Consider the following 72,089-nt stretch of genomic DNA (forward strand, 5'->3'; position numbering starts at 1 on the left):
CAGGAGAACAGGAGAACAGGAGGGAAACGAAGCATACAGAAACTGCAACTGATCTAGCTTCCCGATATCTGGCGAAATGGATCCACTCAGTCTGTGATAAGGGAGGCTTCTGGATGATCAAAAACAACAATTCTAGTAGTTCAATAGTGGACTTAAATATGAAGTTAGGTCAGTGTTAAGTGTTAGAATTAAATTAGTTTTTTCTTAGTTCAATACAAGAATGTGGAAAGCCACTCAAATCTCAACTACAAAAATTGCTTAAAGATTTTGTAGGAATATTCCGCCATTTGACAAGTAGCACTGTCAAACGGTGCTAGAGGATCAGCCCTACAGAGATGCAGCATAATGCAATCGAAAACCACTTCCACATTTAGTCAATATCAGCTGTAATTCAGTTCTACGAGATCAAAGATCGAATTTGATCCAGAAATAACTTTATCCCAACTACTGGGGATTCTCAGCATTCATATAGTGTTATTTTTAATCAAAATGCTTCAGATATTTCAGAATCATGGAGCCCAAAATTAATATGTTAAAAACAACTAGAACCACAACAATGCCATCACCAGCAGAGAAGCTTTAACAATAATACAGAACTCACAAAGATGTAACTCTCTTTGATTTTGGGTCACATTGTACTCCTTTCCAGCCACAAGGATCAGAATCTTCTGGTCTCCACTTCTCGAGAACATCATCTGAACCAGGTATTGAGGTCCTAAAGTTGACGAGTGCTTGACCTGCAAAGATGTAGAGAAGTCTAGAGCATGGACTAAAGTGTAACTCTTACAAGAAGGAACAAGCTTCAGATATGTGACACACATCATTTATCAAGTGAGCACTAGCATTAGATTCACGTAATGTATGAAGTAACAACTGAAAAGAAACTCAACAGCATTAGAACACCAGAACAACAGAAGATTGCAAATATCCAATTATTAGAGGCAAACAAGCTTCAATTAATAATCATCTCAGACTAAATAACATAATTATACTGGTACTTGATTTAGGAAACTGACCAAGGAACTAGACCTATTGTATCATCTTGTTAAATATCTATCATATTCTCATCACATAAAATTTCACATGACGCCTAGCCTGTAAACTATATGGAAAAATCAAGCAAGAAATGCTGAAGCAAAGAGTAGCATCACACCATCAGGACTGAGAGCTAGCGTAACTCTTGAGGAACTGCAAAGCAACAGCACGACTAAAATCAACAGCTCCTGAATTTTCAAAAAGAAGCCGCCCATCTTGGCATTGGTCAAGCATAATAAGGCTACTGAAGCACATCTGACAGACTAGCCTGCGCTGCGATTCCCTTTGACATACAGTAAACAAGATGTAACACCAAAAAACCAGCAGTGGAAAATGAGAAATACTCCCTGGACGGACACAAACGCAGCAAAATATATTAGAAAAAATCCTGTAACGATCAAGGAAACTATTATGAATGAAATAATGAAGAAAAACATAAACAGCAAATGTATAGATAATTCTCACAGATCAGTGCACATTATTTCCTACTGTTTGACACTACATTGATATGCAGTTGGCACTTCTGTCTCACAAAGAGTGCACTGAAAACATTGAATTATCCTCTGGAATCATATATGCCACGTGAAGGCTGCATCTGGCAATCTAGAAATAACTTCCCAAACATAGAGTATAATGGTCATACCAAGAAAATTACTATTCTTCTATTATCTTGATAACCAAATCTTCAGTAAAGTTTGCAAAAGGTACAAAGCACATCTATTGTAGAATACAGCGAACAAGTTTAGTTGATAGAATCCAGCTGAATGATAGAAATATATATATGAACAGTGTGAATCAAGGAAGATGACTACTGATTTTTCAAGTCTTTTATTAAGAAGTATAGTCCCTGCAACCCGTCACAAGTTTCAGAAGAATGCTACTTAGCTGCCTGGACCTTGCTGCATTCACTTTACCAACCTCAAGGAGATTGTCAAACCTTAGTTGATCAAGGATAATCATCTCATTCATATCTTTTTATTAGCCTTAACATCAATGTGTAAGAATACTACTCAAGAGAGTTCCAACTAAAAGTCTAAGACTAAGCTCTTTATCTTCAGAGAGTAACTACAAAATCATGCCCTTCCTATTGAACTAAAGGTCTAACTCTCAGGTCTTTGTCTTCAGAAACATTATGCTAAAGAGAGCGGAGATTGTTCCCAAGAATAGGCTTAGTTTATTGTTTGGCGAATATTTGACCAACAGTACTTAAATCGTTTGGCCAAATATTGGCCAACAATACTAAGAATATGCCATGATACAACTAGTTTTGGATGATATAGTAAATATAATCCACCTTTTCCACAAAAGCCCCAATGGGCCAAATAGTTTTTCATAAATACTAATCAATTTCAAGCAAGGCTTGATCTTGGCAATTGAAGACTCCGTAAACATGTTAGCAAGATTGTATCTAGTATTTATCTTCTAAACATGGACATTTCCTTCAGCACTGGTTTCCCTAATAAAGTGACACATCACATTAATGTATTTTATCATGGTATATCTGATCTATATGATCAAGTGAATGGCACTTTATCTATCATAGGAAATGAAGACTAAGCTCAACAAACAGACTGAGTCTACAAAAGCAACCAAAGTGTTAGTATATTTTCCAAACTTTAAACATGTGTAGTACTTCAAGTATCTGAAAATTCATTTCGAAGCTCGTCAATGGCCCTATGTGTTTTTCCCCGAACAAGCCACATATCGGGTTACTGCACTCATTGTTGCGGAATGTTTGGACAATCAATGGGCATACACACACCATTACATACATAATACTTCCAACTAGACTAGAATAACGTACATGTAACATATACCTACCTTCTTCCTCTTACCAGGACGACTAGGTAGCTGATAACCTAAAGATAGCAGCAAGATAGGTACTCACTGGCTGGAACGGAGGGCAAGCCTTTGAAGAAGGGTGAACATTACACCTTAGGTGAATCCCACATCAGAATGGGAGAAAAAAGTCAGGGACCTTATAAGAAAGAGTTCAGCACCATCTATCGAGGCGCCTTTTGGGTCAAAACCAAGGGACAATGCGGACCTAGGTCTAAAGCGGACAATACATTAACAATTGGACCCGGACCTACACAAGCATTGTTTTCATTTCCTTTTAACTTCAAATCCTCCATGTTGTTACATATATACTTGTTCCACAAGTTTTCCATATAAGAAAATTGTGATGTTAACAAGTTTTCCATATAAGAAAATTGTCCTAACATCACGTTGTTCCAATTTCAAATTGTACATGACTTCCAAAACAGGCAAAACATGAAAAGAGATATGTTTAACATGTAAGAAAACACCATCAAAATTAACCCATTCACAACAAACAGAGCTTTTATACCTTGCAGCTTCAACCCCTAGAAGGCCTTCTTTTTTCTTGAAGAAACCATTTGCATCCAACAATTCTCTTTCCTATTGGCGATTTCATAAAAGATTAATTACCATTCTTGTGGACAGACTCAAGTTCCGAATGTCGGTTTCAGTAATCTCATTGAATAAGTAAACATTTGAATTGGATCAATTGCATGGTGCCAATGAAATCGAGTGTCAATTCCCATCTTATTAAATTAACTGATCAGCGTGCTTCTCACTTCAGTCAATTAGCAATAATATTTCCATGGACTACTAGGAATCTGTTTCATGTAGCTTGACAAGGAAATTTCTAATATAACGACCTTCTAACATGTAATTACCAGTTCCTATAATCCTAATGGTGGCATATATTTAACCTTTAACTGCTCAAGCCCTAATCATAAATCAAACCAATTACAATCCTGAACCAAAAACATTAAAAGTATATTTCCATTTCACCGGAATACATTCACCCCCTAAGTCAAAAATTCATCTACTGAAACTACAAAGTTTCAACAATCCCAAAAAAAGCGGACACATACATAAGACCCCAAATCCAATGTACACCAATCACAGCCTTGAGTATAACCCAACAAAAGATTCATCTAAACAAACATAAAAATAAAAAATCAAACCTTTATACACACACTAACACAGACAAAACCAAAATCAAGAACATGAAAATGCAAACCAATGTACACCCATTTAAGGACTAAGTATAACCACCAAAATATCCAAAGAAAAGAATCATCTAAACAAACAAATAAAGATCAAAACTTTATACACATACTAAAACAAGCACATCCAAAATCAAGAACCTGAAAATGCAAAAAATGAAACCCACCATCACCAAATCCCAAAACCAGTGTACACCCATTAATGCAGTCAGTATTAATGCATTCGACGCCTCAGATCCACCAAGCACCACTTCAGCTTATTTTCTCCTTTGGCTGTTTTCTTTTCATGCTTCATTCAGAAGGATGAACAACGTTTCGTGAAGCACTTTTTTAACAAAAAAAGAAAATTGGAAGTTTTAAAAAATCAGCAATTATCCATTATGAGTTTTTAGTTTGTTAATAAATCAATACAGTGCCTATAGGTGAAAGGTATTGTGGGAGATACCCTAATAACAGTTCCACAATTGTAACTATAAAGAAATTAGCAGCACAATATCTCACCTAATCCATAATAGTTACAAACTGGTAAACAGTATTCCAATTTCCAGAGACAAAATTGAAAAACCTGGCGAACGTTTATATTCCAAAACTTCTTAATAGACGACATTCTTCATTGAACAAGAACTCAAAATAAAAAGTGTTCAAGAGACTGCAAGACCACAGACACAAAAGAAAATGGATGTTTTTTTTGGTTCCCACAGCAAGGTTAAATAACGCAGTGTTGGTTCAAGGACCGAAACACTTAAGTAGCTCTTGGAGCAGCCCATTCAACTCTAAGAATGAGATTGTCATAACCATAACCATTGAGCTTGTTTATAGCCTTATCGGCATCTTCTCTGTTGACAAAGTTGACAAAACCAAATCCTCTGCTCATTCCCGTCTTTTGATCAATGGCAACATACACTCTGCTGACATGACCAAAGGGACGGAACAGCTCCAACAAATCAGCCTCCCGAGTGTCCTCAGAAAGGTTGGTGACCCTAACAGAGTTTTCTTCATTCCTTCTTCTCATCTCAGTCCCGCCACCACCAGCTCTCTCTGCAGCACCACCTCTCATGCTCGGAGGAACATAAGCACTCTTTTGAGGACCGGCCCCACCAGCAGCAGGCGCTTCAGCTGAAGGTGGCTTATCCATGAAGGTTTCACTTGGCTGAGCAAGATCCTTGAAAGGGCATTTTGATGTCCAGTGATCACCCTTCTTACCACAGGTTCTACAAACCATAAGAACAGCCCCTGCTTTCCCAATTTGAGCCAATGAGTCTCCACTAGCTTTAGCTTCATCTTTGTTGGAACCTATACAACATTCCATGATCACAATAACAGAGTTAGGTAAACTTTAAATAAAGCTCAAGTCAACTAATGCATATCCTTGGACACTTAAAACACATATACCGCATCTAAAACACAAAAAGATTGGAAATAATGTGCTCAACTCTCATACTCCCACTACAGGAGATATAGTTGCAACAATACCATCTCTTTACTAGAGAAGATTTGCAGTATTACTAAAATAGCTACACAGGCAGCATTCCACAAGCATATAAATTTTTTTCCATTTCTCATCACTTAAATAGGAGATCACAAACACAGCTGCAAAATCCATTCTTTTTCCATAACAGAAGTGAGATGAATCACGGTGAATGCATACAATTTATAGCAACTCCCACATTCTCACTACTGAGGTCGAGTAGCCAATAATATGTACATGAGACATATAAAAGCTCTGCATCATAAAAGATTGCATTCCACATGTGTCTCGCCTTTGTCCTTCTAACCAACTAAAGAGAAGAGGAAATTCATCCCAACGACAGTCTCCATCTTAAACCAATTAACAACTTTTTCAAACAAAGTTCCCCCCTTTTCCCCTAATTCACCATAACACAGTTTAACCCTCCTTACAACTTTGAGATGGAACAACTACCCATTTTATTACAACAACCAGATAATTACCATGCTACAGCAGTCAAACGGTAACAAGCAACCCACAACAACCAGATAATAACACAAATATAGTATTAGACAAATCGATTAAAAAAATACACGAATTCACAGCCAAAAGAGCAAAGCAATAACGACCCAATTGACAATTAAGCACAGAATTACAAATCACAACCAAAACACCGAATTGAGATTAGATGTATACCAGGAGCTGTAGGTCGTTCAAGAATAATTTCCTCAGTAGAAACCATAGTAAGTCTAGCACCAACATCTTCATGTACAGCATCACCAAACTTAGGCCAATTCCTCCTCTCAATAGCACCTTTACTGAGCCTAGCATTAGCTAGCTTACGTATACGTGTTGTGGTTGTTATTTTCACCTTGTTACCTTCATCATTAAACTTGTATTCCACTACTTTCTTTACCCCATTTGAATCTGGTCCAAATACTTGTTTCGGTGGTAACAGGAAATCTAAGTCCTCTGCATCGTCTTCTAATTCTCCCCATTTGATTTTTCGTTGGTTTGCTGTTTCCACAGCCATTGATTGATGATTTGCGATAAACAAAACGGTTTTGGTAGTAGGGTTTTCTTTTGTGTTTTTCTGTTGAGACCAAACAAAAGGGTATGGTTTTGGGATATATGTGAATTGTGAAGAGTTGATCCGAAAGGCTAAAGAGATTTGTAATGGCGGTGGAGGATTTTGGATTGGGCTTTTTTGTATTTGCTAAAGGCCCAATTTTAGATGTAATAGGATTTGGGTCATTTGCACTTCTGTCCCTGTTTTGTGCTGATCTTTTTGTCTCTCAAGACTATTATTTTTTTTTTTTTGTGGAACATAAATTTATAAAGTAACTAGATTATTTGAAAGTTGTGTCATGTGTGTGTTTAATGAGATAGTATAAGGCCTAAAATCACTATTTATCACAACGGAATCAAATGTTAACATCCCCTAGTTGGCAACGAAACTCGAAGTTTGACATCTGCTGTCAAATGTCCAAAGTTGTGTAATTTTATAACAAAGATAAAACTTTCTTATAATTCTTTATTCTTTTCTTATAAAAGAAGTACCTCATTTTTTATATATAAATATCCACAAATTATGCGCCGATTTTAAAAGAACTCATGCCCCCATTAGACATGAGTTTGATTTTGAAGGACAAAAATTAAAGACTGCCCATTTAAAGGCCAAACCGTGCTATTTTCATTTCTGTCCCACCCTTTTTTGGGGGGATAGAATAGACTTTATATATAATATTAGCTAAACGTTACATCGGAGTTCATTATACATAAGTTACCTAACTTAGCTAAAGTAGACTGAGGCCCCTCTTTTTCCTTCATTGGCCAAAACTTCTATTTAGAGTTTGATATTAAAAGATTCAATGGGATTAAAAGTGCTTAATAGACTATCGAGCTCAACTTTGTTAGAGGATGTTTCGAGATATAAACTATAAAGTGTTTGAAGAGTGCAGTAAAAAATTCAGAAAAATTTAGTCATGTAAATGCTGGCGATTTGTTAATCGAAATGTACATAGTTAATTTTAGGATGTTAAAGTATATTAGCGGTACATTAGTCCAAACTAAGCAATAAAAATTACAGTTTCTTTTCTTTTAAAGGTTGAGATATTTTTGTTTAAGTATATTGGTTGAGTAATTTTCGTTCAAGTACTATAAGGAACTTAAAGACTTCTGATTAACAAAAGTGCACGCACCTTCGGCTAAGCTATTTATTCAATTTTATTTCGTAAAAGATTATAAATATTAAATTAAATATAAGTATCAATAATTTAAAATGACAAAGCTCGACTTCATGCAGTGGTGAAGCACATCCTCTACTTGTTAGAGATCGGGAGTTCGTAACTCTAATTTATTTCATAGGTGTGCAATTCCTTTAGACTAATTCCTTTACAAAAATAAATCCTACTTAACCCTTCGTAACCTTTTGATTTCGAAAAATAATATATTCTTCACCTTTTAAATGGGCTAATAAACCTTCATTGAATTGATCGTAAATCAACGACCAAAATTGAGTTGGATCATTAGATGTAATTATAAGAAAAAGCTATGCAACAAATACTGTGAATCTGGCCATTTGAAATGAAAAAGTATAACTCTTTTGAAAAATGATAATACTGGTATCAAATTAAAATATTCGAAGGACAAAAGATAAACATCAAACACAAGATATCATCCAATAAACTCTTAATTAATTGGTTCACCACTACTTTCCTAAGATTACAAAAGTAAAAGAGTATAAAAATCAAAAATCTTAAAACAATAAATAAAAAAGATGTGACCGAATAAATAAATAAATGAAGTGGTGAACATGTCAAATCTTAAACGGTACAAATAAAAGTGTCACACTCACATTGTTCCCGAAGGGAAATCCATAAAATTGAAATGTTACATAGACATTGCCGCATGAAGCGCGCATAAACCGAAAAATGGTCCAAATTAAAAAATAAAATAAGAAAGTCACACATTCACACTCTAATAAAGTCAACCGGCTACTAAAAAAAATACTTGTGTTCTAAATTAACTTGATCATAAATCAACGGTCTAAATTAAATTGGATTACTACATGTAATTATAAAAAAAATAAAAAAGCTAGGCAACTAATGTTGTGAATCCCGCCGTTTGGATTGAGAAAATATACATATCTCTTTTGAAAAAAGGTAGTATTGAATTAAGACATTTGGAAAGGAAATAGCGATTAGGGACAACCAACTTGAGGTTAAGTACTGTTAATTCCTCTATTGGGGATACTTTGTAATTTGTACTCATCGTTTCGATAACAAAGGACAAAAGACAAACACCAAACAAAATATATCATCCAATAAACCCTTAGGCCCGTTTGTTAGCCGGTTAGAGTTATACATGGATTAGTTATGAGGAAATATATCTATTAATTTATGTAGGTATTAGTTATGTCTGTACCGTTATTTATATATTAGTTATTTCACCTTTTGCACTGCATTAAATAATATATAAATTTACTCATAACTTATACATATATTAATTATTTAATTTATAAATTACAAATCAAATATCGTATTACATATACAACATTTTAATACATGAATAACTTACTCCGAATCAGCTATCAAACGACCCCAATTAATTGGTTCACCCAGCTTTCCTTATATATTAAAAAAAAGTAGTAAAACAGCAAAAAGAAGAAGAAAAAAACACAAAAACCTTAAACAATCCACCAAGAACAATAAATAAGAAAATATAAACCGAAAGAAAAAATGAAGTGGTGAACATGTCAAATCCTTGAAAAGGACAAAGTCACACACTCTCGAAAGGAAATTCATAAAATTGGAACGTGACACACTGCAAGAATGACACGGATAAATCGAGAAATGTCCATATCAAAAAAATATTTTCTCCGCCTCAAATTATTTATCATAATTACTAAAAAATATTTATTTTAAATTATTTATCATTTGAAAAATTTAAGACATAATTAATTATTATTTTCTTCTATTTTATCCTTAATAAATTTTATTATTAATAAAAATGATACATAAATAAAATAAAAATTTAATGAAGAAATTATAACTTAAATATAATTAAGCGCAAAGGTTAGATTATTCCTCGAGGAGACGCGTAAATAAACGAAAAAAGTAAGAAAAGTCGCGCACACACTCTAATGAAGTCAGCCGGCTACTTAAAAAATAGCACTGGTGACTTCTCTCTGTTTTCCACTATCCTTTCTTCTTTTTTAACACATCAACTATTCTTCTTCCTTTTAGCGTTATATTTTGTACAGAAACAGTAACCGACACTTTTTCTCTTATGTCCCATACCCTTTTTATATTATTTTCCAACCCCACTTTCTCTTTTCTTATTGGTTATTGCTCTTCTGGTATGTTTGTAACTTTACCTGTAACAAAAAAGCACCTTTCTTGGGTACCCTTTTGCTTGTTATTAAGTGGGGTTGTGTCAAGATTTTGAATTACTATATACTTTGGGAGAACAACTGGGAAGGACTTAATATGGAAGCTATAAAGAAACAAGCAACTAAATTGAGGGAGCAAGTTGCTAAGCAACAACAGGTTTTGGTTTTTATTTACTTTCCTTTAATACAGTTATATGTTTGTTTTTTTGAGTATTGTTTTTTGGTTGGGGAAGTGACAATTATATCTTTCTTTTTTTCTCCTTTGTTTGGTCTTAGAGAAAAGTTGAGATAAGTTTTAATCAACTTGCTAAAGTTGTTACTCATTTAAATGGACAAAGATTCCATTTTTGTTTAATATTATTGCATCTTATTATGAGTTACTGTATTGTTTCATTATTTTTATTAATATTATTCTATATATACTTATCTGTTTTGAGGATTTTTGGTAGTAGAAGTGACAAGTTACTGAAGTTTTTTTTTTTTCTTTTGTTTATCTCAGAGAAAGTTGAGATAAGTTTTAGTCAACTTGCTATAGTTGTTACTTATTTAAATGGACAAAGATTCCAATTTTATTAGTATTATTGCATCTTATTGCGAGTTACTGTATTGTTTGATTATTTTTGTTAATATTATTGCATATATTTATTTATTTATTGAGGATTTTTGGTAGGAGAAGTGACAAGTTACCAAAGGTTTTTTTTTATTTCTAGAGATAAGTTGAGATAAGTTTTAATCAGCTAGCATAGTTATTCCTGGCAAAGATTCCATTTTTATTACTAATATTATTGCATCTTATCGTGAGTTACTCTATTGTTTGATTATTTTGTTTGGAAGTTTATTTGGAGCCTGTTAGAATTTGTTTGTGTATTTCAATTTTGGACTTTGGGCGGTTTTTAGTTTTGCTATTGGGCAGCAGCGTAGTATATATGTTTAAGTAAGAAAAGGATTGAACCTGAAGTAGCTCTGGTAGGATTTCTTAAGTTTTGTGTTGCTTTGTCCATGTAACAAGGCAATAACGTTCGTGTGCTTCCGATAACATAACAAGCTACTAGAACTAGAGAAAAATAAATTTAACTGGTGATTTTAAGAGGTATAGCCTAGAAGTGAGGAACCCCGATCACCAATCATAAGGTTGGGGTTTCGAGCCAACAAGGGGCTAAAGTAGGAAAGGGCATCACTGCTTCAGGGAAGCCAACCAGCTTGCTGACAGATTGATTAACCTGAGCCACAGTCTTGATGAAATTCAGGTTTTCAACTCTTTTGCTGACCTTCCTAACAACATCAAAGGCTTAATAAACATGGACAAATGGAACCTACCATCATTCAGGATCACACAAAAAAAGCCTTCTCAAATAGTTTATGATCCTCCTTGAGTTGTATTTCCTTTTGCTGTTTTTGGTTAGGAGCCGAGGGTCTTTCGGAAACGGCCTCTCTATCTTCCGAGATGGGGATAAGGTCTGCGTACACTTTAACTTCTCCGGACCCCACACTGTGGGATTTCACTGGGTATGTTGTTGTTGTTGCTGCTGTTTTTGGTTAGGACTTAGAAGGATAGTCTCATCTCAATGATCATGTACAAAGTTTGGGATGCCAAACTCAGTATTGTAACTTCTTGCACATAAATGATCAATGGAGAAAAAGTTTTTTTTTTTTTTTTTTTTTTTTTTTTTTAAAAGAAGTAGGAAAGGGCCACTGTTACTATCCTCGCTTTGGTGGTGGTTTTTTTTTTTGTTGTGTGTGTGTGTGGGGGGGGGGGTTGTGGTAGTGGTTCAGATTGGAGGTACCTATGTAAAATAGGGTGATTCTCTTTGGAGCAAGAAGAGGTGGGGAGAATGAGGAAGGAAACTTGTCAATTTACTTCATTTGGCAAAGTATTATTCTTCTCCTCCTGTTGCTTAGTACGACTGGAAAGAAGTAATAGACACCTACCTGTTAGCTTCCTTTCCTATTACTTCCTACCAAAAAGCCTAATTTAGGTCCTTAACAGAGAGGTGTAAGCCCCGAAAGCCTTTGGAATGCTGATAGGGCAAGAGGCCCTTAGACCCAAGCAAAGGATTGAAGCATCTCGATTTCATGCAAATTGGACATTGAGCTTTTCGTATAGGTGTCTAGAGGCTAATATTCTATTAAGAAAGGAGGAGAAAAGGCAGATCAAGCAAAAATCCCTTTCCTCTTAGAAAGGGGAATACATCATTTTTCTGTATGTCCATTTGATGTATATGTAATTTCGTCAATAGTTTGTTGTTTACCGTTTTAAGTTGGAATATGGGACCTTGATTATATACAACAACAACATACCCAGTGTAATAAGTGGGTTCTTGGGGGTGGGGGGGGGTGGGGGGGGGTAGAGTGTACATAGACCCTACCCCTAACTCGAGGAGGTAGAGAGGCTGCTTCGGAAAGACCCTCAGGTCAAGTGCAGCAATCAAGTAGTTATGAAAAAGGCAATACGGCAGTGACCTTGATTATATACTAAAAGAAAATTCGTAGTAATACAACAAGCAGTTTTTATTTAACTATGGTATGAGAATCCTACAAGAAGCTGTTCCCGGCTACTTACCAGCATCATGTCTTCAACTTAATCTGTAATGCAACATTTCATTGGATCAATCTGAAATTATTCCGCTACATTTATAAGTTTCTGTATCTCATACTTCTCTTTTCTGTAACGTTTCGGTTGGGAAAGTAATTAGTTGTGAGTTCTAATTCCTGATTGCAGATCTAGCCTATGACTGTGATTTCCATAAAAATAGTTCCCGAATTTTTCAAATCACAATAGAAACAATAGTGAAATGTGAAAGTCAATGTACTGTAATTGTTAGATGCAAGTGGAAGAATGCCTTTCTTCAGAGAATCTTCCGAGAGAACAAGGAAACCATACTCCTGGATCATCTCTCTGCTCTTGTAATTTTTAGAGTTACGAGGAAACTGTGTTGGAACAAAATACTTGACCAACATTAAACAAGTAAATCCGAAATTTGTGAGATCATAAGCTGGGTCAGACTAGTATGGTAATCATTAAAATACGAGTTCAATCAAGATATTTTATGTAGATGCTTGACTTCTTTCATGAAAGAGCTCATATTCTGCTTTTTATTAGGCTATTTTGAGACAACTAGGGCACTTGGGCCATGAATCTGTGATGGTCGATGAAGCAGAACTGGAGATTCATCAGCGACTTCAGGAATTATATATATCTACAAGGGCTGCGAAGGTAACACCATTACAACTTTGTTACTATTTTCTGTCTATTAAGATAGTCGTCAAACTCAAAGAAGTGAATAGGGTCCCAATAGAGATAGGTGAAAAGCAGCCGGATATGCGTATTCCATATCCTAAATTGAGTGTAGGTAGAGATCCATATGTAAACATAGTTTTTATTTAGATAGGCCCAAATCTTTTTTGATTCCAGTTAGTAAGAGGGATCTTGAACACTTGTAAAAAATTCTATTAAGAATATCCTCTTGTTAACAACATATGGATATTTCTTGCAAGCAAAAATCTAACTTTGTGCATTGTGGTTAACAGCATTTCCAGAGGGATATTGTTCGTGGTGTAGAAGGATATATATCAACAAGTAAAAAACAAATGGAAATAGGTTTGTGGACCTCCATCCATATCTTTTGTTGCTTCAGATAGCATGTATATGGAAGTCTCAATTTTCAGCTTGATCTTGCAGCTAGAAAGTTGGCAGATAATTGTTATAAATACGGGGGTGAGAATCAAAATAATCCTTCTACTTTGCCAAAGGTTGCCGTGGAATTTGGAACTTCACATGCTGCAATGGAAGATCAAAGGGAAATTATGCTAGGAGTTCTTGGACAACAGGTTAGATCTATGCTTGTTTAGCTTTACAGTCATGCACACTCCCAATGGTTTCCCAACAACAACAACAACAACCCAGTGAAATCCCACATCGTGGGGTTTGGGGAGGGTAGAGTGTACGCAGACCTTACTCCTACCAAGGTAGGACGGCTGTTTCCGAAAGACCCTCGGCTCAATAAAAGCATAAAAAGAAGTCAAATAAGGTTAAGAAATTCGAATAAGAGATTAGAGATTCAAAGCGATATGGAAATGAAATAATGCAAGCGGCACAGGAAATAACAGATAATAGCAGAAATCGGAGCAGATAACACAGGATAATCAAAGCACAGGAAATAACAGATAATAGCAGAAATCGGAGCACAAGAAATTATATTGCAATAGTGCGACTACTATTAAGAACGGATACCGAGACTATCTACTAGCCTTCTACCCTAATTTGGGTCCTCCAAACCCTCCTATCTAAGGTCATGTCCTCGGTAAGCTGTAATTGCGCCATGTCGTGCCTAATTACCTCTCCCCAATACTTTTTCGGCCTACCCCTACCTCGTCTGAAACAATCCATGGCCAACCTCTCACACCTCCGCACTGGGGCATCTGTGTCTCTCCTCTTCACATGCCCAAACCATCTCAATCTCGCTTCTCGCATCGTGTCTTCCACCGAGGCCACCCCCACCTTATCCCGAATATCCTCATTCCTAATCCTGTTACTCCTGGTGTGGCCACACATCCATCTCAACATTCTCATCTCGGCAACTTTCATCTTTTGAACGTGAGAGATCTTAACTGGCCAACACTCCGCCCCATACAGCATAGTCGGTCTAACCACCACTTTGTAGAACTTTCCCTTAAGTTTTGGTGGCACCTTCTTGTCACATAGCACTCCGGAAGCAAGCCTCCATATCATCCATCCTGCCCCAATACGATGTGTGACATCATCGTCAAGCCAATGGTTTCCCACAAAAAGGATATTTATATTATGGAGATTGAAGGTCACCTGATGAAGGTTATTTTTGTCTGTCTTTTCCTTACCATTTTGCCTCATTTCTTGCAACGGGAGTTGTGAAGTCATGCTTTCTGATTTTAATCTATGTACAATAAATGATTGACAGTTTAGAAGAAAAAATGTGTAGAGACCAACTAGGCAGCATAAAACAAATAGACATGCATAAGATCCAAAAATATGCACTTCTCACGCTTCATACAATGCAAAAAGAATAATGCATCAGTAAGATCTAAGTTCAAATCATTTTTGAAAAACTTAAATGTGTTATGTGCCTTGGCAGAATTTGATAAGTCAAGCGCAAAGCTATCTGTTTCTGATGTCTAAATAAAACAACAAGAACAAATAGTCAGGTGTCCCTCTGACATATCATATAATGCATTATAGTATGTCAAGCACATATATTTCACTTATGATGAGAGCATTCTATCTGGGGTTCTTAGGATGGTTAAATTTGGAGACAGATATTTCTCTCTTGAGAGGCTAAACCTTGCAGATGCTTTTAGCATCTTCAGTTCACATAGTGAACTAGTTTATTGATGAGTTATACCTCTATTTACAAGATACCTGAAGTATGAATCTCTACTGCTTTTAGCCCAAGATGTGATGTAGGTGAAACTATAAAATGGTATAACTTGATGAACCTTTTTCTAGCCCCTGAAGTATGAATCTCTGCTGCTTTTAACCCAAGATGTAATGTAGATGGCACTATAAAATTGTATAAATTGATGAACTTTTTTCTAGCATTATGCCTTGAGGATTCTAGTATTCCTTTCTTGATTCTTGATGAGTATTAGATTTGGCAGAGTGACTGTGGCCATCTCTTGGTTCGTAGAGCGCATAGTGTTTGATCATTTTTCCTTTTAGCTGTAGGTTTGTGAGCCGTTGAGAGCATCAATACATGGTGCTCCTTTAGAAGATGCTCGCCATTTGACTCACCGCTATGACAGAATGCGCCAGGAGTTTGAATCCCAGGTATCTTTCAACCTCTCATTTTTTCCTTTTTTTTCCGGGTGTGTTGCGGGTATTAAAAGAACATAAAGCAACATGTCATGCAAGAAATCTGGTAGTTTTAAGTGGATTCCGGCTCTTTTCAGGCTACTGAAGTAATAAGACGCCAATCAAAGTTTAGAGAAGCTTCTACTGAAAGTTTGGCAAAGCTTAAAAATGCAGAAACAAGATTGTCGGAGCTCAAATCTTCGGTGTTGGTTCTTGGCAAAGAAGCAACTGATGCCATGTTATCTGTAGAGGAGGAGCAGCAGCAGATTACTTTCCAAAAGCTTCGTACCATGGTATTGCTTGTTCATTTTTCTTCATTCAATTCATATGCGTGTTATGCTCACAGAAGTATCGCAATTGGTCTTGGTGTTGTACTGATAGGGTTAGTTATTTGCAAATTTTGTTTCCGTTAGTAACGGTGATGTGCTGAATGTACAAATGGAGATTGTTACATTTTAAAAGTATGATCTGTGCATCAAGTTGTTGAACATCTTGATTTGGCCTTAAAGAAAGACAAAACTGGTTTCATTTGAAACAGAACGGTGAATATTTTCTCTTTTAAGGATATACCTTGTTCTGACATCCGATTGTGTTGGCTAACTTTAACTGCTTAGTCAAATGACCTTAAATTGATACAATTTAGTTTTAGGAATTGTCGTTGCTAACTTCAGTCATTTGAAATGAAGGAACACAATGGACATAGACACTTCGTAGTTACAACATTTATGTAGTTAAAATGCTTCTCATAATGGAGGAAAACATAGACCTGCTAGTATCTTTGAATATATTTTGAAGGTAAAGTCACGGAAGTAGCTGATCAACCAAAACTTAATGATGCACCCCTCTATTATTGTGATGGCAATGCAGGTATTGAAAGTCATGTTAGTGATTAATTTAGGACTAATCAAAGTTTCTTTTTTTGTTTTTTCAACCACTTCCCCAGGACCTCCCCCTTTTTGCTCCCTTGGTGACTCAAACCCACAAGGTTAGAGGTGGAGGATGCTTACTATCTGAGCAACCCCCTCTTGTCAGTCAAACTTAATATAGCATAGGGAAAATATTATATTAACTAATGTAGCATTTGGAATAACAGGATCATAATACTAGTTCTTGGAAGTGTAAAAAGTAATTTTACTATTTTGATATAAATACCAGTGGTTGAGGGCCAAATGATCAAGCAACTCAAATTATCTTTGATATTTTGGCATAATTGGGTCATAATGCGCCATTTCATGACATCCACTTGACTGGTTTTCTGCGAGATTGGAGATCCCTGTGTTCTTAGTTATTTTGTTTAGCTTGAGAACACCTAGGTCATTGCTCTCTAATTTTCTTCCTGATTAATAAATATTATTACTAAAATTTTCTTCCTATAAAAGTTAAAAAGAACAGAAAGTTCATGGCAGACTTGCTTTTTCAGTTTATTAACGAGTACTTAGTGCAAAAAGTCTTGAACACTTTGGTGAAGTTTAATTTTTCTCTCCTGTTAAAACCTACACTATTTTTGTCTCTGCATTGATCACTTCAGGTTGAAATCTGTGTGATTCGTTTATCTAAAAATGATTTTAGCTTGCAGGTCGATGCTGAAAGATCTTATCATCAAAATGTTGTGTCTATTTTGGAGAAGTTGCATTCTGAGGTCTGTAGATTCAAACCTTTATTTCCTCCAAATCGTTCGAATAAAACTATTCAATTGGGATTTTCTGTTCTGCAACGCATAGAATCGTAAACTTCTATCTTGAGACAATGAGATAAAAAAGATAAGTGACATAAATGTTTAACATTTTTTCTTGGGGTTAGATGCTTGAAGAAGAGCAATTAAATGAGTCATCTCCACAATCTTCAAATTCACCGAGAGTTTTGCATGATACAACTTCAAATGGAACTGAGCATCCAGAAGCCGAGGATAAAAGTCCTACCTATTTTAGTGCCAAGGTACCCTTCTCAAAAAATTTTAGTGCCAAGGTACCCTTCTCAAAAAAATTTAGTGCCAAGGTAAGGACTCTAAAAGGGTTGGCATATTTACTTCTATAGAGTACTCCTTTGTCCTCAAAAGCTGGATCTTTCTGTATTCGCCTCAATATTCTTTGATCTCCTCGATTCTTTGGCTGGTAGGTCATGCACTCGTTTGAAGCCCAAGCAGACGGCGAGCTAAGTCTAGAGGTTGGTGATGATGTGGTAGTTCGGCAGGTATTTATCTTCGTTTCCTGGTTAAGCAATAGACACGTTACACTGCCTATATTTTATGTGTTTTGCATGCTTAAGTTGACATATTCTGGAGTACCTTGACGGTATTTAACATCAGTTTAAGAACTTTTCGTATGCATATTTATTGCTCCATTATATGTTCATAAGCCCCAAGCGCTTTCTTACTATGGGGTAGAGATTAAACGGTTCACAGTTTTTTTGCCAAAAGACAAGTGATGCTGTACGCTGTACGTGAGGTATTGTCATCTCCCGGTTATCAGTCAAAATCCGAAACTACAGGTCAATGGTCTCTTTATTTGTTGATGTCCCTTTCAACTAGCCAGTTCTAGCAGTAGTAATTGTAGGAACTAGGAGTATGTTTCATCAAATCCTTCTTAAAGTTAGGACAAAGTCCCAATCTGGATCAAATTTGGTGGTAAGACTGATATTGGTGGATTATAATATATAGTAGGTCAGTAATTATCCTCCTTTCAAAATAGCCAACAAGAAGCGAGGGGCTTAGACATTTATCGTTCTCAAGTTGCCACCTTTTAACTTTTGCATATGCTGAATAGATGAGCCTTATGAAATCCCCCTGGTATATGATGACTAAAGATTTGGTGTGAAGAATCTTAAAAAGTGCTGCTAATAAAAGGGACACTAGGCATATTATTTCCCTCTTCCTGAGCCTGGGTGGGTAGACTTGTCGATATCTTTGGGAGATAGCAAGTACCAATTGGATTAGTCAAGGTGCACGCAAGCTAGCCATGTTGTATGACCCCGAGGAATCTTCCGTGTCTCATGACTTCAGATATTTTGACTGTGCTTTGTTCTGTTTGATAATTTTCTGGAGGTATATTCTCGATTAACAAATGGGTACTTATCTATGTAGCAGAAGCACACAATCTTTTAGCAAGCAAAATAAGTTACATTCTAACGATATTGCATATGGTTAACTATAGGTAGCTCCAAATGGATGGTCTGAAGGAGAATGCAACGGTAAGTCCGGTTGGTTTCCCTCGGCTTATGCTGAAAAGTCACACAAAGTACCAGCAAGCAAAATGGCGGAAACGGATACCACCCCATAAGATAAAACAATTATCATGCTACCTTCATATAAACCTTTGCTTTTTTGTAAATTTTCACTTGTATAGGTGTTTGAGGAGTTTTCCATTTTGCTTTTTTTTTTTTCTTTTCTCCCGATGTAGACGAATCAAAGCTTATAATCAAGTTTATTATTTGCTGATGTCCCAAGATCAATCAATTTTGATACGGGAAAATGCATTATTTTGCACTTGTAATTGATAAATATTATGACTAATTTCTAGATCTTAATCTCCATCGGGTCGTTGGTCCTCAACCTCCCCTAGCTAACGTTCCGGTGCCAACTTAATTCTTACAGTTCTATCCAAAGGAAAAAGAAATTGGCTCCTTTGCAGCAAGGAAAGGAAACAAATAGAGATTACTATTTTGACATAATTGACAAGAAAAGAAGTATGCATGTTGAAGTACGTTGCATTGTGTATGGGCTAGGCATTTTCCAAGGCTAAAATTGGATTGCTAACGCTTGTTGTTCAAAGTACTTGACCTATTTTTTGAAACAATCATTAAAACTACACTTAAACTTACTTTTTCGTGGGTTTCACGCCCAAATTGTCCTATCACCATTTATCTATTGTAAAATACATTTAGGTGATAGTTAACCTTTTTCGATAATCTTGAGCACTTTTTCAGTTTTTCAACTTCAAATGATATGTCATTAAGTCAAAGCTTCTTTTGAGTAGATTCACTGTTATCATCACGAGCAAAGCTAAGAATATATTCAAATCAATGTGTCTATCATGCGGTAGATACACAAATCACCTTAAATCTAAGAAGCCGAGTCGGTGGGTTGATTCAGGTGCACAAAAAAAAAAAAAAAAAATTGAACGTAAAATCTTTTCTAGATATTCATTTTTCTGGAGAGACACAGTTTATCATCTAAAGCAAAACTGAAGCAAGAGGGAGAAGCAAGGATTGATAGCTTTCCAGAACCGAGAAATAGATAGGACTTCTTGAGGTAAAAAGTAACAACATTAATTTCATATTTTCAATATGCCTATCATTGTAAGCATAAAGATTCTTTTATCCTTTCCATCTCGTTTTCTACTACATTCAATTGCTCATCGAAGCCTTTCTTGTTCTCTCTTTCATAAAATCATGTAAGGATTTTCTTTTGTTTGATTTAATTTGTGTGGAACAGTAAATTTAGAAGAAAATTGCTCAAACATCAGCAACTTTCAATTGAGAACATTCATCCTGTTCATACAAAGAAATGTTCCACTTCGGATTTCTCTGATTCTGACTGACATCAAACAGCTACGAGAAAATACGTGAAACCTAGATCAATCAAATAGAAACTCAAGAAACAAAAAAGCCTGGTTAAAGAAGGCTGGTTAAAGCAGCCCCTTGTATACTATTGTCACAATGGCCTGCGACTGCATTGCCACCTTTAAGTAAAACCTCCATGACTTTTTGTAATCGACGAATGGTTGAAGTCTTGGAAACTAGACTTCAACATCCAATGAAATATCAAACAAAATAGCCTAATTGTACTAGAAGTCACAAGCAATCCATAAAAATCCACTGAATATAATTCCATTTCATGACATCATAAGCGGAAGGGAATCTGTACTACCATAAAAGAGATCAATAAAAGTAAGTAAAAAAGCAAATACTTTCGGTCAACCGATGTATCAGCTATTGTGTGAAGCATAATATACAAAAAGGATATTAACTTAGCAAAAGGTTGACGTCAAATCAATTCAATTGTTTACATATACAATTACAGCAAGAGAGGCCACAAACAAAACGCAAATGAAAGAAACGGGGATTTGATTGCTCATACGACTCGTACAGATTCCATTCCCCTGGTGATAATAAAAGCTCAATGCACTGGAGCAAAATGATGAAATCAAAAATAGAATTAAGCACGGTGAACCTGTGATAACTAGCTGTCAACTTTGAACTTGAGGAATGAGGGCAGTTGAAATGGTCTTCTTTTGTCACATATCTGCAGAAAGAATTGATAAATAGAGTACAACAAAGAATCTTTGCAGACTTTAAATCCCATCAAATGCTTGGATCCCCCCTCTATTTACTTGCATGAAATTGCAGATGCGAACTCGAATAATTAATTTTCTTCACATCCAGCTAGAGCCTTCAATCCGAATCATAGAAGTCACTGGGACATGGTGTCATGACTTCAGATTCAAGAATCTGAACAACCCTGTGCATGGTGGGCCTCTCGTCGGGGTTTGAAGATACACACTGTGTGGCAACTGAAAGTAGGGAATCGAGGCTTTCAGTCTGTACTCGTTCACAAAGCGGATCAACTATCTCCATTCGTCGATTCTCAGACGCTAAAAAATTCAGCTGCACGATGAGTATGACAAGGGTTTAGAAGACCAGTGATCTGAATAAAATACCTGCAATTCTAGCCATATGATCTGTTCATCCTACTTGGGCAGACTACTTAGCTACAAAAAGTGGAAAAACTCTTTTGCAAAATTCAATAGGGTAATTGGAATGATTTTATCCGACTTGTTTTGGGTTTTCACATGATTTGATCAAACAACAAAAAAACTATAGATAGATTCTGAATTGTTCTTAAAATTGATTTGATCAGTGGTGATATTCAGTTTAGTCAGGTGCATAATGACAATGATATGCATTTAGATCTTAGCATTGTCTGGGTGCATAAAGAGTCTTCTCCTTCAGGCTCTTACCTCTTCCTACCTACCTGGAGGGGGGGTCGTCAATATTCATCATTCTCCTATTTGCACTCTTTAGTTAATTCTGCTAAAAATCTGTCTATATTGTCCCTATATAATTTTTCATGACCTAACGGCCAGGAAGACTTAATACTGTTTTATATCGTTGCAAAACCATCGTTACTGATTGTCTCAAGTGCAAGTTTTACCTGAATAATTTTGTGCTCATATCATACCCAGTTCGCTCCTTATGCATTTTCAACTAATAACCTCATTTGAAGGGGAGCCTTGGCGTAATTGGTAAAGTTGCTGCCATGTGACCAGGAGGTCACGGGTTCGAGCCGTGGAAACAGCCTCTTGCAGAAATGCAAGGTAAGGCTGCGTACAATAGACTCTTGTGGTCCGGCCCTTCCCCGGACCCCGCGCATAGCGGGAGCTTAGTGCACCGGGATGCCCTTTTAACCTCATTTGCTTCTTTTTCTTTTTGTTGAGAAACTAACCTCTTTTTCTTTGTTGAGAAACTAACAACCCCCTTTAGTTTATTGTGTCCAAAAAATGCAGCTTAAAACACTCATCACATCAAATCTTAAAAGGGGTAAAGTTGGAATTACTCGCCCAACATGCTTCCCTCTACCTCTTTCCCTTGGTAATATCATTCTCACCCCCTCACCCCGACAAGGGAGGAGTACAGCAGTAGCTGAAAAATCAGTGGGAAGAGGAACTGGAAGGGAATTGAGGTTGGGGCAAAAGGTGGCGGTGGCAAATAACTTTTCAGCCCTACCCATTTAAGATCTCACGAGATGCAAATATGGGTGCTTCTGATATAATTGCACTCCAATAGGCAAATAAACATCTTCGAGAGATAAGTATACTTCAGGTAAACAGAAAACTACAATGAAACTCTTCAGGGCAAACATTTAAGATGGATATGAGCAATTAGCTCAATTAGTTTTTCTTTAGGTAATTTTAACTTTGCCTAAATAGAGACCTCAAGTGAAGCTCACATGCATCTCTGCAGTTTGGACTCTGGTAAACCAAAAAGAATAGACCGTGATAAATCATATGCATAACTAAAGATAAAGGTCAAACTAGTAAACTGTGACATACATCAAGACTAATTATGCCTTTAGCTATGTTTAGGTAACAATCAGTTTTTCAGTAAATAATTACTCTTTGAATCAATCACTATATAGTGGTTTTGGGTAGTTGTCAGCTTCTGCTATGTTAGGTTGTTTTTATGTTCTTGCTTTAGGAAGAAAAACATAGACATCATCAACAGGAAAAGAATATCAGATAAGGTTAAGTAGCAATTCGAAAACCGTTCATTTTCCTACCTAGCAGCTTTAAGTTCAAGGAACAAACGTCCTCACTGCAGTTAAGTACACCATTAATGTAGAATTTGTTATTCTCATATACCATTTGAATTACAAAGATGATTTCGGGAGTCGAATCACAGTGGAAACATCCTATCCAGACCCTATTTCATCCTTAAGGATTAGTTATATGTTGTATGCATTCGTCAGATTTTCCCAATAAGCTTAACCTTGCCAATCAATAGCCATACTGACATTTGTAGGCTTTAAAAAAATAAAGGTAGCTACCTTGTAAAAAGAATGCCAGGAGTTTCACCCAAGAGGGAATAAACTTAAATGATTAGAAGTAAGATATAATTAATGACATAACATACCCAGCCAACGATATTGAAGCCCTTCTCAATATATGATGCATCAGTGGGCCGCTTTCCACTTATGACTTCCAGAACCAGGACTCCAAAACTATACACATCAGTCTTTTCTGTAGCCCTACCACTCTGCATGTATTCTTGAAAGAAGAAAAAGTAGAAGAGAGAAGAAAACACACAAGCTGTAAAACAAACAACGAAATATCCCAAGTGAAGCAGATATCACTTGCTCAAAATGAAAGCATATAAAATCAGATTTCCACATGGCACTGCAAGGAGAACTAAATTCTTTAAGCACATAGATAATCTCTCATCACATGTCACAAAACTTGATGCAGCAGAGATGAATGTGCATAAAGATCAGTATTTCCGATGCCTAACTTTATAGTACTCTCAAGAGAAGCTTCGAAGTGGAACCACTTTCTCCCCCTCCCTCCCTCTGTCATTCAACTAGGCCCATACTATCTTTTGTCAATATCAAGAAAAATAAGCATGTAAGACATCACAGGTGCAACTTCTACAGACAAAAGAGTAACCATCTTGTACTTCAAAAGAAGTTGTGAAACCGTTACAGAAAAAGGAAAATCAGACTGCTCTCTCCCAGTTACGACTATGTAGCAGCAGAAATTCATTCCAAGCATAGTTTAATATTTGCAACTTCCTAAATAGAAGATGTTGATGTCTAATTATTGAGTATACCTGGAGCTAAATACCCAAATGTTCCGGCTACAATTGTTGTGATGTGAGACTCCTCATCCCCGAGTAATTTGGCCAGTCCAAAATCAGATACTCGAGCCTCAAAGTTGCCATCAAGCAAAATGTTGCTAGACTTTATGTCTCGGTGTATTACTCGAGGGGAACAATCGTGATGTAAATAAGCCAGCCCTTTCGCAGCTCCCATGATCACAGTTAGCCGTGCACCCCAGTCTAGTTGCTCAGATCTCTCTGTATAGAACATCAAAAACGATGCTTTAAATGGACCCAAAAGCAATAGTCAAATCTAAAACTCTCTACCCTGAGGATGTGAAAATATCAAAACAGCAACAGCAGTTTAACAACCAAGATGAATTAACTTAAAAGGACTGTCATTTTTTATTATTATGCTCTTTGCTCTAAGAGTTGCTTTCCGCCCTAGATGCTGAAAGCAAACATCATGTCACAGTCCACTTCCCTAACATGTAAACTCATTTTGTTACTCAACGAGATATTCAACCAATTTGACAATTCATTTTTATTTTCATGGATTAGTGAACATACCATACTATGATAAAGATTAGCTAACATTACTAGTCTACTGTCATTTCCCGTAAGTGTGGATGTGGTTCTCATGCAATATAGCGGCATAAAAGGGCTGCAAGCCAGCCATCTGGTAAGCCAAAGCAAAGGGGTTCAAATGTAAATTCAAAGTTTCTTAAAAACAAAGTCCATATTCAAAGTTCTACAGCAATACAACAACTGCTTGAATCCCAAACAAGTTGGGTTCGGCTATATGAATCCTCGCTGACCATGTTTCCCATTTAAGCTCAACTCATGTCATCATCATACAAAAAGAACCTATAGCAATATTTAAACAAAATATAGAACACATGAAACATCAACGACACACCAAGATATTCTTTAGTGCCATCAGACCATCAGAGTGTCTTGGTCAGTTAGCAACTTATCTCCACTATTTCCAAAGAAATGAACAGTTTAACAACCTAGACGTGAAAACATCTCTAGAGTGCCATCTGCACCAGCCAAAGATGTAATCACTATCTGCTTTTTTTTTTTCCATTATCGGCTCTTGTATTAAAAGGTCAGAAATTTGTTCGATCAAGCCAATGGGTACTAATCCATGTATGTTTAGAGTTGCATTAGGACATCAAACGCAGAGCTTAGTCAATCCCATTCAGAAATTTTCTCCAAAGGCTGACAGTATTTTTCCAATCAATTGCATATCAAACACTGCTTTAACAGCATTCCCTTCTGTCCCAGTGACATCTGCCAGACTTTTTGAGACTATTTCGCTGATTGGATCAATCAGGATAGCAGTAGAAAGTGACCCCTTATCATAATTTATCCTCATTTTTAATAGACCCCTGTCTAATATGTTTGCTCTTATCTGCATATGGATTTTGCCTTTGAAAAACAGAAGGTCCCTCATGCTTCCACAATAGCACATATCCAATATAATTTCTGTCTCTGTTACTGTTACTATTAGATTGCCCGTTTTATCTCCCAACTGAGCCAAAACACCCAAAGTTCAATCGGGTGCTCTAAACGGAAGATAACCAACCCTATTGAGCTATGAATATCAAGATTGCTAAAATCTCAAATAATTTTCCAACTAGAAGAGAAATGCCAGAAATTCTCACCAAACCCAGCTAATGTGCTGAATCCGCAAAATAACACATATTTTCACCAATTGTTGACCACAACATATTTTGACAAAGGGACGTATGTCTCACCGTGCAGAACTTCATCTAGGCTACCTCCGGATAAGAAGTCATAAATCAACAGCTTTGATGTTGGAGAATTGCAATACCCTCGAAGATTTACCAGATACCGGTGCTTAATGCTTCCAAGAATTTCAAGCTCCCTTTCAAAGAATCTATCGAAGCCTTCATTCATCTTGATAATTCTCTTCAACGCAAATATATTGCCGTCATCCATTGCAAGCTTGTAAACAGTTCCAAACCCCCCAGAACCAATTATGTGTTGTTCATCCAGTGTCTCCAACTTTTTGATGATATCCTTTGAAGAGTAGGGCAAATCTCCATGAAACATCACAATCGATGCTGAAAATTTAATATTTGGACAGTTAAGCCTTTATACAAGGAATTTAAATGCATGAAGCAAATAAAGATGAAGAACTTTAGAATGTAATTTCTACATAGGTTCTAGATAAAGACCTGCACAAATATCCTTCCCAAGAGTTTTGCCGTCATTTTTTCCCAGTCGCTTGTAGAGGAAACAGCCCCAGAAACACATGAGTGCCACCAATAGCAGCGCACCCACAGTGGCAGATGCACTTATAAGTAGTCGACCATTCTTACTTTGGTTTTGGGCTGACAAAAATGGAAAGTATGAGACATTACCAGGTAACATGAAAGGAATGAAGTGAAATAATGAAAAGAAAAAAAATAGGGGAAAGCGCTGCTACTTAAAACTATGAGGTCTGCATACTTAAATGATTCCGCCATTTGAAGTAAAAAGTTTTCTTGATAGAGCCTGACAGATGAACAAGTCCTTTACAAATATCATTTGACATTCTAGTCAATACAAATCACACAAAAACAAGAAGCAAGTGTAGCTATTGCAGTACCTTGAATTACCTTTATACAAATTCAAAGTTAAGAATATGAAGATACTTACAAAGAAAAAAAACCATATACTAAGTCATTAATTTTTAAAAGAACAAAGAAATATAGAATGTAACCTCCTATAAAAGGATGTGTACATGTCATGTTCTCGTCTACATGATATAGGAAATTCAGAAAAGGACAAGTTGTTATGTTTAGCAGCTGAAACACTATTGAGTCCTTTTTGTAATGACCGACAAATCTGGTGGGGCGAACCCTTAGGACCAACGGCAACCTTCAAAACTCTGGGATAATGGATCCACCCCTCTACCCCTTCTCCACTTAAATACCAGGCCTAGTTCGCATGGCGAAGGGCTCGAACGTGTGACTCAAGTCACAACTCTCTCAATCTTTGCCATTTGAACTAAGCCCAGGGGGCAAATGATTCTGTCAGGAGGTGTCCTTGAGCATATGAGAAATGATTCTGTCAATATTGCCATATGCGCTTACCCTTACAGACAGAAAATCGGACTTGATATCTGACTATTATTTTATGTTGATAATGGGTCAACTTTTACCTGAAACCGGGGACCCGGGAGATGAAGGACCTCCATTGTTACAGTTCTGATTGATTTGCTTGCCACACAAGTTACGATTTCCAAGAAAGCTGTCACAAATTTAAAATCAGAAGTTAAATAAAATCCATGCCAATAAGTGCTTAAGTTGTCAACTACAATGCTTAAGTTGTCAACTACAACTTTCAGGTCAAAATCCTATCAGCAAGCTATTTTGTGCACAAGTCCTTCTCCCCTTTTTAGTGATGGGTACTAGTCAAGAAAATAGTAGTATTAAAGGCAAATGGTCATATCAAAGGATACAACTACTATACCCTTCATTTTCACTAATACACAGTTTACTAATCAGTGTGGTTATGGACTTTCAAGAATTTGAGGAGTTCAATCCTAATTTCAAACGCAATTGGCATTTAAGCCAACACCCTCAGTGTCATCCCATAATTGATTACAACCTTTGGTGGATTCCTGAAAACAAACAGTTGGGCAACACAAGAAGGACGTTCACTTGAAAAAGAAATAATATGGAATTGATAAACATGCCGCACACGGTATAGACATGCATTAGTTCTGTCGACAATAAATAAACCAAACACAGTATGTGAGGAAAGACAAGATTATAAGTAATACAGACTCCGTAGATGCCTTGAAAATCCAAATGCACTTAACACGAAGGAACTTTTGTAATGGTGTTACTTACGAATCATTTCCAAAGTTGGCAAGGTGTCCATCCGAAGGTATTTGCCCAACCAAGAAATTTGTCGACACGTTGCTGTAAACATTGAACAACAAATATTGATTCAGAGGCATAACTCAACTTCACCCCTCAAGTAAATGTTTTACACTTTATTGGTAAGTCAAAAGAACTTGTAGGTTACTCACAAAGTGCCAAGATTGTTCAGCTTGCCAAGGGATGGTGGAATGATTCCACTGAGAGAGTTGCTTGAAAGGTCTCTGGCAAAAGTAATAAACCAACATCAATTGGTTGCACTGTGGAAGTAATTACTAAGCTCAACGATATATCACATGCATAGAAATAAGAAAGGTAAATTAAATATGCATTAGAAGTTACAAGTTTATAAAAGGTAATTCACCCAGACTAATCAAGCTTTCAATTGTTAACTCACAAGCGAAAATGACAATTTTTCCTCTGTTAAAGCCTCTTTATTTTTTATTTTTTTATAAACTGCTCGTAAGGCCTTTTATTTCTCAATTAGGTTTCTCTCCGCTTAGGGGTGGTTTGCCCGAGTGGTTAAGGGGGACGACTTAAGATCATTTCCCCACTTGTGGAACCACACTGGGTATGTTGTTGCTGTTGTAGGTTTCTCTGCATTTCCTGAACGGTAAAGAGGTAAAGTATGCATGACTTCCCTTTGCTCTTTAATGTGAAAAGAAAGGTTGTACCAGTCTAGCAAGAAAAACACTCATGACTCCAAGAACCAGATCCTTAGTATATGAGAAATCTAAAAGAAATCAGTTGATATGATGGTCCTTCTTCACTATAAATCCTGCAGAGCTAATTCATGAAATCCTCCAGTTATCTCAGACCACAATGATGCTAGAGTGTGAAGCAGAAGCACCAGTCATTGTGTCAGTAGAGGACATTACACCACCATGAGACCTACCGGTCCAGACAATGGAGCAATGACAATAGAACAAATGAATCTCCAGCTGCCTCTCATTCCAAAGGCTCATCATGCTCAGAGGGAGGGAAAATGCACAAGAGGGGTTGTCAAATTAGAAAGGAAGATGACAGCAGGCAGGAAAGTGGCTGAGCCATTTAGGACAATAGAGTGTAGTATGTCATAACGAGGTGTTTTAAAAGGCGTTTTCGGGGCGAGCCCTGGGGCGGGGCGCACTAAAAATGCTCCGAGGCGATGGTGGGAGGCGAAAGTCTTAGAAGGCGTACACCCAACAATTTGGGGCGTACACCTGGGTGTGTGAGGCAATTTAACCCAGAAAACTTTTTCAAATTAAAACGAAATTTGTCAAATAAGTCCTTAATATAACGCCCAAATTCTCAAGTCAACTTTTTGAAATTCAACAGTGAACTTGTAATTAGTCAAATGTTTTAAAAAGGAACTGAACCATTAAAATAAAAGTCAAGACCTTTTTTTGTTGCTAAATGCTCTAATTTATGTTCTTTCCCAATTCTTTATCTTTTCTTCTACTATCTTAAAAAAAGTAAAGAAAGTCATGTGTTCTTGTAAGTAGCGTATAATAAATAGTTTTGATCAGTCTTTTGTGAGGATGGAGCACATCTATATATATATATATATATATATATATATATATATATATATATATATATATATATATATATATATTTTCACTTATTTATAGTTTTCTTCAAAAATTTTATGCAAATTTAACTATTTAAAAATATTGATTATATATATATATATATATTTTACAACTATTTTTTTTTTTTTGAAACTTTATATTCTTTTATAAAATACTAAAAATTAAATACCCATGGGGCTTATGCCTCGTTCAGGCATACATAAAACGCCTCGTCTTACACCCCTGCCTTTTGAAACACTGGCCGTAACAATCAACATATGAAAGATACACCTTCAGACTTGCACATACAATTGAATTGGAGTTTGTGTGAGATGGAGGACAAGCAAAAGCATGATTATTTGCATTGAGAAGAAAGGTTTGGAAGAAACTGAAGAAAGCCTAAATAAGGGTGACTGTAGGTAGTAGAACCACGGAGCAACAAACATCTAGTTGAAATAAGAAGTTTTTATTTCTATTTAATTGTCATGTGGGCTAAAGGGAAGGAGAAAGAGGTAGAAGATTACATAGTGGGCATTTGAACCTCCAACCTTTATGGTGGAAGGTGTGTAAGCTCAGCAAGTTATTAGATTACACAGCACAAACTGTGAAAAGTCAAAAAATGAAAAAGAGGAATGTATATAATTATAGATATTTTGGTTGCATGGGTACAGTCATTCACGAAGACCTAAATGTTGTCCAAATACCATGCTTGCTTATGCAAACTAAGGTGAACCGACCATGTGGGTGCTTGAGGCATGCAGAATAGCATGCACGGAAAAGGGAACCAAAATATGAGACGGAGAGTCTTACAGTTGCTCAAGCTCAGGAAGGTTCCCCAACTCATCAGGAATCGGTCCGCTTAAATAGTTACCCTGGAGAAACCTGCATAATAGGATTAAAATTCCAACCAAATCAGCTTAGCATGTGCATTAATAACTTTGTAATTTGAAATTCTAGAGGAACGCCAACAAAAAAGCCACGCAAACCTCTCTTGAACATATCAAAACCAAAATACGGCTTAAGTTTATTGTATTTTACATATCAAGATTAGTAGCATAGCAAGGAGCCAAGGACTATAACATCTAGCAACCCCAAGCCCGGTTGTGCAATATGAACGGGGATGAAGTGATTTAACTTATACATGAACTAAAAAGAGTGTGACCACAAAATGTGAACCACTGTCCATAGAGATATTGAATTTTGCACTCAAAGTTTTATGCTCGACCTCCATAAAACGAAATGCCAGTTTTACTGTTTGTATACACATCCTTGTTACCTAGCAAGAGGGGGATCAACCATAATATAAAGCATAAATTCTCTTAATGAACAAACTGATAATGATCCCAAAATTCCAACCAGAGTATTAACGCCAACTTACCTCTGAAAATTGAGTCATGGGAATATGGTGTGGTTCAGGCTTAGTACGATTTTAGATGGTACTGAGGTTAAGGGGAAGAAGGAAGAGGTGGGACCGTGGGGCAGCGGAAATAGGTATATCGTATCTTAGGAAGTCCTACAAAAGCACGCAAACTAAGTTGGAGTTCTTCATATTCATGCAAGAGCTTAATAACAGAAACTAAAGCACCTCGATAAATGAAGAAAATTAAATATGCGGGTTACGCCAAAGAAGTGCAATTGCATAACTTACAAGGATTTCAGCTTTGTACAGTTTCCCAATGTAGGAGGTATTGTCCCATAGAAATTATTATCATGAAGAAATCTGCATTTGCGTAGATTTGTGTTAGCATAGTATAGTGGTACTGACAATAAATAGAAACGAGAACCGGAGAACAGGAGGGAAACGAAGCATACAGAAACTGCAACTGGTCTAGCTTCCCGATATCTGGCGAAATGGGTCCACTCAGTCTGTGATAAGGGAGGCTTCTGGATGATCAAAAACAACAATTCTAGTAGTTCAATAGTGGACTTAAATATGACGTTAGGTCAGTGTTAAGTGTTAGAATTAAATTAGTTTTTCTTAGTTCAATACAAGAATGTGGAAAGCAACTCGAATCTCAACTACAAAAATTGCTTAAAGACTTTGTAGGAATATTCGGCCATTTGACAAGTAGCACTGTCAAACGGTGCTAGAGGATCAGCCCTACAGTGCGATCGAAAACCACTTCCACATATAGTCAATATCAGCTGTAATTCAGTTCTAAGAGATCAAAGATTGAATTTGATCCAGAAATTACTTTATCCCAACTACTTGGGATTCTCAGCATTCATATAGTGTTATTTTTAATCAAAATGTTTCAGATATTTCAGAATCATGGAGCCCAAAATTAGTATGTTAAAAACAACTAGAACCACAACAATGCCATCACCAGCAAAGAAGCTTTAACAATAATACAGAACTCACAAAGATGTAACTCTCTTTGATTTTGGGTCACATTGTACTCCTTTCCAGCCACAAGGGTCAGAATCTTCTGGTCTCCACTTCTCGAGAACACCATCTGAACCAGGTATTGAGGTCCTAAAGTTGACGAGTGCTTGACCTGCAAAGATGTAGAGAAGTCTAGAGTATGCACTAAAGTGTAACTCTTACAAGAAGGAACAAGCTTCAGATATGTGACACACATCAGTTATAAAGTGAGTGCTAGCATTAGATTCACGTAATGTATAAAGTAACAACTGAAAAGAAACTCAACAGCATTAGAACACCAGAACAACAGAAGATTGCAAATATCCCATTATTAGAGGCAAACAAGCTTCAATTGATAATCACCTTACAATCATCTCAAACTAAATAACATAATTATACTGGTACTTGATTTGGGAAACTGACCAAGGAACTGGACCTATTGTATCATCTTGTTAAATATCTATCATATTCTCATCACTTAAAATTTCACACAGTGCCTAGCCTGTAAACTATATCGAAAAATCAAGCAAGAAATGCTGAAGCAAAGAGTAGCATCGCACCATCAGGACTGAGAGCTAGCGTAACTCCTGAGGAAATGCAAAGCAACAGCACGGCTAAAATCAACAGCTCCTGAATTTTCAAAAAGAAGCCGCCCATCTTGGCGTTGGTCAAGCATAATAAGGCTACTGAAGCACATCTGACAGGCTAGCCTGCGCTGCGATTCCCTTTGACATACAGTAAACAAGATGTAACACCAAGAAACCAGCAGTGGAAAATCAGAAATACTCCCTGGACGAACACAAACGCAGCAAAAGATATTAGAAAGAATCCTGTAACGATCAAGGAAACTATTATGAATGAAATAATGAAGAAAAACATAAACAGCAAATGTATAGATAATTCTCACAGATCAGTGCACATTATTTCCAAACGTTTGACACTACATTGATATGCAGTTGGCACTTCTGTCTTACAAAGAGTGCACTGAAAACATTAAATTATCCTCTGGAATCATATACGCCATGTGAAGGCTACATCTGGCAATCTAGAAATAACTTCCCAAACATAGAGTAGAATGGTCATACCAAGAAAATTACTATTCTTCTATTATTCTTGATAACCAAATCTTCAATAAAGTTTGCACAAGGTACAAAGCACATTTATGGTAGAATACAGCAAACAAGTTTAGTTGATAGAATTCAGCTGAATGATAGAAATATATATATGAACAGTGTGAATCAAGGAAGATGACTACTGATTTTCCAAGTCTTTTTATTAAGAAGTATAGCCCCTGCAACCTGTCACAAGTTTCAGAAGAATGCTACTTAGCTGCCTGGACCTTGCTGCATTCACGTTACCAACCCCAAGGAGATTGTCAAACCTTCGTTGATCAAGGATAATCATCTCATTCTTATCTTTTTATTAACCTTAACATCAATGTATAAGAGTACTATTCAAGAGTGTTCCAACTAAAAGTCTAAGACTCAGCTCTTTATCTTCAGAGAATAACTACAGAATCATGCCCTTCCTATCAAACTAAAGGTCTAACTCTCAGGTCTTTGTCTTCAGAAAGTGACCATAATCTCCAAATTGATCTGTCAGTTTCCCTTCTCCTAGAAACATTATGCTAAAGTGAGCGGAGATTGTTCCCAAGAATAGCCTTAGTTTATTGTTTGGCAAATATTTGACCAACAGTGCTTAAATCGTTTGGCCAAATATTGGCCAACAATACTAAGAATATGCCATGATACAACCAGTTTTGGATGATATAGTAAATATAATCCACCTTTTCCACAAAAGCCCAAATGGGCCAAATAGTTTTTCATAAATACTAATCAATTTCAAGCAAAGCTTGATCTTGGCAATTGAAGACTCTGTAAACATGTTAGCAAGATTGTATCTAGTATTTATCTTCTAAACATGGACATTTCCTTCAGCATTGGTTTCCCCAATAAAGTGACACATCACATTAATGTATTTTATCATGGTATATCTGATCTATAGTCAAGTGAATGGCACTTTATCTATCATAGGAAATGAAGACTAAGCTCAACAAACAGAGTGAGTCTACAAAAGCAACCAAAGTGTTAGTATATTTTCCAAACTTTAAACAAGTGTTTGGAGTACTTCAAGTATCTGAAAATTCATTTCGAAGCTCGTCAGTGGCCCTATGTGTTTTTACCCGAACAAGCCACATATCGGGTTACTGCACTCATTGTTGTAGAATGTTTGGACAATCAATGGGCATACACACACCACTACATACATAATACTTCCAACTAGACTAGAATAAGGTACATGTGGCATATACCTACCTTCTTCCTCTTACTAGGGCGACTAGGTAGCTGATAACCTAAAGATAGCAGCAAGATAGGTACTCACTGCCTGGAATGGAGGAAGAAAGTTAGGGACCTAAAATGAGTACAGAACCAATTGTTGAGGCACCTTTTGGGTTAAAACCCAAGAGAAAAATCAGTATGAGCCTAGACCCAAAAGCGGAAATACCTAAATAGTTGGACCAGGACCGTTACAGATGGTATCAGAGCAAGACTCTTCCTCAGTACGGTGGTGGCACAAACCTTAGCGAAGGCGCTGAGTCCCAAAGGGGCATGATGTCCACGACGGAGGGCAAGCCTTTGAAGAAGGGTGAACATTACACCTTAGGTGAATCCCACATCGGAATGGGAGAAAAAAGTTAGAGACCTAATAAGAAAGAGTTCAGAACCGTCTATTGAGGCTAAGTTACTCGGACTCGCCTAAAATGTCGTCGGGTGCGTGTCGGATCCTTCAAAAGTAGTGTATTTTTGGAGGATCCGACACAGGTGCGGCAACACTTTCGAAGAGTCCGAGTAACTTAGTATTGAGGCGCCTTTTGGGTCAAAACCAAGGAACAAATCCGTGCGGACCTAGGTCCAAAGCGAACAATACCTTAACAGTTGGACCGGGACCTACACAAGCATTGTTTTCATTTCCTTTTAACTTCAAATCCTCCATGTTGTTACATATATACTTGTTCCACAAGTTTTCCATATAAGAAAATTGTCCTAACATAACGTTGTTCCAATTTCAAATTGTACATGACTTCTGAAACAGGCAAAACATGCAAAGAGATATGTTTAACATGTAAGAAAACACCATCAAAATTAACTCATTCGCAACTAACAGAGCTTTTATACCTTGCAGCTTCAACCCCTAGAATGCCTTCTTTTTTCTTGAAGAAACCATTTGCACCCAACAATTCTCTTTCCTAATGGCGATTTCATAAAATATTAATTACCATTCTTGTGGAGAGACTCAATTTCCGAATGTCGGTTTCACTAGTCTCATTGAATAAGCAAGCATTTGAATTGGATCAATTGCACGGTGCCAATGAAATCGAGTGTCAATTCCCATCTTATTAAATTAACTGATCAGCGTGCTTCTCACTTCAGTCAATTAGCAATAATATTTCCATGGACTACTAGGAATCTGTTTCATGTAGCTTGACAAGGAAATTTCTAATATAACGACCTTCTAACATGTAATAACCAGTTCCTACAATCCTAATGGTGGCATATGTTTAACCTTTAACTGCTCAAGCCCTAACCATAAATCAAACCAATTACAATCCTGAACCAAAAATAAGAGCATTAAAAGTATATTTCCATTTCACCGGAATACATTCACCCCCTAAGACAAAAATTCATCTACTGAAACTACAAAGTTTCAACAATCCCAAAAAAAGCGGACACATACATAAGACCCCAAATCCAATGTACACCAATCACAGCCTTGAGTATAACCCAACAAAAGATCCATCTAAACAAACATAAAAATAAAAAATCAAACCTTTATACACACATTAACACAAACAAAACCAAAATCAAGAACCTGAAAATGCAAACCAGTGTACACCCATTTAAGCACTAAGTATAACCACCAAAATTTCCAAAGAAAAGAATCATCTAAACAAACAAATAAAGATCAAAACTTTATACACACACTAACACAAGCACACCCAAAATCAAGAACCTGAAAATGCAAAAAATGAAACCCACCTTCACCAAATCCCAAAACCAGTGTACACCCATTAATGCAGTCAGTACAATCCACCAAAATTTCCAAAGGAAAGAATCATCTAAACAAACAAACAAAGATCAAAACTTTAAACATACACTAGCCACAACAAAGTACCCCCATCTAAGCACTCAGTACAATCCAACAAAATCTCTTAACAAAAAAAAAAAGAAAGAAAGAATCATCTAAACTAACAAACAGAAATTAAACCAGTATAACATCATACTAAACATACATTAAAGTTAAAAAAACAATACCTGATGAAAATGCTAGATTCGATCTGCAAGTGAGTACTAAACGTTTCTCTAACTCAAAAAAAAAAAAGTAAAGACAAAGAAAGATGGGAAAATGGAAGTTTGAGCTGTAAAGTAGAATATGAAGTACAGTAATACAAAAAAAAACACTAGAGAGAGAAATAAAAGAAAAGGCTAAGGTTTGCTTATGACAGAGTGTTGATTTTTGGCAGTTCTTTATCTATCTATCTAACAGAAGAAAATAGTTTGTTGTTGTTATTGTTAAATAGAATGTAGGTAGATTTGAGATTTTTTTTTTGGAGAAAAGAGTGTTTTGCTGTGAAAAATTAAAAGAGTGTGTGAGAACCAATGAGAGTGAAGTGGTTTTGGCACGTGAGAGAAGTGACTACTCAAGCGTGTAACCGACGTTGGCGTGGGGGTTTGGTGGGTACAAGTTACAGTACATTTGGTCGAGGTACTTTCTCATATCCAAACCTTTCTACACTGAGATGATGATAAAAATAGTTCCTTGTTTTTGGTAGTGGTGAGTTTAAATTAGTCCCTTAAGTATTAAATTTAAATTCTCCTTTTACATCACAATATCTTGTTGGGAGTAGATTTGATTAAATATTTTATCATAATCCCAACTTGTATCATTTATGACAAATTCACAAATATCTAATTACATTATAAAGATAATTGGAACTCTACAATATTCGTAGAGTTGCAATCTTTGTGTCCATACTAAGTTTCTCCGATAAGTTGTTATTCACATTTTGATCAAACCCTCCGCATCAAAATCTTGGTGAGGCGGACCGGTACCCGATGCCTTAACCTGATCAAGCGAACCAGATATATGAGAACTGATGCTAATACTTATAAACCTAAATCAAAAGTTATAACAAACTCTCATAAACACATAACAATGCCACCGACATAAGTATACATACAAATGATCATGAAAACATATGACTACTATATTAAACTAAATAATAGATCCATAATGCATGTCTATAAATGTCACGACCCAGCCCCGTGAGCCGCGACTGGAGCCCTAGTTGGACACCCAAACTGACTTACATACCAGATCGACATATCAAAGATTTATTCAGACTTAACATACGTTATTTCAATCAGATACTAAGAACAAATGTCATCTTAAGCGGTTGCCCGTATAGAAATATCATATCAAATTCGGTAGGCTGGCGGAATACACATCGCCCACATATACAAACATGTACAAACATATGGGTCGTTTGGCCATAACAGCAACCGGGACCGCTTAAGGCACAGATCATAAACAGAAACGAACAAACATGACCCATGACCCACATATGTGACTACAGGCCTCTACAAACCATAACAGAAGCATATGACGGGACAGGGCCCCGCAGTACCCAATAGTCATATATATACAGAACATGCATAACAGAAGATATGTACCAACAATATGAGCTCCGGATCAAAAGGAGTACTCCAAGTGGCAGAATGTGTATCCTATACCGAAGGTTCACCAAAACGAACGTCTGTACCTGCGGGCATGAAACGCAGCCCCCGAAGAAAGGGGGTCAGTACGAAATATGTACTGAGTATGTAAAGCGTGAGGTACAGTAATCCAAATCAGAACTGAAATAAAGAGTATGGAAAGCGGTTACAGAACCAGTATATCAAACCTGTTTTAAAAACATAAGTAATGCAAATAAAAATCATGCATAAGGCTCAGAAACGTGGTCGCCACTCCGACGCTGGCGCCACAACACATCATACTCCAGAAGGTTTCAAATCTCCATACAATCCCCGAACATATCATATCATCATATCATATCACAACATCAGAACATATCATATGCCATATCACATCATAACGCTGTATATAAGCAGTACCCGGCCCTACGGCGAGGAACTCGGGAACCGTAACACATCATACTGCCGAATATACATGGTGCGCACGATCACAAAACCGGCCCGGGATCCGGCGAACGATATCATAGTAGTAGGCACGAGCAGAGTAGTGCGGAAACCATATGCATATAAAAAAAATAAATTTCAAAACTCGATGAACAAATATATTTACTGCATCCGAAGGCTCAGAAATCAGTTTCGGGTCAATCGGAGTTAATGTACGAAAGTTACAAACTTTTGAAGTACAGAACTTTCTAAAAGCATTTCAAAAGCTCTTTTCGGAAATTCAAGTGACATTCATATTAGGGGAACTTTCAACCATTACTAGGGAGCAAATCAAATAGAGCCTTTAAGATTATATGTATGTATCAAAATATATGTATCTAAAACTTTTGCCATATCAAATCTTTTTCGGACATCATTCGGAAGTATACCAACTAGAATCTTTCGAACCGAAAATATTTCATAAGTCATACTTGGAAATTTAAGTATCATTTATATTAAGAAACTTCCAAATAACATTATGGAGCAAATCAAACGGAGCCTTAGAATCATATGCACATATCCAAATATATTTACATATATCCAAAACTTTAACCATATCGAATATTTTTCGAACAACATCCGGAAACGGACTAGAACTTCGAACATCACAAGTATGTATCAAACCATATGGGATAGTTTACGGGGATCAAAGACATAGGCCATCCTAGTGGCTCTAGGAGTAGAATTGTCCTTAGAAACATACATGTATATCATTTGTTTATTTCATAACGATCATGCCAAGGAAAGAAAGGTAAACTTTACATACCTCGATCGCTCACTAACGAATCTCGATCACTCGCCAAACAAATCCCGACTCAAGTCTCGGGCTCCCAAATATCTACAATAATATTATCAATTACCAAACATTAGCTACAAGTACTTAGAAATTCAGTTTTCAACTAGTACTTGTCTACAGAAATTTTGGCAGCATCTCCCCTGTAAATTCAACATCCCCGAGAATTTAACTCGGCCAAATTTATCAACAACCATACCAACAATACCAACAACCATACCAACAACCATACCAATAACATCAATAATCAATTCAAAACACATTCTAACATTAGTAACCTTCCTTTCAACATAATTCATCAACATTCAATTCAACTACGAATTTTCAAGCCGATATCGACACTTACATATTCACTACCAATTCAAGATCATTCAAGTGCAATTCAAAAGCATTTCATACCATTCTACAAAATATACAAAAATCCCACCAAGACTATAATTCACCCGAAACCTCCAACCTTCGACACGACATTCACAACACACTTTTCATCTTCCAATTTCATCAACAACAACCACAATTTGCACCTTAACAATTCCATTTCCATAATTACATAAATCTACAATAAAATCACAAAATTTTCTACAACAACTTAACAACCAATTTTCATGCCAACTTGAACTAGTATTCTTCCATTTGCATCACAAAGCCACCACAACACAATTAACATACTAAATAAAATTTTGTTCATCCCTCTCCATCCACAACAATATTCGGCCACACACACACATACCTATAACACAATTTTCATACTCTATATTCATTTCCACATACTACAACATATATATATATATAATTCTTCCAAGATAAAAAGAGTAGAATCTTTACCTTTTTCAAGAATTTCCACTTGCCAACAAAGTGATTTTCTTGCCTCAAAAATTATATCACGTTGAAGAGGGTCTTGAACTTAGTAGGAATACAAGAAAATTATAATTTTTGAACTCAAGATTGATGGGCTAAAATTTTTCTTTTCTTTTCTTGAAGGGGCCGAACCCCTCTCTTGTTCTTGCTCTCTCTCTCTTTTGTTCTTGAAGTTTCTAATTATGATGACTAGTCATGGACCCTTTTATTTATTTGTCTTGTATTTAATTTCCCATGGGCCTTGGGCCAATTTTTTTCCTCTTGGCCGGCCACTTATGGACCATTTTTTTTTCCATTTTTTCCAAGCCCAATTTCTTTTGGTCCATATTTCGTAACCCACAGAACTAATTTCCGAAATTCCAATTTTACCCTTGACCTTCCTCCATATTTCCACATCAACATTTTCATGAACAACACATATATTAAATAAAAATCAAATTATGTCCTTATTTCTTACAAGTCGAAATTATTTCGAATTTTCCGAATATGCAAAAATGCGGGATATAACAATAAAGCCTCTTCAATGACTGAAACTGTACAATTGTCTTATTGTCGGGGCATGGCCCTGACCTACCCGTAATCTCGCTATAGATGTACTAGACTCGACCTAGCTCCACATAAAAGTGGAGCTTACCCGCAAGTGCCTAGCGAGGAAATCTGCCAACTTGCACATCTGAAACTGCAACATGAACATGGCCCCTGGCAAAAGGAACATGAATACAGCAAAAATTGTACTCGTATGTAAGGCATACTAGATAGTATATGCAAATACTGGAACTCATATACAAAACAAATGAAACATAATCAAAAGAGTTCACAAGAAAGCTAAGAATAGCCTATGGAATCACATGTCATATCTTACGGTACTTAAGTTATTCTGAACATTCTTTTTAGTCTTTTTGATGATATCTTTGGGTCACTATCTGTAGCGACATTCTAGAATCATTTGCGGTAGCGTTTGGGCTCGTAATACATTAGAACAAATAAGTCATAAAGGGCATGTAGTAAGCAATTTGTCGAGCAACAAGGGTCTCGTATACATAGTACCTACCAGACTAAAGCTACAAAGGCTATCCACTGCAAATAATAATCATAATTGTCAGACTAATGTAACAAGGGCTATCAGCTGTATATTAGTGTCACGACCCATTTCACGAGTCATGATGGTATCTACACTATCCCTCGGTAGGTGAACCATCCCCAAATCATTTACTCTTTTAAAATCAAGTGTGGAATTCAAATACCTTGAAAACACTAAATAACAATCCTAGTACATAAACAAATGCTTAAAGAATAACTTAATCTTTAGATATTCCCAAAACCTGGTCTTAACTTGTACAAGAGTTTCTAATATGGAATGCATAGTTTGGAAATGAAATACAAGCCCCCAATACTGAAGTAAATATTGTCTGTGGAAAAAGAAATTAGACAGAATACAGAGAAAGAGATCCAGGGTTGCTGGGCCGCCTAGTAACTTGCCTATAATCTCTGATAGTAGCCTCCGGATCAGTCATGAGGTCTCGAACACGAACCTGGATCAAACTCTGCACTCCACAAAGAGTGCAACAAGAGTAGTATGAGCACAACACTAGCACTCGTAGGCATCATAGGCCAACAATGATTAGATAATGCATATAAATAGGAAGAAATTAATAAGTTGAGCAGATAAGCAATCAAGTACAGTCACGAAATTATATTTCAAGTAAGGCTCTCAATAGTAATAATCACAATAAGTCTCAGTATTCTTATATCATAAGCCTAGGTGATAGTTCGTAATCCACAAGTCCGTCAAGTTTCTAAATAGGTGTCACAACCCAAACTGGAGGGTCGTGACGGGCACATGATCTTACTTACCGAGTACTACTGGACATGCATCTGTAACGAATCATAAGCATAGGTGGGCCATTAGGGCCGCCAAGAGGTAGCCCGTTGACTCATATAAGTAATAGACTAGAATAAAACAGGTTTGAAAGGACATAACTGCATAACAAGCTGGACATACTGGATGCGCCGACAAAGCTGTCACACACATCTATGCAATAGTACATAAGCCGACAAGGCCATACAACATCTGACTGTACATAACTGTCTACAAGCCTCTACTAGAGTACATGGCGTAACGTGGTCGGGACAGGGACTCGCCATACCCATATGCATGCATACATAACCATGCTAGCCCACAAGACAACTCCAGAACAATAGGAGTGCAACAATACTGTCTGCCGAGTTGATATCCTACTGGAAGGGTCGTCAACCTGTATATCAAGACCTGCGGGCATGAAACGCAGCGCCCCCAGAAAAGGTACATCAGTACAGATAAAGTATTAAGTATGTAAAGCATGAAAGAAATATAGTAATGACATGAAAGTAACATAAGAAAAGAGAGAGTCAATCTATATATCTGAATGCATCTGAGGACGTATGATATGCATGCCCTCTTTTAAAAACATATACATATATGGGTGTCACGACAGAAACTGGAGGGCCGTATATATATATATATATATATATATATATATATAAGCCACACTGTAGGGTTGCATCATCATCATCAAGCCACTCTTTGGGGCTATTATCATCATGCCTTACCCAACTGCAGTGATGTGCACAATAGGTGTTGTACCCTGCTGACTATAGCGCGGCTCGGCGTAGTGAAATATATATATATATATATATATATATATATATATATATATATATATATATATATATATATATAATGGATCCATGAGAGCACAAAGTAGTGGTACGACTCTATTGGAGTGATGTAAGGTCGCTATACCTCCTATTACCATTATGGAACCAACATCGTCGACATGTCTCACCTTGAAGGATCAGTGACTATAAGGTAAGATCAACAACCATAAGACAAGATCAATAACATCATAAGAAGATCAAGAACATAAGCATTCTAATATATCTAAGAGTAGAATCGTTATGGAATGACTTTCGTTTACGTTTCGTTTTGTTATAGATCATGTCAGAATGAAAGAAGGGTTAGCTTTAACATATCTTAAGTCGTCCAAGCAATCCAACAATCGAGCTAATTACAACTAGCACGCCAATCCTATAACAAGGAATACATTTACAAACTTAGATGGCGTTAGTTATCACTAATATCAACGGTAACTTGATTCTAAAATGAAATGGGCAACATTTCCCTTTGCTCTCCAATCACATCAACGTATACAACAGCCCACAACAACAACAATTAAGCTCACAAAGTCCTTAAATATTCCTTTCACTAACCTCACAAAGAATATACGCAAAACAACCCCAAATACACCAATATATAAGAACAATATACACTTCCTTTCTTCCTGTCACGACTCATTTGTCTTGCCACCTCGGTAAGCGAACCCGCATCTCGACAATGAACCAACACATAATTGAAGAAAGTTAAGTAGCGGAAATCAACCAATTCGTAAGTCTCACGATATATATTTATAGATAGTGGTAAAAGTGTGGAAGACAGTATATACCCCCAGGGTCTAGTCTGAATAATACAAGAGCATCTAAGGAGAATAATACAGTCTGGAATACTAATACATAATGTCTATGCCTCTGAAATAAAAGTAAGACATGTGATAGGAAGGTCTTCAAGGTCAGCGAACGCCATGCTCACCGTGGAAACTCGAGAGAAAGCTGAAGAGTCGATCAGCCACGGGTCACAGAAGTAGATCTGACCTGGTACTCTGCATTCATAAAAGAATACAGCAAGTGCAGTTCAGTACAAACAACAATACTGGTAGGTATCATCGGCCGACTAAGTATAGTTAACACAATTCAGAAGATAAAGCAGATAAGCAAGGAATCTAGCAAGTATAAGACAATATAATCACAACCAAGTATCCGTCATCGCCTATGTAAAGCTTCTAAATCCAAATACGTCAAGTCTAAATATATCTGACCCAATCCAATCATCAAGCATTCCAATCACCAAGTATCTCAATCAAGTCATAATGAAATGTAGTGCAAAGATGGAATGAATGCAATGTAATGCCATGCAAATGAAGTGTACCCATGTACTCCGGACGGAAATATCAACGTCTCGGTAGCAAAACCCAGCGTGACTCGCGAAGTCTAAGTGCCACCCGTCCCGGATCTTTTCCTAACAGACAGACGGGACCCTGGCTAATTACTTATAGGGAGAGTCTCACCGGCACCATCCTGGGGGACCCGCGGAGTTCATGCACTAAAAACGATTCCGGGATATCATCGAAATCGGCTATGCAAAAATGATGCCAGAATAGATCATTGGACATCGGTCATCTCACAATCACTCAAGTAAAAGAGTCTGTCAAATATCAGTCTCACACAATTAACGATTCCGGAATTGAACCTCGGACATCGACCTTCTCACAATCACTCAAGTGAAAGAGTTTATCAAATGTCAATTTCATATAATCAACGATTCCGGAATTGATCTTCGGACATCGGCCTTTTCACAATCACTCAAGAAAAGAGTTTATCGAAATATCAGTTTACTCAATCAATGATACTAGATCATCACCGGGTATGTGCCATACATCATGAATGTGTGAGAATGCGTACAATGCGTATATTAATTATCCATAATCAAGTTCAATATCACAAGTACCCGCGAAGGGGTACACCAACAATGTATCATATCACAATACCAACAGTGGTATGCCAATAGTATATCAATATCACAAGTAACAACAACGGGTACGCCAACAATGTGTCAGTTCAAATACTAACAACGGTGTATCAATACTATCTCAGTTAAGTGATAACGTCCAAATACACTCCTCAAAGAGAAAGTGTACACGGTCGTATGCAATATATTTACCCAACTATGAGTCGGGGTCGATCCCACAGGGAACAATATGCTAGGCGATTAAGAAAGTAAGGAACTTTCACCAACTACGCTAAAGCCAAACGATAAATGATATTTTGGGTTCTTGGAAAATATTATGACTAATGCGAAAATGTAAACTAACCTAGAAAGCGAGTAAAATGATCAATGGCCACAAGTTGGATACAAAGGAAATTACACTCAAGTAACGATCTAATGTATTTCACGATTTTACAACTAAGAGCGGGTTTATGTTAATAGATAATGATTTCTAAAATCTCATTGAAAGTCTTCCAACCAAATCAATGAATTTCACTCTAAGCTTTTCCAAGCCTTAGAGTGTGATATTAAGCACAAACAATTTAACCTCAAGTAACTATCCTCTTCCGAGCTCAAGTTATTAGATGAGTTTAATGACCCAAATTCTTGTTAATTAATCTTTCTCAACCTAGATTTCCTTTTCAAAGCTCAATCTAAGTAAATGGGTGAGTCCTAGGGTTAGCTAATCCCTTTGGAAACATTCAAGAACGAGATTAATTAAATCAACAAAGACCCACTTCAATAGCAATAAGAATCATTCAATACATAAGCATAACAAGAGTTTCAAACCAAACTTTAATCAAGAATACTTTCATAAACGAGATTCAAGTTATGGAATAGAAAGCTACACACTTAGATATACAATACAAAGCAAGGAATTGAAGGAATGAATTAAAGGTTTAAGAAATACTCAACCAAATCATCAAATCTTCAACCCCAAAGTGTGGTATAAAAACTAGTCTCCAAACTTGATGAAAAACTGCCAAAGATGAATATTACAAACCCTAAAAGAGTATTTATATCATTCCAAAAAATGGGAACAAAATCTGGACCAAAATACCCTCTTGCACCACATGCTGCACCACATGCTATTCGCATGTTCAACATGCTAATCGCATGTGGTGCCAAAACCGTAGTATGTGGTGACAATTTTCTCTGTCACCACATGCTGCGCCATATGCTACACTCTGCGAGTAGCATATGGTGCCATAGATGCTGCAGCAGATGCTGCTAGCATGTTCAACATGCTGCACCACATGCTATTAGCATGTGGTGCCAGAAACGTTGATTTGTTCTATTTTTGCTCTATTTTGGTCCGTTTTGCTCCGTTATGCTCTCCGGGCATCTTTTCCTACAAAACAACATAAAAACACAAAAAGTAACAACAAAAGTGCTTAAGGAGTCACAAAAGCTTAAGGAATTAGCGTCGAATATCGCGTAATTTCACGACTCATCAACACCCCCAACTTAAAGTCTTTGCTTGTCCTCAAGCAAACTAAAACAAAAATCTCAATGAGGATCCATTTTAAGCACAAAAACATGACTTTGGTTGGTACCAATAATTAGGCTACAAGCATGTGAAGCTTCAACGAAATAACTCCCTCGTTTCAAAATACAATTTCAAGAATGCATTAGAGATTTACAACAATCAAGAAACAACACTCAAGCCTCAATAAGTGACTCAAAACCACTAGCTTACTAGATATGCTCAGTTGACTCAACTTTGGATTTTTCAACATCACCAATCTATCGTAATCCATATGCCCTCACAAGAAAGAAAGTCCCAAAATCACTATATTCACAACAACAACACAAGGGACAAATACACAAAGTCACTCAAACTCAACAAAGAAATTCTAGTGCTTACAAATATCACACCATAAACTTGCCTTTATTTTCAATCATCACTAACTCAAGAACATTCAGTTGGAGATCACATAGGGACTTTTTAAGCTTGTAATGTAGGCTTAGGGAAGGGTAGGATAAGTATTTGGGATACAAGTGACTACGCCCTCCTTGAACACTTACACATTCTTTTTGTCCACTTTCCTCTTCATTTCAAAACATCACTCCTTCCTTTGCATACTAGTTTCCCCGATTATTCATTTTATTTTTTATTTTTTTATATATATATATATTTTTTTGCACAAAAAGTTTGCAACCTTCTTGTATTTTTCAAATTTTCTTCCTTTCTTTTGACTTTTCCAGAACACCAACCTTCACCACTCTCAACCAACACTAACACCCCCAACTTAGGCTTTTGGCCTCAAATTCACAATTTCATATTCAAGGAGGGAAAGGTTCAAAAGAGAGACTTTTCATCAAAAAAGGTAAAGGCTTGTAATGTGGCAATCAAAGAAAAGGTCATGGGCTCAAATGGGGTTACTAGCGATATTATTTATGCAATGGTAGGCTAGAAAGGCTAAAGAGGCTTTTTCACAAAGATAGCCCAAGGTCATCTCTCCAACCAACATAATCAAAATTAGCATTGAACGACTAACGGGGCAAGTTCTAGATGATAAAAGTAAACACAAGATTTATTCAACAAACACTCACCACACATGGCATATGAACTAGTCTAGATGGATCAACTAGTGTAATATCTCATAATCCAAAGTAAACACAACTAGTAGGTAAAGAGTCACCAAATGAGCCAAAAAGTTGTCATAAAGATCATTCTTTCCTATGCACCTTGCTTTTTAACTTTCACAAAACAATTTGGAGGGGTATTCACATTTCAATTTCACATGCAAAAGACTAACTCTATTAGTACCAAACAAGCCAAGAGTTTTCACATTTTTCCTCAAAGAAAATAAAATAATAAGAGTGACTAATCCACAACATGTCGAAAGAACAAAATTTTCAAAAATTTTGAGCAAGTTTCAAAATATAATGCGCTACTACGTGCCACCCCCAACTGTAAACATTGCAGCGTCCTCGCTGCACATAATCTAAACAAAACATAAAAAATAAAATAAAAAATATATTTTTTTTTTTTACTGGCATGACATGCGACCCCACATGCGATTCGCATGTGATGTCACCAATTTTTTTATTTTTTTTTTGCTTTCTGTCACCATGTGCGACACTACATGTGATTCGCATGTTATGACACCAGAAAACATTTTTTCGCAGCTTTTACTGGTTTTGGGGGCTGTCCGGATATCCGATATGCTCAAAATAACTCCAAAAATTCTGAAACTTTGCAGATTAGTCAAAAACCATAAACTAAACTATTCTAAAAAATAAAATTTCAAAAACGATTTAAAATTTTTAAAACGATGAGTTGCCTCCCACCAAGCGCTTGATTTAACGTCGCGGCACGACGGTTACCTTTACCACTTTTCCTTCCATTTGGAAGATATGAATTTGCGCCCCAACTTTGAATCAAGCTTATGATGACGCTCCTGGGGCGGTGGTAGTAAAGCAAAGAGGCCAACTCTCGGGTGTCGCATTTTGCACTTCTTGGCCCGTAAGTGAGGCATGCCATTTTGTCTTCTTGGCATAGCAAACTTCAAAATGAAAACGCTTTCTTCTTCGTCTCCAAAATTCTCCATAGGCTCGGTTAGTTTAACTTCCATTTCACTAACCAAGCATAATGTTGAAAAATGGTTGGAATGTGGTCTAAGGCGCTCCATTTTCAAATTTGCTTCATTTTTGACATCCTCACCCAAAAATGAACTAGAGTCTTCAAAAATTATTGTATGAACTTTTTTATGCAACTCTAGTATCATTTCTTCAACTTCGGCATTATTCACTATTTTTGGGTTGGTCGGTTGACAATTCATCATTAGCTCTTGAAAATCAATGTTGACCACTTTTTTATTGGAAACTAACTGAAAACTACTATCCATGACTATTTGATGTTGAGTATTGCATACCTCAACTTTTGCATTCAATTCGGTATTCAAGTCACGGATAGCAATTTCAAGTTCCTTCAACTCTTGACTTTGCTCAACATGGATTTTTAAAAAAAATTCCATCATCCTTGAAATGCCTTCACGATGATCTCCATAGGCTCCAAGTTGTTGAGCTTGAGTCATAAGTCAATCTTGGCTCACAACTTCCACTTTGTCAAGACTTTCTTCAAGTTGAGGGTCATTCAAAGCTTGTAAAAATCCACCCATGGAGAAATTCATGTTTTGGCCACTTTCTTGTCTACTTTCAACATCCTCAAGTTGTTGAGCATTATGAATCTGAGCCAATAATTTCATTTGATCCTCCAAGGTGTGAATAGCTTTGTCATTGCAATTAATTGCTTGCCTCAAGTCATCAAGTGGTTGCCTCAAGTCCTTAACCGCTAAGTCTTGTTTTTCAACTTTTTTAAGGATGGTCTCTAACATGAGCATTATCTTCTCATTTTGAGCATTTGAGGCTTCTTTCATTTCCATATCCCTACTATCATCAAAATCAAAACTAGAATAGTCATAGTGGGGGTTCGGAGAAGGGAAGGACAAATAATCACAATTATCCCAATGACCATTTTGACCACCACACCTATCACATATACTCCACTCATAGGTTTGGGATTGTGCGCACAATCCGCCCCCGGGAGAATTCAAACAATTTTGCCATGAGTGTGATCCTCCACAATAAAGACAAGGGTCATCAAAGTATGCATAACTACCATCCGACCAATTTTCATTATATGATGCCATTGTTTTTTTTTTTGTTTGTTTTTTATAAAACAAAAACTGGACAGTTTTGCAAAAACTAGACAGTTCTGCAAAAACTGGACAGTTCTGCAGAAGCAAAAACTGGACAGTTCTGCAGAAACTGTGCAGTTTAGCACAAACTGTTTTTTTTTTTTAAAATAAAATAAAGAAAGTTTGGACCAAAGCAAGTTAGCTTAAATCCCAAACTAACCCAAATACGCCAAATTGTTCCCCGGCAACGGCGCCATTTTTGATAACGTCCAAATACACTCCTCAAAGAGAAAGTGTACACGGTCGTATGCAATATATTTACCCAACTATGAGTCGGGGTCGATCCCACAGGGAACAATATGCTAGGCGATTAAGAAAGTAAGGAACTTTCACCAACTACGCTAAAGCCAAACGGTAAATGATATTTTGGGTTTTTGGAAAATATTATGACTAATGCGGAAATGTAAACTAACCTAGAAAGCGAGTAAAATGATCAATGGCCACAAGTTGGATACAAAGGAAATTACACTCAAGTAACGATCCAATGTATTTCACGATTTTACAACTAAGAGCGGGTTTATGTTAATAGATAATGATTTCTAAAATTTCATTGAAAGTCTTCCAACCAAATCAATGAATTTCACTCTAAGCTTTTCCAAGCCTTAGAGTGTGATATTAAGCACAATCAATTTAACCTCAAGTAACTATCCTCTTCCGAGCTCAAGTTATTAGATGAGTTTAATGACCCAAATTCTTGTTAATTAATCTTTCTCAACCTAGATTTCCTTTTCCAAGCTCAATCTAAGTAAATGGGTGAGTCCTAGGGTTAGCTAATCCCTTTGGAAACATTCAAGAACGAGATTAATTAAATCAACAAAGACCCACTTCAATAGCAATAAGAATCATTCAATACATAAGCATAACAATAGTTTCAAACCAAACTTTAATCAAGAATACTTTAATAAACGAGATTCAAGTTATGGAATAGAAAGCTACACACTTAGATATACAATACAAAGCAAGGAATTAAAGGAATGAATTAAAGGTTTAAGAAATACTCAACCAAATCATCAAATCTTCAACCCTAAAGTGTGGTGTAAAAACTAGTCTCTAAACTTGATGAAAAACTGCCAAAGATGAATATTACAAACCCTAAAAGAGTATTTATATCATTCCAAAAAACGAGAACAAAATCTGGACCAAAATACCCTTTTGCACCACATGCTGCACCACATGCTATTCGCATGTTCAACATGCTAATCGCATGTGGTGCCAAAACCGTAGCATGTGGTGACAATTTTCTCTGTCACCACATGCTGCTCGCATGTGCAACATGCTGCGCCATATGCTACACTCTGCGAGTAGCATATGGTGCCATAGATGCTGCAGCAGATGCTGCTAGCATGTTCAACATGCTGCACCACATGCTATTAGCATGTGGTGCCAGAAACATTGATTTGTTATATTTTTGCTCTATTTTGGTCCGTTTTGCTCCGGTATGCTCTCCGAGCATCTTTTCCTACAAAACAACATAAAAACACAAAAAGTAACAACAAAAGTGCTTAAGGAGTCACAAAATCTTAAGGAATTAGCGTCGAATATCGCGTAATTTCACGACTCATCATTAAGACAATAATACAAATTCTGATATCTACCAACTACTCATGGCATCAAACCATCACAATGGAACAATCAACACACATAACGGGGTGGCTAGTCCCAACACACAACAGGGGCCAACCTAAGGCAATATCCAACCCGACTTCATACCCGAAGGTTCACAAGCTGTCTCCGATATCATAATCTAAATATGTGTTTCGCTGTACGAAGTCTCACCAAAGGTAAGCCATAACCTACCTGGACTGCCGAACCGTAACACCAACAAGTCACTCCTTTGCTTTGCCCTTCCGCTGAACCTCGGAACCAAAGTATTCTAAGCATAATCGAATTCTATATTAGAAATCATGAAGAATGATACTAATATTGCTACTTATTTCAATTTGGTCCATTTTAACCCTAGAAATTGGGGAAACGGGCCCACAAGGGCAAAACAAAAAATTCGCGGACAAAATACCAAATTAAGTACTAGGAAATCATAATCCAACCATTAATTGTTGATTTAGCCAAGGATTAGCCCAATTTTTAATTTCAAGCAAAACCTTCAATTTGGGTATAAACCCTAAGTGTTTAATCCCGAAATTCAATGTTAAAAGTGGAAGATATATGATTAATAAGCTTAGATTAGTCAATATCTAGCATAAACATCACCAATTTTATCATTAATAATCTTAGGAACAATGTTCTTCCAAACCCTCGTTCAACTCTTATCACTATGGGTTTATTAAGGCAAAAAGGGAATTTAACATGATAATGGGTTTAAGGAAGAATGAAGAAATGGGCAAGATTTACCTCCAAGATTCTCCTCCAAATATCCTTAAGAGCAGTTTCTTCAAGCTCAAATATCGAAATGGGAAGAAATGAGGGTCTAAGACTTATTTAAGACACACTTAAATGAAAACACTGGCCCGTCACCGCCACAACAGTATCGGGGCCACTACAGTGGTGCCACTAAGGCGGCTGGGAGGACGCCACGGCGGTATGCCCAATAATTCCCATGGCTGGTCCAGCGGCCAATACACCGCCACAGCGGTGCCGCTGTTGCGAGCACTAGATACCAGAATCCCCCGAATTTTCTAAGTCTTCAATCGAAATCTCGAGTTATTTTCGAGGCCATCTGCTAACAAACCAAACACACAGACCCACACAAAAATACACTACGAACACGCTTGCGGTCTCAAAATATCTAACGGAGGTCTCGTTGACCGAGTCAACCCTCGATGCCTTAATTCCAATTTCCCATCCTAAGTCTCGAAATGCATCCGAACGCATTGGGAACCGAACCAAATGCACATACCAGTTCCAAATGACCATCCGGACCTTTCGAAATTGACGGAATTTCGAAAAAGGTCCGTTTGCCCAAAAGTCAAATTTGGGTCAAACCATTTTTCACTTTAAGCCTATATTTTCATCGAAGTTGCCCGAATTCGATTTAGACACCTTGGGGAGCGTGTCAACGGTCCCCTCGGATCAAAAGTGAGCTAATCAATGCTCAAGAAAGGGCAAAAATACAGAAGAGACTATAACGACCAAACGGGTTGTTACATCAGATAACAATTGGACCGTCGCTCGTCCTCAAGCGAAGAAAAGAAAGGAAGTAGGAAAATACCTGAATCAGTGAATAATTGGGGATATCGGCAACACATATCAGACTCAGTATCCCAATTATCCTCTTCCACAGGACGATGCTTCTATTGCTCAGGGGATTAAAATAACCTAGGACTTAAGACATCTTCAGTATTGGGATATGGTCCTTGGAGTTATTTAGTCTTAATCTTGAAAGCATTGAGAAAACAGTGGCGGCTACTCTTTTCAACAATGAGAATAATATGTTTTGAGTTGCTACGTCAAGCAAAATGCCAACATGTTGTTTATATAGGGGGCCGAGTGAGGAGCATGTGAGAAGCATGTGACATAGATAGAGACATTGCAATGATCCGTCTGTCCTGATGTGGCTCTGCAAGTGGGAATAGTACCATAGCGTTACAGCTGTCATAGTCATACAGTGCCCGGGGGACCTAATCAAGGACCTGATCCCTGATGCATATGTCGATCATCAAAACTCATAGCTCATCAAACTTCAACACCAAAAAGCTACTTGAACTCTACTAACCCTAGTGAGTACTTGAACTCTATTAACCCTAGTGAGCTTCCTAGAACTTGAATCACTTGATTCCCTTGAGTTTTGCCTTGATTTTACATATGAACTTGTGGAGAGGGTTTGGGAGAGTTTTAGGGTCTGAAAGGGGTGAAGAATAAATCCAAATGAGAGAAAAACGAATATAAAGCTTCACTTAAAATTTAACCGACATTAAGTACGCCCTACATGTACGGGCCGTACTTCCATGTACGAAGAAAAATCTCTCTTACCAGAACTAGCAAGATGCTCTATAAGGATAGTGCATATGTGGCAGTTGGGATAACAACCAGATTGAAACATCTCCTTGTATATCTTAGCTCCTTTCTTAACTCGATTGTGATCAAACAAACATTTCATGTATGCAGTGTAGCAAACAACATTACGAATAAATCCTTTATCTTTCATATCCTGCCACAATATAATGGACTTATCAATGTCCCCATCGTTGGAAAGCCAGTGAAGAAGGGATGTACAAGTCACTGCATCTATCTTGATTCCTTTGTCTTGCATCTGCTTAAAGATATAGTTCATGGATGAAATCCTCCCAGCTTCCCCAAATATATCCAACATAGTCGTATAGGTAAACTGGTCATGCTTAAGCCTTTCAATTTAGAGGTCCAACTAAAAAACAACCAGGCTTTCTCCATAGGAGGATGGGTCTTAAGAACTTGATTGACTGTGTAAGAATCCCATTTTATGGGAAGTTTCATCAATTTCTCCTGAGCAGAAACCCAAGTTGATAATTTCAGTATATATGAAATTCTTGTAATTGTATTCCACATGAAAACTTCAGGGAGATCTATATCTTGCTTCTGAACAGATTTTGTAGACTTGCTCGCCAGTCGATTAACTTGTCGTTTAGTTTTCCTCTGTTTGGATTTCATAAAGGAATGTAAATGGTTAATTATAGTTCTACTAAACAAATAGCTCTTGATAGGAAAACCCAGAAAAGGCTGCAGCTTTTTTGGTGAACCGATGGGCACCACCAGTAGCAAACATAGCTTAACTAAAGCATTCTAACCTGCAACTTGAGGACTATTTTGATTTGTAGGATTCCAACTGCCAAATAATACAAAATGAAACACATTCTTAAACTTGAAAGGAGAACAAGGAAAGTATTTCTAGTCTCTTTTATCCGCGGAGTTGATGCCTTAAGTATATTCAATAAACTCTAAGAAAAATATATATACATGGTGCGTTCAATATGAGTGGGACGCATCATGTTAAGCTTCTGGACAATGGATGATAATTGCAATGGAAAAGACTTTCTTATATGGACAACCAAGCTAATTAATCTATGAAAACAAAAAGGCAGGACAAACCCAAATTAACAAGCAAAGCTAAGAGAGAGGTAGAAGGTTTACATACCTCAAAAACAAATCTCTCGGTGAGAATAAGTAAAACAAAAGCAACTACGAATCATCAACACGCCAGTAAATTAATCAACCATGTCTTAATACCTAACTAGTCAGTTCGACAATATGAATCCTCTATATCCATTTTGTTCTATGCCAATCATTTCGTTTAATACTAATAAGTTTTTTAAAATAATGTGCCAGTTCACTCAAACTAAAGGTTTTCTATATTGCACTCATTAGTACACTGAACTACAAGTATCTAACTAGAATAAAAATTACTCCTAGAAAACACCGGACCTAATGTAAGTGTAACAATAACAACTAAACTTTTATTCTATATGACTCTTTTGTTTTCACTATGTTATGTTTTTAACTAATTCGTAATTGATCCCTTTTAACACATTAATCAGATTAGAGAGAGGGACAGAGGCTGAGGGTTTTTTTAAAGATTTTGGAGGGGAAATAGAGAAAGTTAAGAAAAACAATAACTATTAAAGAATCAAAGCAATATACTTGCAAAATAATCAGCTTCCAACGCATACTGAACAGGAAAAAATAATAAACTATCAGAAATGAAATTATTGGGAAAGGAGAAATTAGTTTCATCATTCATAATTAGAAATATTTTGTCCTTAAATAATCAGATAAAATTATAACAACAACAACATACCGCAACAAGTGGGGTGTCCAGACCTTACCCCTACCTTTATAGGGTAAAGAGGTTATTTCCAATAGACCCTCGACTCAAAACAAAACAAGTGTAACCAAAGCAGCATAGAAAGGAAAATAATGAGAGCAAAATAGCAAGATAAAAAAAATGGATCCAACTCCCCTTATTTTCTTAAAGATGTCTGTGAATCCTCTTTTTTAACGTTTATCCAACCTTTCAAAGAAATGCAAGAGCAAACACAGTAACATAGAGAAGAAATTAAGTTAAAGTTTACACAAAAAAAAAGAATTAAAGTGTTGATGTAGGCTCTTGAATTTGTTTTCATCATTGGGACAAAGTCCTACTCTTAAATTTATCGCAGCAGGTGGAGCAAGTAATTGGTTTTTCAAGAGACTCATTTCCATTGAAATATTTGGGCTGTCCCAGTTTTCATGCCATAAGAAAGAATGTGTTCTATAATGATCTTACAAAGAAAGTGAAGAATAAGCTGCAAAACTGAACAGTGAAGTCGTTATCATATGGTGGGACGGCTGTGCTTATATCCAATGTATTACAAAGCATTCCAGTATACTTGTTATCTGCAGTAGTACCAATTAAATACACTATCAATGAGCTACATAAGATATTTTCTAGATTTTTCTAGTCTAATAGGGAAGAAGGAAGAAGCAAGCATTGGGTTTCCTGGGCTATGATCTGTCTCTAGAAAGAGGAGGGTGGTTTTGCTTTTAGACCATTATATGATGTGTCAAAGGAATTATTTGCCAAGCTATTGGTGGAAGTTCAAGACAGAAAATACTATGTGGGCAGCTTTCATTTGGAACAAGTACTGTAAAAAGCACAGGCCAGCTGAAGCACAGTGGAGGGGTGGTTCTTAAATTTGGAAGAAAATGCTTGAAGCTAGGGACTTGGTTGATCAGCATATTTGGTGGGAACCTAGAAATAGAGAATGAAATTGTGTGGCAAGATAACTAGACTAGATTAGGTTGTTTAAACAGATGGTGGCAGTTCGGCCCAATATTGGTGAGTTAAACTACTTCATGACAGATGAAGGATGGAATTTTCAGAGATTGCAGGTTGTCCTTTCTTTGAACATTGTGAATCATATTAGTTATGAATTAGGAACTGGTGAAAGGATTGATGAAAAGGATAACCCTTGGTGGATGTTAACTGCAAATGGCAAATTCTCAGTTAAAAGTGCATGGAATGATCTCAGACAGCATGGACAATATTCTGTGTTGTTCACAAGATTATGGAGTAAAGGTGTTCCTTTCAAAATCTCCTTCCTGTTATGGAGAGTTTGGAAATTTAAATTGCCAATTGATGATGTTCTCATGAGAATGCATATATCTTTAGTGTCCAAATGCAGATGCTTTATTAACTTTCAACATGAAGAAACCATGCAACATTTGCTCCTTACAGGAGAATTTGTTATGTCCATTTGGTTATACTATACTGCAGTAGCTGGGGTGACTGGTCCTTTAGTGCAGATTCACCAAGTAGTGGTGAAATGATGGAATATGCAGTGTGCTCCTACTCTCAAAGCTATTTATTAGGCTGTACCAGCCTCCATTTGCTGGCAGTTATGGAAAAGAAGGAATGTTATTATACATGGAAATAGTATAAGCAAGGTTAAGGTCATATAAAAAGGGCAGTCCGATGCACTAAACTCCCGCTATGCGCGGGGTCCGGGGAAGGGCCGGACCACAAGGGTCTATTGTACGCAACCTTACCTTGCATTTCTGCAAAAGGCTGTTTCCACGGCTCGAACCCGTGACCTCCTGGTCACATGGCAGCAACTTTACCAGTTAAGGTCATACATGGGATTAATTATAATTTGATTAATCTTGTTAGATATTTGTATCCATTGTCGAAGAGTGCTCCTCAGGATTGGCCCCGGCTGGTGTAATTCTTGGAAGGATCTAGACCTTATACAAGAATCAGATTAATGCATTGGAAGTGTCCTCATAAAGGATGGTACAAATGCAACACTGATGGAGCTTCTATGGGCAATCCAGGATTAAGTTCTACAACTTTTTGTGTAAAAAATGAGGGGGTGATCTGGTATATGCTTGTGCAAGAAAGCTGCACGATACAACAAATATTGGTGCTGAGGCAAGTGATATCCAGGATGGTATGGAATACTGTATTTCTAATCATCTGGCTCATGTAGTTATAGAATCGGACTCATTGACCATAATCAACATTTTGGAGGGGACATAGGATAGTCTATGGAAGATCAGTGTGGAAGTGAGAAGGATCAAGCAGTGGAGAAATAAGGGCCTTGTGCAATTTGATCTCATCTTGAGAGAATGCAATGCACTGACAGATTTTTTAGCTAACATGGTTTTTGATTTTACTGGTACAATTCAAATACAAAGCTTTCAGGAGTTATCAACAGCTGCAAGGAAGATTTTGAATAGTGACAAAAGTGCAATGCCATACATCAAGCATTCAGCAAATAAGATTAGAGGGCCAGATTGATTGATGATAATTCTACAGCAGTCTGAATGGAGATTCCAGTTTTAAGACTGTATAGTTATCTAAGGTTATCCTATCTAGTGAGTGGTATTAATAGATTTTCTGTTCAAACTGCTAGAAGGACTTCTTTAGATGATTGTTACAGTCTAGCATATATGATTTTCATTCATACTAGAAGGCAGAAGTTTCAAAATATCATAAGATGGAGAGTTTGTCAGTTTACTGCTTGAATTTGTTCTCATGGATTTGATGAGAGCTTGAGGTATCTAATAGTGGCATCAATACAAAGCAGCAGATGATTGTAGACTTGACTGATAGATGGAAGTTTTGTCTTCTAGGCATCAAACTTTGGATTTGCTGTACCTAGTATTAGGCTTCATTATATTAGGACAATTTACTTTTCTTGCTTTTTGATGTCTTTGTGTAAATAAGTTACTTTTTATTAATAAAACATCACCAGCTATTGTTGTGTGGTGCTTTTGCCAAAATAAATAAATTATTACCGGTTAAATTGGGATACACGTGCCACGCACGTGTCCAAAAACTTGAATCATAATAAGGTGATAAATTGAATACTATCTTGCAATATTTAAAACCTTATCGCTTTTCTTGATGTTTGAGAAAAATATCACTGATATGATATGTTCATTGGACTACAAGAACTACAAGGCAGAAATAATGATTGCGGATGAACAGGAATCCTTTAAGGAGGGGGTGATTGTTTTGGTAACTGGATGCTTAACTGGAGAGGATAATTTCAGAAGGAAATTCACCCAGACATTTTTTCTTGCCCCACAGGACAAGGCTTATTTTGTTTTGAATGATGTTTTCAGGTATATAAAAGAAAGGGAAAAGGGTCAAAATATCCATCTACTTTGTTTTATTGGCTGAAAATATCCTCCAAACTAATTTTGGGTTATTTATGCCCCTGTCATTATGAAAGTTAACAAATATACTCTTCATTTGACAAAAATTCCCAAATTGAGTCAAATAACCCGATATCATAAAAAATAACCCATTCTCCTATTTTACCCACCCCGACGCACCTCCTAAAATAACTCATTCTTCTTTCTCTCCCATATTTTCTCCTACAGCTCTCAAGCCGTCGATTCCATCAATTATAACTAGAAGGAAGATTAAGAAGTGGATTTTGAAACCATAAAACATTTTAAATTTCATCGTTGTCAAACATCTATAATTTATAAACCTGTTATTCATTATTTGAATAGAAGTTCTGTTCAAGCTCTTCCTTTAAAAAGGAAAGCAAAGAAATACGGAAACAATTGACAGTCATTTTGGAAACAACCAGTACATACCTTTGAATAGTTAGTACAGTAGAGAAACCAACTAAGCAAATAAATAGAGAACTCCTAGAAATTTCAACGTAATTAGAACTCCTAAGATGACTTAACTGAAACATAAAAAATTTAGCTCCTAAAACATGACACTAACTTTTGAATCAGTCAACGACTAAAGACAAAGTAAGTCTCCACCGATGGGCTTCATAGCTGGAGGAGAAAATATGAGAGAGAAGGAATAATGAGTTATTTCAAGAGGTGGGTCAGAGTGGGTAAAACAGGGGAATGAGTTTTTTTTTAAATTTTTATGAAATAAGGTTATTTTAATCAATTTAGGAATTTTCGTCAAATGAAAGGTATATTTGTTAAGTTTTATAATGGCAGGGGCATAAATGACCCAAAATTAATTCGGAGGATATTTTTAGCCATTAAAACAATGTAGAGGGATATTTTTTTACCATTTTCCCTAAAATAAAATGAGACTGATACCATCTCAGAAATGATTAATGGAACTGAGGATGTGCAGTCAAAGGTTCTAACCCCTAATCCAGGTTGGATATCTTTCCTAATTCGATAATTGTACTTGTTCTTGTATTCTCTTTAAGTTTTTTTTTACCAGTTTCATTTTGGTTCCAGAACATACTCATGTGGTTGATCCTCCAACTATCGACTAAGCTGGCTCATGTACAGAAGAAGTTCAACATGTTGAGGAAAAAGCCAATGACTCTTTGGAAGATGGAAGACAAGTTTCTGATGAAAGAGAGATTTTTGTGGAAGTTGTATCCCATTTCCATGAGGACCAGAACCCTGCAAATATAGAATCAACTAATTCTGATGCCCAAGAGGATGCTCCAAAGAAGTCATATGCATCAATTGTTAGTTCACAAATAAAGAAAGGGCCAACCAAAATCTACGTACCCACTAATACTTCAAGAATGGCTCCTCCAAAGGCTGTAAAGCAGCCAGTTGCTGCAGTAGCACAAACTCCAGCTCCTGAAGCATCAAATTCTACTGGCCCTAGTGGAACTAATCTACCTGAAACTAATCATACTGAAGATGAAGGTACATTTTCTTGAAACTTGCCTGGAATATATTCATTATTACTATCTAGGAAAAATATTGTGATGGTGTTACTATTACATCTCGTAAAGTTATTGCGTCGTTTGGGTCGTAAGTAAATTAACGTAAGGTCGGAAAGGCCATGGAACTTCTATAAGGCTAAGAAAGACTTTTAACAAATGTTAAGCATGTACCATAAGGTTTCGGGGTTAAATGAATCAAAGATGTTATAACCCGTACTTTCGAGGTTAAACTAGGAGTGCTTAATATGCTAAGGAGATTGTGTTTTAAGGTAATTTAACCATATAAATTCGTATGTTAAGTTCTGAAGTCAAGCAAGTTGTAAAATAAAAGTCGGCAAAAAGTATCGCAAGTTACGTTAATAAATTTTGCTAAAATTTGGGTCTAATGTCACTAAGCTTTTCTCCCAATGTACTTGGAGTTACGTGGTGTTCCACCATCAAATTGATGGTCTACGAGTCTAGTTTCCAATGCATTAAACCGTTTATTCATACAATGTCGGAATAGAGAGATATTCGCATTTTAGCGAGACTGCGCAGTCTCGCTGGGACCCACTTGGGCGGTGACCGACCTTGGCTTGTTTTGAAAAAGTTTAGGGGCTTATCTTTCATCATTTTCAACAAAAATTCACCCAAATACTCATCTAAGACCTCTGAACAGATTCCTAAAGAGTTCCAGGCGAAATCCAAGGGTTCATAACCAAATCCAACACGAAAAGCTAGCTAAAGTAAAAAACACCACCTCTAGGATGTTGTGAAGTGATCAAGGGTGGATGTGAGCTGAATCAAGTTTGGATTTAAAGCTGCATCTACTGTGTAAGGTATGTATAACCTCCTTTTTGTTGTGCATAAGCTTAATTTCATGTTGGTGAGGTTGTTTGATGCAAAAGCTACAAGATAGCATTGAAATAGCCTAAGGTATGACTACTGTTTCGTTGGGCTGTTTTGAGGTGATAAATATGATTTGTGATGGCTGGAAATTATGGAATATAACATTAATATGTTGTGGCTACTGTTGTTAAAACTATTCATGTACTAATAAGTGAACTGAAGAAGAAAATATGTAAAAACTATGAATTGAAAGTGAAGGTTGAAATGTAGGCGTGTGGACTGTTTTGAATGTTGTTTTTTTGGATGTTTTGAGTTGTGAATAATATGGCAAGCCTAATATAATGTCACAAGTAGTGCAGATAGATTTATGAAACAATAATTGAATTTAGATTATATTTCGTTATTCGTAAATCGAGCTTGTCGCTCAATGTGGTTGTTAAAGTAATCGGAAAGGTTATAATCATTTATATTGTGTTGTTGGGCTATTTGATGACCCTTAGTGGTATATGGGATGTAGTAGAAATAGGGGAGGTGTTGCCCATTTTCTCGTAGGATATGTGGTTAGTAAAGCATGATGGTTACAACATTTATAATGATGACAATGTCATTTTACTTATTGTAGACGCAAAAATATTGTGTTAAGCTTGGTGGTTGATTGAAGAGGAGATTAATAGGTATGTTAGGGCTATTCATTTCTCTTGGCATGATCAAAATGTAACAAACGTAACGAATGATATCCATAATGGCTCTATTCTTAGAAAGTGTTAGGAGATTATGTTCTTGTTTCCATATGACGGTTCTTATGTTATCTCAAAATCCATTGATCCTTGAAAAAATTTATGTTGATGATGTCAGTTCCATAATGATAATCGGAGGTGCAATGACCTTACGTCATCCCGATAGATTCAGATCGTCTTCTTATCATTCATGCATTGTGTATATATGTGTATCTATTTTACGACACCGAGCCGCGCTATAGTCGGCCGGGTATGGCACCTATTGTGCACACCATTGCATTTGGGTATGCTATGATGATGATAGCCCCAAAGAGAGGCTTAATGATGATGATGTAGCCCACAGTGTGGCTTATATATATGTATATGTTTTAAAAGAAAGCATGCATGTCATACGCCCTCAGAGGCATTCAGATGTACAGGTTGACTCTCTTTTATCTCATGTTACCTTCAATCCTTTATTATGTTGTTTCTCATGCCTTAGATACTCGGTATATTATTCGTACTGATATCCCTTTTGTTTGGAGACGCTGCGTTTCATTCCCGCAGGTCTTGAGATACAGGTTGACGACCCATTCAGTAGGATACCAGCTCAGAAGACATTGTTGTTACACTCCACTTGTTCCGGAGTTACCTTGTGAGTCAGTATGATTAAATGTATGCAAATGTATGGGTATGGCGGGGCCTTATCCCGACTACGTTATGTCATGTACTCTAGTAGAGACTTGTAAACAGTTATGTAAAGTCAAAGATTGTATGGCCTTGTAAGCTTATGTACTATTGCATAGATGTATATGACGGCCCTGCCAGCCAGTCCAGAATGTCCAGATTGTTATGTAGTTATGTCCTTTCAGACTTATTTTATTTCAGTCTATCATTTCTGTGAGTCAGCAGGTTATCTCATGGCAACCCTAATGGCCCACATATGCTTATAATTACATTACAGATGTTTGTTTAGTTTACTCGGCAAGTAAGGCCAGGTGCCGGTCATGGCGTTCCAGTTTGGGTCGTGACAGTTAGGAACCCAGAAAACTCTCTAAACGTTAAGCTATAAATTTCCCAACACGACACAAACATAATAACACACATCACTGGTATTTGTTTCCAGCGACAAATAGAACAAGTTTACAAGTAGACAAACAACATCTGAGAATGAAAATTCACCCAACAAACAAGGTATTTCGAGGAACCTTATCCTCCAGATTAACCACAGAAGAAACCTACAGAATAAATTGTCTATCTTCCTTTAATAACCATCCTAACTTCTAAGTAACTTCTATGAATAAATACACATAGTAATAATTAAATAAAATAGTAATATTTAGGCTTTATTTTTGCCCTTCTTCCTGCGATTATAGACTTTAATAACATCAGGTCTAACAGATGGACGCATCTATATATGACAAAAATGGAATAGGGATGTTCATCTTTGATTTTGAGAAAATGAATGAGCACGATAAGTAGATGCATTTTGAGTTTGATCTAGATGTTGGGTTATTTGATCTACTTGCATGATGATTGTCTGCTTATTCTGCTTCTGTTTGCTCATTGTTTACAGTCTCATTAAGAGTACATTGTCATCTAATTTAGTTAATTTTAATACTTGTAGCTGAGGGGCACTCTATTTATGTATGCAATTTGCCTCTAGATGTTATTGTAGCCCAATTTGAGGCTGAATTTAAGAGACATGGGCCTATTAAACAAGGAGGTGTACAAGTCAGAAGTAATAGGGTTGGTTCAGGACACATTATATTCATCTTGGTTCACTGACTCCTACTTATCATTAGTATGTGTCCACTTATTCCCTTTTCTACAACAACAAGGATTTTTCTTTGCTTTGTTAAATTTGAAGATGAGAGCTCCATGCACGATGCCATACAGGTTTGTGACCCCTGAAATATCTACTTCTAAAATTTAGAATGTGTTAACTTCCTAGACTTGGTAGTATATGATATGTTGCCTCATTAGTCTCTTCAAGAAGATATGAAGGACCATTGATCACCATAAAGAGTGAATGTACATGGTGAATGACATACTAGATTTTGAAGTTAGTTTTATTTGGAATATAATGGTTAATGACATGCCAGATTTTGATATGGGTGTTGTTCAGCATATAATGGTTATTTCTCAAAATAGCAACTGTTCGCTTAGAGGAGTAAAGAACATCACACTTAAGTCGTCTGACAAGGCATGCGCTATTAGGCAAAGTGACACATCTTGCAGTCGTGGGTGCTAAATTGATGTAATGTAGGCTTTAAAATATTCGTTCAATTTGAAAATTGCTGATGCGAAGGTAAGAAAATAATATGAGAAGATAGACTTGTAATTTTTTTAGTAGATAATTTTTATTAAAGCTAGTACCAAGGAGATACTGCAAAAGTACAAAAAGAAGAGAAATTACATCTTAACAAAATGATCTTCAGCTCATTTCCCAACCTTCTGTTCCTTGCACCAACAATAGGAATTCTGTAAACATCCATAATTTACAAAAGAAATATGCTGCTTCTCCCCATTACAATATCTCCTATTTTTGTCAAACCAAAGAACTCCACATGATATATATAGGGACAACTTTCCCGACGTTCTTAAATCTGCCATCAACTTTCTGCCATACCAGCTAAGAAGTATATTCTTCACACCTTATGGTATGACCCTTGTACTCCAAAAATGATTAAAAACATAGTTCGAATCTGCTAGGTAAACTCACAATGCAAAAGTTCGTGATTAGCAGAATCTGATGCCTTTTCACATAGAAAACACCTACAATGTCGGATCCCATCAGACTTGTAATATTAACATACTCGACAAACGTTTGTTCCTGTTATTGACTGCAAAATCCTTATTTGCTCCAGCTTGCTACTTGCTCTTTTTTTCTTCTTTGACTAGTGCCCAGCTTTCGAGACTCCTTCATATAGTTCTAACAATTTTTCACGCTCATCAAAAGCTCATAAGAACAGAATTGATTCTCCTACATCCATAACATGATTATTATTATTATTTTAAAAAAAAGTGATATATGTGTTTATGTGGGTGTGTGCGCACGTACATAAGTGTATTTCTAAAGAAAAGTTATTGTTTAATAGTGGGGATAAGGCACTAGTACCCCCCCCCCCCCCGAACTATACCCTAAGTTCCTACGACATACCTTTCTTTTCCCAAGGCCCTATTACCCCCCTAAACTATTTTTTTCCTTAATTCTTTGCACTTTTAACACTGACATGGAGGCTTATTGTACACTATCCCAATTATATCTGTGGCTGTGTGATCACGTGTTGTGGGCCCCTAAGTCAGCTTTCTTTTCCCATTTAATTTATTTACCTTGGTTAAATCGTATCCACACTTTTCCCAAAATATTACCCGATAAAAAAATTCACCCGAACCAAAAAATCAATTGATAAAAAACCATCTTCGATCATTCAAGATTGTATCCCAAAATCTTAAAATTCAGCATTTATAGAGTGGAAAAAAGCATCTAGCATCTTAAGTTCTTCATTCCAAAAGGGTCAATTTCGTTCCAGTTCAAAACGAGAATAGTGTTGTGATTTCTTCAGTGTTACAATTTGTAAATTCAAGGTCAGTTGGAAGGCTAAGTTTGCATTTAGTCCAAAGGTTAGTTCTTTACTACATTTAATTGGGGTTTTGTTAATTTAGGGTTTTTAAGGTTTGCGAGTTTGCTGAATCGAAAATAGATCTTTCAAAATTTTCAATTACTTAGTTTGTTGTTATTTATCTTTGTTTGCAGTTAGTTATGAGTGCGTTTACATTCATAACTCTTAGATTGTATCATGGTGGGGACTTAGTGTTTGGAGATGATGAACGAAAATATGTTGGTGGGGGTAATGAGTGAATATGTTAATGTTGATGTGGATACACTTTCCTATTTTGAGTTGAAGGACTATATTAAAGAACTAGGGTACAACTCAAGTTGCAAATATAGTATTCGGCCACCTAACGGTGGCATTTTAGGAGATATTGACAATGATAGGGTTCTTTCTAATGTTGCTAGACTTTTGCAAAGTGGGCACATTTTAGATGTATATGTGGACATGCCTGAGGGGGTATCTAATGCAACATTTAATAAAGGGGTAGGGACCATTGAAAGAAGTGGTAGTCAAAATATTGAAGTTGGTGAGGATGCTTTTAATGCTGCAACTTCATCTACAAATACTATCCCAAACACCATTACTCCATTAGAAGTAGTATATCGAAATACTGAAGATCCACTAGATCCAGCAACTGATCCATCAGATTATGAAATTAGTGATTTTTCAGTAAAGGGATCTGATGAATCAACTGATGATATTCCAATTTCTGAAAATGGTGACATACTTAGAGATGATGATTACTTCAGTGATGTATATAAGGAGTACATATAGCTTAGGATTGAGAAAAGGGAAGCACTGAGGAGGAAAAGAAGGGAGAGAATTCTTGCAGATACTGAAGAAGTGCCATGTGGTGTAGCTGGACCATATTTGGGGTTTGATGAGACTGAAACAAGAAAAAAAAGTTTATGAGGGAGGCTAGGGCGTGATGAACCATATTACCCAAGTTCTGATGATTCTAGCTTAGGATCTGATGATGATGAACGGTGTTTTGAAGAAGTGGAAAAGAGGAAGCTAAAACTTTCAAAATCTAGATACAAAACTGCTACAAAGGGTGTGAGATTTGATAAAACTTGTAAGAAAATAGTGTGGCAGTTAGGTATGATTTTTGGGAGTGTGAATGAGTTTAGAGATGAAGTTACTAAGTATGTCATTCAGAGAAGAGTGCAGATTGAAAAGTATGTTAATGAGCCAGCTAGAGTAAGAGTGAGGTGTTGCAAGAAGAATTGCAAATGGCTTTTGTATGCAAGACTTGATAATGAAACTAATAACTTTGTCATCAGGACTTATATTCTAGTACACAAGTGTGAGAAGTCCACCAGAAATTACTTGTGCAATTCTAAGTTTCTGGCTGCTACCTTTAGAAAAAGAATAGTTGAACAACCAAACATAAGAGTGTTTAAGTTGCAAGAGTTGGTTAGGAAGAAGTTTAAAGTACATGTTGGTAAGACCACAACCAGAAGCGCAAGAGCTAGAGTGTTGAAGGAGATTATGGGTGATCATATTCTTGAGTTTGGGAAAATTCTTGATTTTAAGGATGAGTTGTTAAGGACAAACATTGGGAGTACTTGTGTTGTGAAGCTTGGTGATGCTAATGAACTTGGTCAGCCAGTTTTTTAAGCTTTTTACAACTGTTTTCGTGCACTTAAGCAGTCATTCATGCATGTTAGGAAATGCATAGACATAGATGGTTGTTTCTTGAAAGGAATAAGTAAGGGACAATTACTAGTTGCTGTTGCTAAGGATGGGAATAACCAAATGCTTCCACTTGCTTGGGCAGTAGTGGAATATGAAAACAAAAATACTTGGACTTGGTTTTTGACATTGCTGAATGAGGACTTGGGATTAGGAGATGGCACAGGCTACACTATAATGTCAGACATGCAAAAGGTATGTTCTTTTTCATTCTTTCTGTTTTTTTATGCTAACTATCTGTTTTGTTCATTCTTTCTAAAAAATTTTTTCATACTTTTTATTTTTGTAGGGACTCGAATCAGCAGTTAGGGAACTTTTTCCAGCTTGTGAGTTCTACGTATTAGATGTTTGATGATTGAAGTTGATGTTTAAGTGTTGCTTTTGTTCAGATTTTGACAAACCAGATTTTGACTCAAAAGTTGATGTTAAAACTGGTGCAGTTTTGGCTCAAAATCTGGTGCAGTTTTGGCTCAAAAACTGGTGCAGTTTTGGCTCAAAATCTGGTGCAGTTTTGGCGAAAAAACTGGTGCAGTTTTGGCTCAAAATCTGGTGCAGTTTTTGAACAAAATATGGTGCATTATGACTCAAAATCTGGTGTAAAATTCTTGGACAAAATCTGGTCCATTTTGAAACAAAAACTAGTGCAGTTTTTGGGCAGAATCTTGTGCATGTTTGACTCAAAATCTAGTGTAAAATACTTGGACAAAATCTCAACATTTTGAAACAAAATGTATTGCAATATGTGATCTTATTCTGCCATAATTAACTCAATCAATAACAAAAGAAAATTTCCAAAATTTACTCAAACAATAACAAAAGAAAATTGCCAAAATTTACTCAAACAATAACAAAAGAAAATTTCCAAAATTTACTCAAATAATACCAACAAGAAAAGTAGGATAAACCAAACAAGTCTAGCTACAAGAACACCATTAAAATACTAAAATAATGCTTCATTATAATACCAAAATGTACTTTACGACAAAACAAATCTAACTTTAGCCTATCCGAGATCATTGAAGTTCCATTACAACAACCAAAATGAGGTTCTATTAGTACTGTGGCAACTTCATTTGATTTTTCTTCAAGTTGCCTATTTGGATTAAACCACTAAGATACACAACAAATACATAAACCATCAAACACCAAAGGACTGTTCTATTAAACCTACACGAGTTGCTTTTCTCTTTTTCATTCATATCATTCTCTTTCAAATTACTCTTCTCTTTTGAATCTCCAAGCTCATCCAAATCATTCTTCTCCTCTTTTGAAACTTCAACCTCATTCAAATCTCCTATCTCTTTTGAATCTTCAAGCTCAACCAAATTGATGTTGAGATTATCATATTGAAGGGTAAGACTTTCAAGCTCATCCAACTGAATTTCATCCTCTTTTGAATCTCAAGTTCAAGTGAATTCATGTTGAGATTATCATACTGCATCTTAAAACTTTCAAGCTTAGCCAAACGCACCAAACACGCTCGTAATTTTCTTCTAACTCTTTGATTTTTTTCACCAATCTTGAAATAATAAACTTTGATCTTTCATCAACACTTTGCTTATCTCTCCATTTGAATAACTTGCAATTTGTGGCTTGAAATTTAAAGAATACAATCACTTCAAATTAACACTAACACTAAAATTAATCAACCAAATTAGAACATGAACACAAACCTCATAGTGAGGACAAGACCAAAATCTCCTTCCGGGATTGTGGTCAGACCAAGAAGTCTGCATTTTTAGCAAAATGCCATGTTTGCATCGCATCTTCTTCATCCATACACAACTTATTCAACAAGCTATTCGCCATTCCTAACCCTAACATTTCATACACAGAAATTGGGGAAGAAATTTCAAACCCTAAACTTGACATTCGACATGAGAGGGAGAAAAGATTAAGAATTTACACAATAATTAACTAACCTGATCGAAAATGGCAAAATTTGCCACCAAAATCAGCTCTTGCAAATGGGTGAAAATTTGTAATGGAGTTGATGAAATTAAGTGTGTTTTGGATGAAGTAGTCTTCAAATGGACTTTGGGAGAGACACGTGGTCATTTCCCATTTGTTATAACATTTTTTTTTACTCCTTACGTGCTTAACATATGTGTTCGCACGCATTGGTCCACGCCAGCGTTAAAGGTGCAAAGAATTAAGGAAAAAAAATAGTTTAGGGGGGTAATAGGACCCTGGGAAAAAAAGGTGTGTCGTAAGAACTTAGAGTATAGTTCAGGGGGTAATAGTGCCTTATCCCTTTAATAGTGCAGAACAAATGTTGTCAGTAACATGATTTTATTTTTGATCACCCACTTACTAGCTACTATAGTAAGTGTGTTATTAGCAGTTGTTATTAAAATATCATGTTCTACATAATTTGGGATTAGCAAAGTATGTATGTTTTGTATTGTTAAATATTCTTGATAGCTTTTATAACTTATGGGTATAAGTAACGTTTCATGTTTTTCAAAACAAAAAGTAAAATGTGTTTTGAGAAACTACGGCCTAACACATTTTCAAAACTTGAAAAACTAACCCAAATCGAGTTTTTCAAAAACAAATTTGGGAATCTATGGCCAAATGCTAGCTAAAGCTCGAGCACTTGTGTATGTTGAAATTAACAAATATCATAAGGATATCAAAACAAAAATTCCATTAATTTGTTAGACGGCATATGTGCAACTACGGATGAAATCATAATTAGTAAACTTCAGCTACTATTCTGAAAGTCGAAACCAAAATACATTAATGACCTTTGCGAATTTTAACAAAGCTTTCCTCTATTCTCATTGAGTTCATTTTAGTACCACTGGTTGCTACCAAATTGACATAAACAGTTAATATTTTTTTCTCTAAATTTAACTCCCTTCCCACACTGGAAAACAAAAAAGACAAAATTATAGGAGTACGCTAACTGGAATCAATTACGTAAAATGAACAGAAAAATAAACTTGTTAGGAATATTTTAAACTCCTAACCGCCGAAACATGGGAAAATAGAGCTGCAGTCTACAATATTACAGCGATTCCAAAAAACAGCTGCGAACCGCACAAAGTTGCTGCAAAAGCACCTAATTATCTTGCCATTTATTTTGCCGCCACAAATTGTTTATAGACCATTGCTGATACAATTAGAATTAGAAGAGTCGGAACAAATTTTAATGCGGATACGAACCTCAAAAAAAAAAAAAAAAAAAAACAGGAGCTGACCAACAATAACAAGCAATAGAAAGCATCCTCCCCCCGCCTTCCTTTTTTTGACCTAATGGGATAAAAGAATACTTACCTAGAATGAAATAAAAGAAACAGAAAAATATTAAATTTCTAATATGGTAGCATGAGGAGAGGTTAAAGTCTGGGCATATGCTCGATCGATGAAAAGTGAAACTTGAGACCCAACAATTTTGAATTCTTTCAACATTTTTTTTTTTTGCTTCAATACCATCAGCAGCAGCTTGATTGAATTCTTGAGTTTTTGAGTCATAAACCAAATATTCATTTTTATCCCTCCTAAAAAATCAAAAAATCTCCAGTACCCTTGTTGTTAAGAAATAGAGGACCTTGTTGTTCAATCTCCACCATTTTTCTCCACGTCAGTTCTTCATCGTAATTCAAACTATACACTTTCAAACCGTCCATCTTATAAAACAGTTTGGTAACGGAAAACATGCTTTCTCCTAGAGTAAAAGGAAACAAATATGAGATTGGACGGCTGATAGTTTCTGATTCCTCTGGATTCCAAAAACCAGTTTTGTCGGACAATGGAAAAGCTAGAAGAAATAAACCATTGATGCAAGATTTCACAAATTTTCTGCTGAATACTGAAGGCGGAGGATCCCTGATTGCGTCGTTCTTTTTGAGGGCCTGTAAGATTTGGTTAAGGTAATAGTGGTGCTTGACGAATTGCGGATCTTCAATTATAGAACGCCATGATTTGCAAACACTTTTGAATTTCACAAGTGATTTGTGCGGAAGATTTAAGAGTGTTATTTGAAGGGTGATGTCGTTTGGGATGTTAAACATTCTGATAATTTTTGAGGTTTTGTTTGTGTACGTACGTCTAATGTTTAACGTAAGTGAAGCAAAATTCCACAAGAAGAAACTAAAACAAATTAACTGCTACAACGTTTATATGGAAAAAGGATTTAATGGGAATCGACCTCTTATGTCCGTTTACAAGGAATTAATTCAAGCACCGTCTGGAATTGGGACTTGGAGTTGTGTAACAACTAGGAGTACTATTAACCTACCATAAAATTTCATTTTATATTTGTTTACATTAATATTCATATTTAATTAATATATACTATTTTGTAAATCACACCGCAAAACCGCACAAAGCTTCCGCAAATTGTTATAAACCGCTGCTCAACTTCTTCAATTTGAAGTCGTTGGTAGAACCACTTTCATAGAGACTGTTATTTGGAACTGCTGTAAAAGGCTGCCGCTTAATAGATTACTAGATGATTTGTGCCCGTGCCGAGCGTTCTTTACTACTGAGACGCAAATAAAGGATTGATGATTAAACTAAATATTAACATGACATGCTTCATAATATATTATATTCATTTGTGGAACAAAATTACATGAGTAATTTCCAGAAAAGGCAAAACAGAGACATAGTTTGTGGAACAAAGTTACATAGGTAGCTTACTTAGAAAGACAAAAGTAGAAAGATTGTAGGTGCTCCAACATCTGTATGAGATTGGGCTGGAATTTGAATTCTTGAAGTTGAACATAAGTATGCTCTTGCAAGATGAAACTCTTTCATGACCTGCGAAGAAATTGAAAGAATATACTTACACAATCCAGTGGATAGCAAAGTAATACCGTAAGGGGTCGTTTGGTTTAAGGACTCATTAGTCCTGGGATTATAATCCCGAGACTAATTTATCGCATCTATTGGGATAAAATAATTTCAGTATAAGTAAGTTAAGAAGGTATAAGCTGAGTTATCCCAACACTAATCTTTATACCATGTTTGATACAAGGTATAAATTTATCCCAGCACTAATTTATACCTTGTGTTACATCCCGTATTTTTGAACGTCGGATTAATTATAAGTTGAGGTGGGGCCCACACGTCAAGATTTTTTTTGGGACATGTGACAAATTATATGAATCACATATGTGAAGTTAAACACAACTCAAGAAGGACCCTTGGGCCAAATCAAAGTGGAAGTCCTCCAAACGAATATTTTTAAGAAAACATTTTCGGGTGACCTGACTTTGGGGGGCAAAAACGGTATTATAAGTTTGGAATTTGGAAAAATACCAAGAAATAGAAGTTGTAGATAATTGAATTATCTTTCCAACCATAGGTCGTGGGTTCCCAGGTGACGTCGGGACAAGGAGATATGGACGTTTTAATGCAGAAAGGTTAGTGGGCTAGGCCCAATCCGAGCCCAACCGGGTTAGGCCCATTACCCAAGTTTTTATAAGTGAAAATTTCGGCCTTCCTCCTCATTTTAAGACCTGTAACAACCAGAAAATTCTGGAAAGAGAGAGAGAGGAGCTTTGGAGAGAAGAAAAACTAATTTTGACCAAAATCCGAGCCC

At 36.5% G+C, this 72,089-nt stretch overlaps 3 protein-coding genes and 1 long non-coding RNA gene across 9 annotated transcripts in view; 2 read left to right on the forward strand and 2 right to left on the reverse strand.

Annotated features, from left to right (window-relative positions):
• Positions 1 to 4,629: 4,629 nt before the first annotated feature.
• On the reverse strand, positions 4,630 to 6,662 carry LOC132635512 (uncharacterized). The gene is made up of 2 exons (XM_060351943.1): positions 6,217 to 6,662; positions 4,630 to 5,366 (listed from the first exon to the last, which is right to left on the reverse strand). The coding sequence occupies exons 1-2, from the start codon at positions 6,551 to 6,553 to the stop codon at positions 4,816 to 4,818; spliced, it is 888 nt and encodes a 295-aa protein (XP_060207926.1). The 5' UTR covers positions 6,554 to 6,662; the 3' UTR covers positions 4,630 to 4,815.
• Positions 6,663 to 9,686: 3,024 nt separating this feature from the next.
• On the forward strand, positions 9,687 to 19,170 carry LOC132635513 (SH3 domain-containing protein 1-like). Of its 4 annotated transcripts, none has more exons than XM_060351944.1 (10): positions 9,687 to 10,070; positions 13,014 to 13,127; positions 13,442 to 13,511; positions 13,593 to 13,741; positions 15,612 to 15,713; positions 15,836 to 16,030; positions 17,314 to 17,376; positions 17,538 to 17,732; positions 17,853 to 17,927; positions 18,887 to 19,170. In XM_060351944.1, exons 1-10 carry the CDS (start codon positions 10,011 to 10,013, stop codon positions 19,010 to 19,012), a joined length of 1,149 nt encoding a protein of 382 aa, XP_060207927.1. In that variant the 5' UTR covers positions 9,687 to 10,010; the 3' UTR covers positions 19,013 to 19,170. The 4 variants fall into 4 exon arrangements, with proteins under 4 accessions (XP_060207927.1, XP_060207928.1, XP_060207930.1 ...); XM_060351945.1 differs by having other exon boundaries at positions 17,538 to 17,702; XM_060351947.1 differs by having other exon boundaries at positions 9,691 to 10,070; positions 17,538 to 17,672.
• Positions 19,171 to 20,622: 1,452 nt separating this feature from the next.
• Positions 20,623 to 36,448, reverse strand: LOC132635514 (LRR receptor-like serine/threonine-protein kinase FEI 1). 2 transcript variants are annotated; one of them, XM_060351948.1, is made up of 14 exons: positions 36,175 to 36,448; positions 32,422 to 32,650; positions 31,859 to 31,994; positions 31,309 to 31,380; positions 31,145 to 31,216; positions 30,307 to 30,378; positions 28,096 to 28,167; positions 27,914 to 27,985; positions 27,220 to 27,308; positions 26,252 to 26,407; positions 25,808 to 26,137; positions 24,057 to 24,302; positions 23,364 to 23,539; positions 20,623 to 21,338 (listed from the first exon to the last, which is right to left on the reverse strand). In XM_060351948.1, the coding sequence occupies exons 2-14, from the start codon at positions 32,516 to 32,518 to the stop codon at positions 21,126 to 21,128; spliced, it is 1,803 nt and encodes a 600-aa protein (XP_060207931.1). In that variant the 5' UTR covers positions 32,519 to 32,650; positions 36,175 to 36,448; the 3' UTR covers positions 20,623 to 21,125. The 2 variants fall into 2 exon arrangements, with proteins under 2 accessions (XP_060207931.1, XP_060207932.1); XM_060351949.1 differs by having other exon boundaries at positions 23,364 to 23,497; positions 36,175 to 36,445.
• A 35,345-nt stretch (positions 36,449 to 71,793) lies between these two features.
• Positions 71,794 to 72,089, forward strand: part of LOC132635515 (uncharacterized) — a 3,010-nt gene continuing 2,714 nt past the window's right edge. For both annotated transcript variants that reach the window (XR_009580581.1, XR_009580582.1), the window contains exon 1: positions 71,794 to 72,089. This exon is cut by the window's right edge and continues 109 nt beyond it. This is a non-coding gene — a long non-coding RNA (uncharacterized LOC132635515).

The sequence above is a fragment of the Lycium barbarum genome, chromosome 4 (genome assembly GCF_019175385.1).
Source record: "Lycium barbarum isolate Lr01 chromosome 4, ASM1917538v2, whole genome shotgun sequence".
NCBI classification, from domain to species: Eukaryota; Viridiplantae; Streptophyta; class Magnoliopsida; order Solanales; family Solanaceae; genus Lycium; species Lycium barbarum.

Excerpts from the sequence above, each read along its gene's own strand:
- LOC132635514 (XM_060351948.1), bottom strand. The coding sequence starts at position 32,518 with ATGGGCGGCTTCTTTTTGAAAATTCAGGAGCTGTTGATTTTAGCCGTG. Across the intron at positions 30,379-31,144 it reads TGTACAAAGCTGAAATCCTT|GTTTCTCCAGGGTAACTATT; the intron begins GTAAGTTATGCA and ends CCTATTATGCAG. Across the intron at positions 27,309-27,913 it reads GCCAACTTTGGAAATGATTC|CTTTCTTGGAAATCGTAACT; the intron begins GTAAGTAACACC and ends AATTTGTGACAG.
- LOC132635512 (XM_060351943.1), bottom strand. The coding sequence starts at position 6,553 with ATGGCTGTGGAAACAGCAAACCAACGAAAAATCAAATGGGGAGAATTA. Across the intron at positions 5,367-6,216 it reads TGAACGACCTACAGCTCCTG|GTTCCAACAAAGATGAAGCT; the intron begins GTATACATCTAA and ends AATGTTGTATAG.
- LOC132635513 (XM_060351944.1), top strand. The coding sequence starts at position 10,011 with ATGGAAGCTATAAAGAAACAAGCAACTAAATTGAGGGAGCAAGTTGCT. Across the intron at positions 13,742-15,611 it reads TAGGAGTTCTTGGACAACAG|GTTTGTGAGCCGTTGAGAGC; the intron begins GTTAGATCTATG and ends TTTTAGCTGTAG. Across the intron at positions 17,377-17,537 it reads TGGAGAAGTTGCATTCTGAG|ATGCTTGAAGAAGAGCAATT; the intron begins GTCTGTAGATTC and ends TCTTGGGGTTAG.